The 64,715-nt window shown below is 38.7% G+C and overlaps 1 protein-coding gene across 2 annotated transcripts; it reads left to right on the top strand.

Annotated features, from left to right (window-relative positions):
• The first annotated feature begins 42,844 nt into the window (after nucleotides 1–42,844).
• On the top strand, nucleotides 42,845–60,146 carry LOC105471475 (potassium voltage-gated channel subfamily A member 4). 2 transcript variants are annotated; one of them, XM_011723951.2, is made up of 2 exons: nucleotides 42,845–43,295; nucleotides 46,413–60,146. In XM_011723951.2, exon 2 carries the CDS (start codon nucleotides 47,195–47,197, stop codon nucleotides 49,151–49,153), a length of 1,959 nt encoding a protein of 652 aa, XP_011722253.2. In that variant the 5' UTR covers nucleotides 42,845–43,295; nucleotides 46,413–47,194; the 3' UTR covers nucleotides 49,154–60,146. The 2 variants fall into 2 exon arrangements, with proteins under 2 accessions (XP_011722253.2, XP_011722254.2); XM_011723952.3 differs by lacking the exon at nucleotides 42,845–43,295 and adding an exon at nucleotides 43,352–43,790.
• Nucleotides 60,147–64,715: the final 4,569 nt, after the last annotated feature.

Genomic DNA, 64,715 nt, shown 5'->3' on the forward strand with positions numbered 1-64,715 from the left:
AGAGAGTAGAATGGGAGCTGAGGACAGGTCTCTTTTATGTTCATTAATTAGGTAAACGTAGGTTGAACATACACCATGTTCCAGACACTGTTCTAGACACTGGGAGATAAAATGTCACTACCCTGATGGCAAGAGAAACAGACACATAAACAAAGAGGAAAATACACATAAACAATGAGGATAATATGATCACAACTGGTGGTGTTTTGGTGAGATGTCTCTTCAACAGGGAGAAAAGGGAGGGTGGGATGCAATTTGCAGGCAGAGAGGATAGCTCATTTGTAAGATCTGAGGGAAAAAATGAATCTGTAGTTAACAATGCAGTATTGTATGCTTTACAATTTAAGAGCATAGGTCTCATGCTAAGTGTTAATGCCAAAAAGGAAAAAACTCTAAATGACAAAAACAAACAAACAAATAAACAAAAACAAAAAAACAAAAAACAAAAAACCCTTACACACAAAAGAACACAGGCAAATTTTGGAAGTAATGGATATATTTAGTACCTGGGTTACAGTGATGGCATCATTGGTGTGTGCATATGTCCCATATGTCCAAACTCATCAAGATGTGAACATTAAATATGTGCAGTTTTGGGGGTATGAATTATACCTCTAAAAATGTTTAAGAAGGAAGGAAGAACAAAGATCTGAGCAAGAAAGGAATAAAGTAGAACTGTTTTTGTTGTTATTGTTGTTGTTGTTCTTTGAGACAGTGTCTCACCCTGTTGCCAGACTGGAGTGCAGTGGCACAATCTCAGCTCACTGCAATCTCCACCTCCCAGATTCAAGCAATTCCCCTGCCTCAGCCTCCCAGGTAGCTGGGACTACAGGCACGCACCACCATGCCCAGCTGATTTTTTATATTTTAGTAGAGACAAGGTTTCATCATGTTGGCCAGGATGGTCTTGATCTCCTGACCTCGTGATCTACCTATTGTGGCCTCCCTCAGTGCTGGGATTACAGACATCAGCCACCATACCTGGCCCCAAGTAGAGCTTTTGAAGGAACAAGAGGAAGTCAATAAAGCCAGGGTGTACAATGAGAAAGGAAAGATGGATCAGACAAATCTGGAAGCATAAGCAGGGACTCGAGTATGCAGGATTTTGAAATTTGCTTAAGAACATTAGGAATCCATTGAATAATTTTAAAGCAAGTAAATGGTAGAAGGGATGATGCTTATAACTTTTATGAATTGTATATATTAAGATATATTTACATGTGTTGAAGTATAATTTATATACCGAAAAAATCACAAATTTTAAGTATCTTATTCAATCATTTTTTAGTAAATTTATAGTGTTGTGCAACTATTCTCTCAATCCAATTGAGAAGATTTAATCATGAAAATTTCCCTTTAGCATATTTACAATTAATCTCTGTTCCTTTTCCAGCCCCAGTCAACCACTAATTTGATTTCTTATAGATTTGACATTTCTGCAGATTTCATATAAATGGAATTGTATAATATGTAGTCCTTTGCTTCTGGCTGATTTCACTTCACGTAATGTTTTTGCAGTTCAGCCATGTTATAAAATGTATCAATATTTCATTCTCTTTTATAACTGAACAGTACAGTATATGGATATATCATATTTTGTTTATCCATTCACCAAGTGATTGGTGTCAAAAGACAAAATTACAACAAATTTAGTTAAAATCTCAATTGGCTTTATTGTGATTTCAGAATTGGGCAACACTTCATTCCATAAAATAGAATAAGTGTTCTGACGACCTGAGCAAAAGGGGTTGTGTTAAGGCTTCATGCAGAAGCTTTGTGCAAAACAACGCCTTAACTTAATCTATTATGGATTCAAACTTACAACTTAATTTTGATAGTATACAACAACTTTGCTCTCTTGTAGCTCCATTGCCTCCCTACTCATGTGCTATTATTGTACATATTACATGTTAGTACATTTCAAGAACATCAACACAGTTTTATGTCTTTTAACTATATGCAAGAAGAAAAGTGTTACAAACTAAAATATATTTATACTGTCTCTCACATTTGCCTATGTAATTACCCTTATTAATCTTTCTATTTCTTTGTATTAGAGTTACTCTCTAGTTTGTTTTCATTTCACCTGAAGGGCTCCCTTTAGTTTTTCTTATAGGGCAGGTTTGGTAGAGATGAATTCTCTCAGTTTTGTTTACCTAGCAATGTCTTAATTTCTCTTTAATTTTTGTGAGATAGGTTTGCCAGATATAAAATTCTTCATTAGGAGGGTGTTCCAAGATGGCCAAAAAGGAATAGTTTTGGTCTGTAGCTCCCAGCAGGATTGACGCAGAAGATGGGTGATTTCTGCATTTCCAGCTGAAATCCTTGGTTCATCTCATTAAGACTTGTTGAACAGTATGTGGAGCCCATAGAGGGCAAACCAAAGCTGGGTGGGGTGTCACCTCACCCAGGAAGCACAAGGATTTCCCTTTCCTAGCCAAGGGAAGCCGTGACAGACTACCTGGAAAAATAGGACACTCCCACCTAAATACTGCACTGTTCCCAAGGTCTTAGCAACCAGCAGACAAGGAGATTCTCTCCCCTGCCTGGCTTGGTGGCTCCCACGTCCACAGAGCCTTGCTCACTGCTACTGCAGCAGTCTGAGATCGATCTGCAGGATGGCAGCCTGGCTGGGTGAGGGGTGTCCACCATTGCTGAGGCTTCAGTAGGTAAACAACGTGGCCGGGAAGCTTGAACTGGGTGGAGTCCACCACAGCTCAACGAGGCCTACTGCCTCTAGACTCCACCTCTGGGGGCAGGGCATAGCTGAACAAAAGGCAGCAGACAACTTCTGCAGATTTAAACATCCCTGTCTGACAGCTCTGAAGAGAGCAATGGTTCTCCCAGGATGGCATTTGAGCTCTGAGAACAGACAGACTGTCTCCTCAGGTGGGTCCCTGACCCCTGTGTAGCCTAACTGGGAGACACTTCCCAGTAGGGGCCGACAGACACTTCACATAGGCGGCTGCCTCTCTGGGACAAAGCTTCCAGAGGAAGGATCAGGCAATAATATTTGCTATTCTGCAGTATTTGCTGATCTGCAGCCTCCACTGGTGATACCCAGGCAAACAGGGTCTGGAGTGGACCTCCAGCAAACTCCAACAGACTTGCAGCTGAGGGACCTGACTGTTAGAAGGAAAACTAACAAACAAAAAGGAATAGCATCAACATCAACAAACGGTCATCTACACCAAAACCCATCTGTAGGTCACCAACATCAAAGACCAAAGGTACATAAAACCACAAAGATGGGGAGAAACCAAAGCAGAAAAGCTGAAAATTCTAAAAATTAGAGTGGCTCTTCTCCTCCAAAGGATCGCAGCTCCTTGCCAGCAATGGAACAAAGCTGGATGGAGAATGACTTTGATGACTTGACAGAAGTAGTCTTCAGAATGTCGGTAATAACAAATATCTCTGAGCTAAAGGAGAATGTTCAAACCCATTGCAAGGAAGCTAAAAACCTTGAAAAAAGATTAGACGAATGGCTAACTAGAATAAACAATGTAGAGAAGACCTTAAATGACTGGATGGAGTTGAAAACCATGGCACGAGAACTTCATGATGCATGCACAAGCTTCAATAGCTGATTTGATCAAGTGGAAGAAAGTGTTTCAGTGATTGAAGATCGAATTAATGAAATAAAGTGAGAATACAAGGTTAGAGAAAAAAGAGTAAAAAGAAACGAACAAAGTCTCTAAGAAATATGGGCTATATGAAAAGACCAAATCTATGTTTGATTGGTGTTCCTGAAAGTGATGGGGAGAATGAAACCAAGTTGGAAAATACTCTTCGGGATATTATCCAGGAGAACTTCCTCAACATAGCAAGGCAGGCCAACATTCAAATTCAGGAAATACAGAGAACACCACAGAGATAATCCTCCATAAGAGCAACCCCAAGACACATAATCATCAGATTCACCAAGGTTGAAATGAGGGAAAAACTGTTAAGGGCAGCCAGAGTGAAAGGTCGAGTTACCCACAAAGGGAAGCACATCATACTAACAGTGGATCTTTCAGCAGAACCCCTACAAGCCAGAGGAAAGCAGGGGCCAATATTCAACATTCTTAAAGAAAAGAATTTTCAAACCAGAATTTCACATCCAGCTAAACTAAGCTTCATAAGTGAAGTAGAAACAAAATATTTTACAGATAAGCAAATGCTGAGAGATTTTGCCACCACCAGGCCTGCCTTACAAGAGCTCCTGAAGGAAGCACTAAACATGGAAAGAAACAACCAGTACCAGCCACTGCAAAAACAGGCCAAATTGTAAAGACCATCGATGCTATGAAGAAATTGCATCAATTAACAGGCAAAATAAACAGCAAAAATCATAATGATAGGATCAAATTCACACATAAAAATATTAACCTTAATGTAAATGGGCTAAATGCCCCAATTAAAAGACACAGCCTGGCAAATTGGATAGAGTCGAGACCCATCAGTTTGCTGTATTCAGGATACTCATCTCATGTGCAAAGACACACAAAGACTCAAAAGAAAGGGATGCAGGAAGATCTACCAAGCAAATGGAAAGTAAAAAAAAAAAATCAGGGGTTGCAATCCTAGTCTCTGATAAAACAGACTTTAAACAAACAAACATGAAAAGAGATGAAGGCCATTACATATGGTAAAGGGATCAATTCAACAAGAAGAACTAACTATCCTAAATATATGTGCACCCAATACAGGAGCACCCAGATTCATAAAGCAAGTCCTTGGAGACCAACAAAGAGACTTAGATTCCCACACAATAGTAATAGGAGACTTTAACACCCCACTGTCAAAATTAGACAGATCAATGAGACAGAAGGTTAATAAGCATATCCATGACCTGAACTCAGCTCTGCAACAAACAGACCTAATAGACATCTACAGAACTCTCCACCCCAAATCAACAGAATATACATTCTTCTCAGCACCACATCACACTTATTCTAAAATTGACCACATAATCAGAAGTAAAGCACTCCTCAGCAAATGTAAAAGAACAGAAATCACAACAAACTGTCTCTCAGACCCCACAGTGCAATCAAATTAGAACTCAGGATTAAGAAACTCACTCAAAACTGCACAACTACATGGAAACTAAACAACTTGCTCCTGAATGACTACTGGGTAAATAATGGAATGAAGGCAAAAATAAAGATGTTCTTTGAAACAAATGAGAAAAAAGACACAACGTACCAGAATCTCTGGGACACATTTAAAGCAGTGTGTAGAGGGAAATTTATAGCACTAAATGTCCACAAGAGAAAGCAGGAAAGATCTAAAATGGACACCCTAACATTACAATTAAAAGAATTAGAGAAGCAAGAGCAAACACATTCAAAATCTAGCAGAAGGCAAGAAATAACTAAGACCAGAGCAGAACTGAAGGAGATAGAGACATAAAAAACCCTTCAAAAAATCAATGAACCTAGGGGCTGGTTTTTTGAAAAGATCAACAAAGTTGATAGACTGCTAGTAAGACTAATATGGAAGAAAAGAGAGAAGAATCAAATAGATGCAATTAAAAAATGACAAAGGGAACATCACCACCAATCCCACAGAAATACGAACTACCATCAGAGAATACTATAAACACCTCTATGCAAATAAACTAGAAAATCTAGAAGAAATGGATAAATTCCTGGAAACATACGCCCTTCCAAGACTAAACCAGGAAGAAGTTGAATCTCTGAATAGAACAATAACAGGCTCTGAAATTGAGGCAATAATTAATAGCCTATCAACCAAAAAAGTCTAAGACCAGATGGATTCACAGCTGAATTCTACCAGAGGTACAAAGAGGAGCTGGTACCATTCCTTCTGTAACTATTCCAATCAATAGAAAAAGAAGGAATCCTCCTTAATTCATTTTATGAAGCCAGCATCATCTTGATACCAAAGCCTGGCAGAGACACAACAAAAAAAAGAGAATTTTAGACCAATAATCCTGATGAACATCGATGCAAAAATCCTCAGTAAAATACTGGTAAACCAAATCCAGCAGCACATCACAAAGCTTATCCACCATGATCAAGTGGGCTTCATCCCTGGGATGAAAGGCTGGTTCAACATACACAAGTCAATAATCATAATTCATCACATAAACAGAACCAAAGACAAAAACCACATGATTATCTCAGCAGATGCAGAAAAGGCCAAAATTCAACATCACTTCATGCTAAAAACTCTCAATAAATTAGGTATTGATGGAATGTATCTCAAAATAATAAAAGCTATTTATGACAAACCCACAGTCAATATCATACCGAATGGGCAAAAACTGGAAGTATTCCCTTTGAAAACTGGCACAAGACAGTGATGCCCTCTCTCACCACTCCTATTCAACATAGTGTTGGAAGTTCTGGACAGGGCAATCAGGCAAGAGAAAGAAATAAAGGGTATTCAATTAGGAAAAGAGGAAGTCAAATTGTCCCTGTTTGCAGATGACATGATTGTATATTTAGAAAACACCATTGTCTCAGCCCAAAATCTCCTTAAGCTGATAAGCAACTTCAGCAAAGTCTCAGGATACAAAATCAATGTGCAAAAATCACAGGTATTCCTATACGCCAATAATAGACAAATGGAGTCAAATCATGAGTGAACTCCCATTCACAATTGCTACAAAGAGGACAAAATACCTAGGAATCCAACTTACAAGGGATGTGAAAGATCTCTTCACGGAGAACTACAAACCACTGCTCAAGGAAATAAAAGATGACACAAACAAATGGAAGAATATTCCATGCTCATGGATAGGAAGAATCAATATTGTGAAAATGGCCATACTACCCAAAGTAATTTATAGATTCAGTACCATCCCCATCAAGTTACCAATGACTATCTTCACAGAGTTGGAAAAAACTACTTTAAAGTTCAAATGGAACCAAAAAAGACCCTGCATTGCCAAGACAATCATAAGCAAAAAGAACAAAGCTGGAGGCATCATGCTAACTGACTTCAAACTACACTACAAGCCTACAGTAACCAAAACAGCATGGTACTGGTACCAAAACAGAGATATAGACCAATGGAACAGAACAGAGGCCTCAGAAATAACACCACACATCTACAACCACCTGATCTTTGACAAACCTGACAAAAACAAGAAATGGGGAAAGGATTCCCTATTTAATAAATGGTGCTGGGAAAACTGGCTAGCCATATGCAGAAAGCTGAAACTGGATCCCTTCCTTACAGCTTATACAAAAATTAATTCAAGATAGACTAAAAACTTAAATATTAAACCTAAAACCATAAAAACCCTAGAAGAAAATCTAGGCAATACCATTCAGGTCATAGGCATGGGCAAGATTTTATGACTAAAACACCAAAGCAATGGCAACAAAAGCCAAAATAGACAAACGGAATCTAATTAAACTAAAGAGCTTCTGCACAGCAAAAGAAACTACCATCAGAATGAACAGGCAACCTATAGAATGGGAGAAAAGTTTTGCAATCTACCCATCTGACAAAGGGCTAATATCCAGAATCTACAAAGAACTCAAACAAATTTACAAGAAAAAACAACCCCATCAAAAAGTGGGCAAAGGTTATAAACAGACACTTCTCAAGAGAAGACATCTATGCAGCCAACAGACACATGAAAAAAAAAACTCATCATAACTGGTCATTAGAGAAATGCAAATCAAAACCACAATGAGATACCATCTCACATCAGTTAGAATTACAATCATTAAAAAGTCAGGAAACAACAGATGCTGGAGAGGATATGGAGAAATAGGAATGCTTTTACACTGTTGGTGGGAGTGTAAATTAGTTCAACCATTGTGGAAGACAGTGTGGTAATTCCTCAAGAATCTAGAACTAGAATTACCTTTGACCCAGCAATCCCATTACTGGGTATATACCCAAAGGATTATAAATCATGCTACTGTAAAGACACATGCACATGTATGTTTATTGTGGCACTATTCACAGTAGCAGAGACTTGGAACCAGCCCAAATGTCCATCCATGATAGACTGGATTAAGAAAATGTGGCACATATACACCATGGAATACTATGCAGCCGTAAAAAAGGATGAGTCCATGTCCTTTGGAGGGACATGGATGAAGCTGGAAACCATCATTCTAAGCAAACTATCACAAGGACAGAAAATCAAATACCACATGTTCTCATTCATAGGTGGGAATTGAACAATGAGATCACTTGGACACAGGGAGGGGAACATCATACACCAGTGCCTGTTGGGGTGTGGGGGACTGGGGGAGGGATAGCATTAGGAGAAATACCTAATGTAAATGATGAGTTGATGGGTACAGCTAACCAACATGGCACATGTTTACCCATATATCAAACCTGCATGTTGTGCATATGTACCCTAGAACTTAAAGTATAATTAAAATAAAAATAATAAAATTCTTCATTAACAGTCTTTGTCTTTCAGCCCTTTGAACATACTATCCCACTTCCTTCTGGCCTCCATGGTTTCTGATGAGAAGTCATCTGTTAATCTTAGCGAGTATTCCCTGTATATAAGCCTCTTCTATCTTGATGCTTTTAAGAATCTGTCTTTCAATAGGCATTTTATGATGTGTGTATGTGTGGACTTGCTTGAGTTGATCCTACTTAGAGATTTTAGAGTTTCTTACGTTTATAAATTAATGTTTTTCATCAAAATTGGGAAGTTTTGAGAATTATTTCTTCAAATATTTTTCTTGCTTCTTTGTTTTTTCTTCTCCTTTTCTGAGATTTCCATTATGCACATGCTGCCATACTCAGTGATGTCCCACAGTTTCTGAGGCTCTGTTAATTTTTCTCCAATCTTTTTACTATTTGTCCCTCACACTGCATAATCTCAATCGATCTGACTTCAAGTTTACTGATTCTTTCTTTTGTCAGTTCAAATCTGCCATTGAGTCCCATAACCACTTCAGATTTTGTACTTTTCAGCTATGGAATATTTATGTATGTTGATTCTCATCATTCTTATGTTTTTCTTTAGTTCTTTAGATGTAGTTTTCTTTCCTTCTTTAAATATATTTATAATAGATGATTTAAAATCTTTGTCTATTAAGTCCAACATTTATCTGGGAAAATTTCTATTGACTGATTTTTTTTTCCTGTATATGCACCATACTTTTTCTGTTTCTTTGTCTCATCATTTTACTTCTTTTTTTTAATTAGACATTTTAAATAACATAAGTAGCAACTTTGGAAATCCAATTTTTCCTTCACCAGGATTTGTTGTTTTTGCTTTTGTTGATGGCTAGTTTAGTGACTTTCCTGGACTAATTTTGTAAGGTCTGTATTATTTGTTGTATGTAGTTTTGCCACTGTGTGAGTAGTCTGGCACTGTAGTATAGTCTTTGCTCAGTTATCTTAGTGGCCAGATCATTATTGGACTGGGATTTTCTTAAATTCTTTGAACAAATTATCCTCCTAATCTCTGTAGGGTTTCTGTGTGTTTTTTGAGGCATACCTTCAATGCTGAGTTAGGCAGTTTACAACTCGGCCTTAGCTTATACTCCCTGTTTGAACAGAGCCTGGAGGTTAACCAGAGGGAAAAGATTAGAGACTTCTTCGTCTGCTTTTCCTGGGCATAAGCACAATCTGCACATGTATGTGGCCTTACAGATTCTCACAAGCTTATAAACCTCCTATGGCCATCTCATTCCTCAGTTTTTCCCCTTAAGTCTTCGTGGAGCCTCTTGTAAGTCTAAACAGATATTAATACTTGAAGCTGCTGTGATATTAAATAATTGCCCCAATTGCTTTTGACAAATGCCCTAGGAATAGGACTGTTTGCACAGAGTGAGCTTTAAATTAGGTCAAATAAACATAAACTCTAAGAATGGAGCTATTCAGAACATTTTCAGACAGGTCAACTAGTATTAGTTCTCAGGGTATGGGGCTTTTTAGAAATGCCAAATATCAATTTTTTCCTGTCTGTTGGCTGCTAGTCTGCTGTCTTTTGCAGCTCTCATGGTTGTGAGACTATTGATTTTCAAGGTTGTTGCAGAGTTGGAGATGGGGTAACGGAAATAGGGTAAGCTAAAATATCACAGAACTCATTGTTCTTAGTGAGATTCACTTTAAAAAAAAATTAGCAAACACTCCTTGGATTTTTGTAAGACTTTGCCTAATATCCTGAATTCTGAGAAAGTTGATTTATTCAAATTTTGCCAACGTTTTTATTGCCTTTATGAAGGAATCGAATTTTCAGGTTCTTACTCAAATATGCCAAGAACATGCCTCCTTAATTAAGCCTTTTGCAGTACAATGGTTTTTTCATTTTAATGACATTCAATTTATCGACTTTATTCTTTTTTGGATCATGCTTCTGATGTTGTTTTGGAAATATTGTTTTTAATTTCTAATAAATATCTATGTGAAAATATTAGATAGTTGGATATTTTAGTGTGGAGTTCTGATTAAATATCCAGGATGGGGATATCAATTTTGAAGTCATAGGTAAATAGATGTGATTGAATGAGGCCATAAAAACAATAGGTAGACAGAGAAGAGAACAGAGTTAAAAGATCATGCCCAGTGGCATTCCAACATGAAAAGGAAAAGGATATGAGGAAGAGCCAGCAAAGAATCCCAAGAAGAGTTCAGAGAATGGAAATCCAAACTGTGGTGTCTTGGCAACCAAAGGAAGAAAGTATGTGAAGGAAGAAAGAGTGATGAGGCCTATCAACTTATTTTCCTGGGGCTAATAAGACAAGATTGGCCATGTCTTTGGCAATGTGGCACTTATTAGTTTTGGTGGGATGTTGGAGGATAACACCTACAGGAAGTTCAAAAAAGAATGTAAGGAGACAATTTGAATGTATTGACTATAAGCAGCTATTGTAAAGAATGAGGCTTCTCTGGGACTGAACACTGGGTGAAGAAATTAGAATGCCAGTAAGTGTTGCTTTACCTACCTGGCTACTTGTAGTGCTTCTCTCTCGGCTATCTGTATCCTCTTTATTCAGGTAAAATTTTGGAATTTTACCAAATACTATCATATGTATTATGTGAGTTGACTATTACAAAAGCCCTACTGTGATGGAAGGGAAGTGATAATTATTATCTCAACTTTGCGGATGAGGAAATGAGAGTCACTTCACTGGAGGTGAAGTGCCTTACATAGAGTCAGCTGAAAGAATGGTCTTGGCTGCAGGTCTTTTAACATCATCCCACTAAAAAGCTGGCCATGATTTTCAGGTTGACAACACTGCAGTAGCATTCTATTATGTGAGGATTATATTCAAAATTTAGTACTTACGACTAAATTTGAATAAGGCCAAATTACTTTAAAAAATCCCCTATAATCACCAGCAGGATATGGCTTATTTGAAGTCAAAAACCAACAGCTGAGATTTTTTTCTTAAAGTTGTTTTTGCATATATCTAATTCAAGTGAGTTAAATGCATCTATGATGAGACCCCACTGAATTTCAGTAACAATGTTTGAAACCTGCAGAAACTATATTATCTAATCATCTGTAAACTCCCTGAATTTCCCTTCTAGAATCATAATTCTCTACCTAAATGAACCTCCATTGTTCTAAATTTTGGAGAAGTCTTAAGGGCTCTAGGATTCAGTGCTTGGGGGCATCAAGAAGGTCCATTATCATAAAGAGCTAAGAAATGACCCTACTGTGTTAGCTTTGTTGCTAAACAACTCTTCACAGTGCATTTTTTTTTTTTCTGTCATAGTATTTGGACTTCAGCTAACCCATGTAGTTTCTGGGAACTTTCACAGGTCTTTGAACATACCGAGTAAAAGCAAAGGATTCACATATTGATTCCTTGCTGGTACAAATTCAATGGTTGGAAATCTACCATCTGCCTTAGTTTCAGGTATCTGACATCTTAGGGATGAGTAAAACAGGTTGGAAAAATCACAAATGAAAATAAGACCCCCAATTCCACTTTGCTATCAAGGAGCTGTAAGAAATGGGAGTTTAGGGACTTTACCTTCAATGTTTCTACTTTTTTTTATAACATTCTAGTGTCTGTGCCATTTTGAATCTTAAGTTATACTATGGGAATTTATGAAAACTTTTAGTCTAAAACACATTGCTAACATAATCAAGGGCTTAAAACCAAGCGTATTTCCAAGAAATCCAAGCTATTTCTAAAGGAATAGTAAACTAAATTGATGAAATGAAACAACTAGAAAAGTTATTAAATTAACAGAGGATTTTAACTTTGGAATTTAATATTTTTTTTAAAGTTTAAAATTGAATGATGTATTGGGTTAAGATAAGTTTGCAAAGAGCACTGATTGAAAAATACCCAGGTTTTACCACTTACTGGTAATTTACTTAAACTTTCAGAACTTAGCCTCTTGTTCTCTTTTCCATCTTCTCTTTCTTCCAATGATATGGGGCTAGAAATCTAGTAGGAAATATTAAATTGTGATTTTTTTCTCCACATTTGCCTTCCCCTTCATTTTAAAGTCATATCTATGCTTTGTAATTTCTTGCCTCTGGAATGTTTATGATGTATTCCATAGAAAGCAGAGCTTTGATAATTCTCTTTCTGTTCTGTTGAGCTTTATTTTTTTCAGGATTTTAAAGCCATGAAAGATTATGCTAGCATTCTGAAACAGAGATAGTTGGGAGCAGATGCATGAATCAGAAATAAGCTGAGCAGGGAGGGAAGCTTCTAAGAAATTGGAAAAACAAGACAGAAGAGAAGAGAGGATACCTGTGCTCAGGGATTATGTTGCAATGATGTCAAGACTTAAGACAGAAATGGCTGCCATCTCCTAGGCCTCCCCACCCTGCCTAAAGGTCACATGCCTCCAGCCTCACAGGAAAGCAGCAGAGCAACTTCTCCTGAAGTGACCATGTGAACTGAGATGATTATGGGTGTCTGAGTGGGCATCAGTATGGATGAGTGATCACCAGATGGGCCTCCCCAAAGTCTTAGTGCTATTTTGATCCTGGTGTTTTACACAACTCTGGGGTAAAGGGTGGGGAATGCTACAACAATGACAGGTTAGATCACCTTTTAACCCAGGAAGCTGGGGGCCACAGTCAGTACTAGGTTGTCTGAAAATAAATTTTAATGAGAAATTTCTTGCATGCCTGATGTTGTGGGCTGAGAATCTGACAAGTAATATATGCTGATTTCCTCCGTCCCTCCATTTTTTCCTTCCTTTCTCCTTTCCTCAGTCCCTCCCTCTCTTTCTCTTTCTACCCCTCTCCCATTTTCTTCCTTCTTGGTATCTTTCTGTAGTTGATCTGAATCATAATTATTGCTGACTTTCTGAACTGATTAGGGTTGGGGCGTGATGTCAGTGGAGCAGTGATCCCACTTCTGTTTAGTCATTGTTCAGAAAGCTTTGAACAGAAATAAGAACTACTCAATGACTAAAGCTGACTCTTCTTTTCTTCATCAGCCAAGAAAAAAAAAAAAAAGAAGAAAAAAAAATCCCACCAACAGGAATCGATTGCTCAAAGAGAATTTTACAATATGCATTACTAAGACTTAAAGAGATATGTCTCACAGGGCCTGACCAATCAGAGCACTGTATCTGCTCAAGACAGTCACTGGTTCAAAGATGACAAGACATAGGGCACTGATTCGAAAGTTCAGGAAAGAACTTTTCAGTAGGATCTCTGGGTCTAAGTATGATGTAAGCCTAGAATTGACAGTTGTCATTTTTGCCACCACATGAGAACTTATCTAAAAGTGAAGACATTGAGTCCCTGAATCCAGCCTATTTTAAGCTTTATAATCTCCTGAATTTCTTAAGTACATTAGCCAATATAAATTACTTTCTCCACTTTTTTCCTTAAACTGTTTTGAGTTGGGCTTCTGTCACTTGCTTTCAAAAGTACCTGATTAATACAGAAATTATGTCAAGTCAGGGAATAACTGAAATCTATAAGGGAAAAGCCAGGATCCCAGAAGCAACTCAAAGCTTTTTTAGCAAAAAGAATGGTCATAGTAATCATATATTTTAAATAATATTAACTCTATTTCCCAGTAGCATGTCTACCCTTGTTTACTTGTAAAGGCTTCCAACAGGAATCACTCTATAAGAACAGAATGGTGTTTCCTCTGCTCTTCTGCAAGTTTTGTAATTTCTGAAACAGGAATTATTTCCAAGTAGAAGGCTGCTGTGAACCCACAATGGCTTTCATGAAAGATAATAAGTTTGTATCAATTTACAGTTGTAAGCAGAAGAAGCTTTTGTCTGTTAAGTCTTGTTCATTAAAAGTTACAGAACATTATATAACACTACACAAAGCCTAGATAAAGAAGGGCTACAGTATCTACCAAAGATGTTGCCAGTGCTGTGGATTCTTTTACCTGAGAGAAATGACATTTTGTTCATTTACTGATCTTGTTGGATGACTGATTGCATTAAACGATCATATGTCAATTCATCACCAAAGCCAATTTCTTGCTACTGGGTCATAGAATAGGTGATATTATTTTGTAATATGAGGCAGAACCTTGATAGGCCCTTTTTCTTGTAGTGCTAGCAAAATAATAAATTTACCCTGTACCGTTTTGGGATTAAAGAAGGAAGGTATTCTGCTTACTTAGAAGAAAATCAAAATTATTCTTGCTCTTGATGACTATGCTTTTTTTCTCATAAAGAAAAAAAGTAGAAGAAAAATATTAATCTTTAAAACCAACTGCATTTTGGGTTTTTGTGGGGTTTTTCTTTTTCTTGTTTTTTTTTTTTTTTTTTGCTTGTTTTAGTTGGATCATTGTATCATGTGACAGCAGGTAGGTCAGGTCAGTTTAAGCAAAAAAGGGAAACTCATTAACAGGTTTAGAAATGGAGAATGGACAGCCAACTGCAAGAAAGTCAGCAATGCTGTCGGATCTCAAAACTAATTGACACCAGAGATGAGAATTTGAATTTTATCAAATGCTTTCATAAAATGTGTTAATAATAATTGTGTCTTTTTTCTTGTCATCTAGATGATTTATATTAATAGACACGTATTAGTTAGGGTAGGCTAACTTCTACAACAAACAGAATCAAAGAGCAATAGTTCAAAAGTTTATTGTTGAGACAGAATTAGAGATGAGTAGGTTAATAAGGCAGTCTTCCTCCACATAATCATTTGAGACCCAGACTGACAGTCTCTGCCATCTTCAAAATATAGCTGCTGTCATCTTCAGCAAACTAACACAGGAACAGAAAACGAAACACCGCATGTTCTCACTTACAAGTGGGAGCTGAATGACGAGAATACATGGACACCTGGGGGCAAAAACACACACACACTGGGGCCTGTTGTGGGGGTGGTTGGAGGGAAGAAGAGCATCGGGAAAAATAGGTAATGGTTGCTGGGCTTAATACCTAGGTGATGTAATGATTTGTGCAGCAAACCACCATGGTACACATTTACCTATGTAACAAACCTGCACATTCTGCACATGTACCCCTGAAGTTAAAATAAAAGTTGAAGATAAAAAAAAATAGCTCCAAGATCTTGGTATCATTTCCATTCCAACCACTTAAAAGGGAATAAGGGAATGCAGCAGTTCTTTGCAAGATGTACGTTGAAGTGGCACATGCTACTTTTGCCTACATTCTACTGGCTAACATGTAATCATATAGCCACATCCAGTTGCAAGAATAGCTGGGAAATGTAGTTTCAGTTTGGCAGTTAATTTCCAGCAGTAAATAATATACCACAGATAATGGGACAAGAATTTTTAGTGGACAGCTGGTTATCTCTGCCATAACATCCTAATATAGACACATCTTTGACTTTCAGGGATGAAACACACTTGGTTATAATGTATTATTCTTTTAAGGTCTTATATATATATATATATATATATATATAAACTGGCGTTACTATTCATAAGTGAGTAAACTTGTGGTTTTATTTTTCCATGCTAAATATTTTATATTTAGTTATTTGTATGCTTTTGGCTTTACATTTAAAAATTGGGGGAAATTCTGGAAAAGTATAAAAATCATTTCTTTAAGCTTTACAAAAAATTTACTCATGAAATATCTTGCTTAAGTTCCTTTATTAAGTAATTTTTTTAAACGAAGTTCGTCATTGTCAGGTTCATGACTACGCCAAACGTCATGCTAAGGGTCAGGTTCCAGCCCCAGCTAAGGGCCAAGGGGAGTGGGTGGATGTGTTGCAGGGAGCTGTAAGAACACGCAAGAGACAGTAGGTAAACGAGACATGGTTTGATTCAGCATCCCCTTCACAGGGTCAGTGTTACATTTATACACCACACAAACAATAATGGCTGAGAGCCAGGTGGTGAGCTTCTCTATGTTATGTCTACATGGCTATGATTATATAAGACATGGGACTGGTAATGGGTCTGTCTATGCAGTACTGGCTTTACTACCCAAACCCAGAATCTGAATTCTCCGGCCCTGGTGTGTAAGTCCAGACCATGCAAAATGTCCACCCCCAGAATATGTTCAGGTAAAGGAGAAACCTACACAGTATACAGGTGGGGAGCCAAGTGGCCATTGCTAAGATGCAGAGACACAGGTTTCACTTTCACCAACTGGCCCTCATAACCATCAATGAATGCAGCTTTGCCCGGAAACTTACCCAGGTTTCCATAAACAAAGCTGCAGTCTGCAGCAGTGTCTACCAGTTCTAGGACCCACTGTACATTGATGGGAGGCCAGTGGATTGCCAGTTCCACATGTGGCCTCTGATCATCGAGTCCCCCTGCTCAAGCCAGTCACCGTGGCAAGTTCCCTGTCAAAGGAAGGGTCCAATCTCTTTGGCTGTCAGCAAATAGTCCTTGAGTACAGCATCTGGGTGGGGCTGGGTTGAGCAAAAGTATTTTGTCCCCTTTTGGACATTTTCTGGAATTGCTGCTCTGGGGACAATTGCCTCCACAGAGCCGGCAGCATCCCATTGGGTTGCCTGTCAATTTTCTCCCAAGCAACCCCAGCTGCAATTAAATCAATCCACATCTGCATGTGGGTCACCCCCTGGAGCCCCTTTTGATCTCTTGGGGTGGTTACCTGCAGAGGGGACACCTTCTCCTTCTTTATGGCCTGGGTTCCCCAGTCCTGCCAATGGCCTTCTGCCTCCCTGAGGGCTGCCATAGCAGTCGTCATTTCATGTATGTGGCACCCCACATATGGAGTGAACTGCAGCTAGAGAGCCAAAAGCACTCAGGGGTACTGAGCCCAGCATAAGATCCCTCATGTGGGAGGTAAAATGTTCATCATCTGGCCCCTGGGTATTCAGATCAAACATAGCCTGCTGCATACCCATCTCCTGGAGTACCTGCACCAAATCAGTGTACGATTGCCATTTACTCACAATTTCTGTTGTCTCTCCAGCATCATTCCAAACAGTCCATATGGCTGCCATCAGCCACTCAATTAACATGTGGTCACCTTGCCCTTGTGCCAACTGTCAGCACATCTGCAGCTGCTGACGAAGGGAGGGATGAGTTGTGATAGAAGCCAGCTTCTCCATCTCAAAAGTGGAGCAAGAAATGCTGTCAGCCCTCTCATCCCAAAGGCAAAGTAACCAGGCTGGGAGGTGCTCCCCTGGGTGCTGCCTGCATTGCTTACCTAACTCCTGCAACTCAGTGGGGGTATAAGCACTATAAGAGGTGTGTTTCACCACTGGGCAGGGGAAGGGGGGGCTGGGCTCTCCCCTGGGGTCCCATCGGCTGCTCATCTTCTACCTTCTGGCGTAGGGATCACAGGATGAGCCTATAGCAGAGGAGTGTCCTCCTCCTCCTCTGCAATAGCATCAGACTGAGTGGGAGTGTCCCGCCTGGAGATCCGGCTCAAAGTCTCTGCTGACAACTGTTTGCGACTCCAGGCTGTTTATCTGAGCCTCTAAGCACCCTGCTTGCACCTGGAGGTCCTTCACCCCAAGGTTTTGCTCCAAGCTGTGTATTTGGCCCCCAGGTGCTCAACTTGTGCCTGGAGGTCCCTTACCTGTGCTATGTCCCACAGGGACCGAGGATGCACTTCACATAGTACTGTCAGAAATGCCCACCTGACTCTGCCAGTGAAGGTGTGTTCCTTCTTGGTGCTGTGAGCTTCCAGTTGCTTCAGTGCCTTCTCCACACTTGCTGGAGACCCGTTCACTGCCTCTCACGTTTCCACTGGGTGAGCTCCAAGCAGCACTGCCACCACCAGGTACCACAGCCCATACTGCGGTCACATAACCCACCAGGGGCCCTCAGGGGCTGAAGACCCACTCACCTCAGCCTGCTGACATCACCAATTGTCAGGTTCACGACCGCAACAATGTCATGTTGAGGTCCGAAAGGAGTGGGTGGATGAGAAGAAAGCTGAAAGAACACTCGTGGTGGCGGGGGGGGGGGGGGCACAGTTGGGTGAAATATGGCTTTATTCAGTAGCAGGTCTCATCGACAGCTTCTGTCTGTCCTGTCTTGGCTGCTTAATCTGGCGGCTCCCACACACAGCTATGAGGCTGGCTCTCACTTGCCTTCAGGGTAAGCAGCTTAACTCTTTCTCTCTCTGGGCATGAGTGAGCTGAGCTGTGTCCTGGCTGCCCTCTGTCTGTCTGTAAAGATGGACGTATCTGACTCTCTTTCTCTTTCTCTTTCTCTGGGCACCAGCAAGCTGAGCTGTGTTCTGGCTCTCTCCTTTCTGTCTGCAAAGATGAACAGCTCTTGCTCTCTCTCTCTTTCTCTGGGCACATGCCTGTACAGTGTCAGCAGGGCAATTATACCTTTTATAGACAATAGTGGCATAGAGCCAAGGGATAGCCTTCCCATGTTGTGGCTACACAGCTGTGTTTACATTATACATGGAATTGTGCACGTGCACTGCAAACTCTGGCTGGGATGCCCACTTCAGCCTATTCTTTGACCAAAGCACAGCCCTGTTCCTTACGGTAACGTATTGCCTGTTGTCCCATTTTGGATGTGTATATCTATGTGTCATTTTTTTCCTGTTTCCTATATGGGCTCCACTTATAGAACTGGTTGTAAATTCCCTGGTGCCCAACAGTCTCCCTGCAGCCACCTCTCTCCTACTGCATCTTTGGGCGGTCAGGCATCTAACTTCAGCCCTGACTCCTTGAACCTTTATGTGCCCTTGAACAAGTGATTTGACCTTGCTGTGAATTGATCTTCTTGTCTTTCAGATGGTCTGAGAGTACCTGTGCTGGCTTCCCTAATGCTGAAATGGAATTGTCTTTGAGTGGACACTTCTTAGATAATACCTATTGTGGCCAATACCTATTGTGACTTGACCTTCTTGTCTTTCAGATGGTCTGAGAGTACCTGTGCTGGTTTCCCTAATGCTGAAATGAAATTGTCTTTGAGTGGACACTTCTTAGATGATACATATTGTGGTCAATAGCTCAGGAGTAATTGAAGCCTTCAGTTCAAAACTTGTGTGAGAAAAATGAATCTTGCCAACTACTGGAGTGAGCATAGAAATGAATCCATCCCCAGTTGACCCTCGAATGTAGCCTTGTCACAGACCCAGAGACAAAGTATCCTGCTAATCTGCACTGGGTTCTAGGCCCACAGAAACCATGGGATAATAAATTTGTGTTGCTATAAGCCACTAAAAACAAATTAATAAAATACTTAAGATGTTCCCCCGTGGAAGGGTTCCATTGCCAGGGATCTGCACTTCACAACTAAAGGAATTAAAGAGAATTACCTTCTTCATATTTCAGACTGTGGCCTGCTTCTGGTTTTTCTTTCTATATTCATATAAATGTTTGTTTAAATCATCCTGCTTTTGGAGCAGCAAGAATTACTATTACAGTTTATAGAAAGAAAAGAAATCTGGTACATGCTAAATTCATTTATATGAATATTCATCTGTAACTACCTGACAAGCCCAATTAGTTGCTTTCTCCTATGGATTCTGAGCCTAAAATCCCTTTAACAAATCTTTGACCTTTTCTCAGGTAAGTTTTTGGAAGTATCCTATTTGTTCACTTACTGATTGTATATTGCATGTAAGACCTTGGGCCAGAGACTATAAAGATTAAGAGAAAGTTTAATATTTGACCCTAATTTTAGGCTAAAACAATTTAGGTGGAAAGAACAGATACGATTCATTTAACCATATTCAACCACTGTGCTTTAGAAAGCTGGGAGTGTGGAGAATGGAGTAGGTGTACAGAAAATAAGAACAGTTTTGTTCTTGAGGTCTTGATAAAGGCTGTTGTGAGTTGGATGGACAATAATTATTACTGACTAGGTCTAGCTGGGATAGTTAGGGGAGACTTTCTGAAAGAGGCAACACATGAGCTGGGTTCTAAATCTCAAATAGGATTTGATGACTGAGGATAAGGGTAATAAAACAAGAGAAATAAGTACATTCCAGATAGAAAGAACAGTATAAGCCAAAAAAAAAAAAACAAAAAAACAAAAAAACAAACAAAACAAAACACCTATTCTAGGGCAGCAGGGAAAAGTCTGAGGTGGCAAAACAAAGTAGGAGGCAAAGTTCTCAATATAAGTAACTTGGTAGAGAAACATTAGCAGTTTGGATTTTATCCCATTGACTAGGAGGATTTAAAAACAGAAATGCCCACAGGGGCCAGGCAAGTTATGAGTAAGTAAAACGGCCAGGTGTAAGTGCAACAGGCCCCATGGACATAGGAATGGGGGATGTGAAAAACCAAATCTTTGCTAATAGTGAGTTCTACTATGCAGTTCTAGCTGATTATAGCCAGACTCGAAAGCAACCTCTGTAGGGTTGACAGTTCTTGTGATTGTTCAAGAAAAAACTTATGTAAAATCTACTGACTTGAAAATACTAGATTAATTATTTAATGTTATAGAGCTCAAATAAAACACATTTGTCTTATTTGTAGCCCAAGAGCTTTTGGTGGTGATGGTGGGTAACAATTTTGGTAGGAGAGAAGGCTATGAATTGAATGGTGTCTTAGGAAGATTTGGTGTTTGTGATAGACTGGATGAGGTAGAGATATAAAAGAAAAAATGCCTCAGGCCAGGTATGCTGGCTCACACCTGCAATCTGAGTACTTTTTGTGACTGAGGTGGGATTGCTTGAACCCAGGAGTTCAAGGCTAGCCTGGGCAATATGGTGAGACCTCGTCTCTACAAAAATTTATTAAAAAATTAGCCAAGCATGATGGTGTGCATCTATAGTCCCAGCTACTTGGGATGCTGAGGTGGGAGCATTGTTTTATCGGGGAGGTGGGGGCTGAGGTTAGCTGAAATACCACCACTGCATTCCAACGTGGGTGACAGAGTAAGACCCTGTCTCAAAATAATAATAATAATGATGATGATAATAATAATAAAATTGCATCAGACCAGTTAAACAGGAAGACCTTATTCAAGATTACCACAATAAGGAGAGAAATTGAATTCAATTTTGCGGAATGAAAAGTGGGAGAGTTTTTAAGTACTGAGATACACTAGTGGAAAAATACTGAAGGAAGTTAGTGGAGAGGTTGATCAATGTGATGAGAATGTCTGTAATTGCTAACTGCCTGTTTTAAAACTTAGGCTCCTATGTCTCCACAGAGACTGGACGATAAGAGTGCTATCTTTCTTGATGAGTATATTTCAAAAGGATGGTTCCCAGGTCCTTCAGACAGTCCTGGGTTATAGAAGATTTATATCTGTTAAAGCAAACTAAACATGGCCTGAGAAGGACTCCCTATTTCTGTATTTGAGTCCACACACGCACACACAACTTGTCTAAAGTTTAGTCAAGCTGAGTGTTAAGGCCAACTCATTCAGAGGATAAATGCAGGGAGAGGAGTCAGAAACTATGGCAATAATCCACATGTGACGTTCTGAAGTCCAAAATGAAGGACTAACACCTGAACCAAGAAAATATGTGAAAGGCCTTGAAATAAATGAAAAAGATTACTAGGTGCTTTCAGCTGATAAAGTAGGTGTTTTCTAGTGAGCACTCTGCCAGTTTATTTGAATCTATGGGGTTTCTGTCTTTCATTGCCTGTGAGCTGTTTTCCAAGGATTTACAATGTGAGTTGTGGTTAACTGATTGTCATACAAATTAATCTTCTTTATAGACATGCAAATGAGCTTTGTCTGCTGTAGGAACAATTCATTTTCCTTCCCCCTCTACTTATGTAGTAAACCCGTTTTATATCTACTTAGGAATTATTTACCTCTATTTATAAATTCATGTTAGTATTTCTTATTGCTTATATATGGGTGATTCTTTGATTGGAATAGCTCACTGGTTACTTGTTAATTAAAAGAGTTACCATATTTAACATGTGTTTAATTACATAAGAGTCTTGATTATATAGTTTTAAAAAACATTATTCTTTAATATCTATATAGATATAATATCTATATGTCTATATAGATATAATATATATATCTATATAGATATAAGAGAATAAAGGTATAAATGTAAGAGATTTAAAAGATAGAATCAACACAAACCAGTGAAAAATGTGAAGGTTAAGAAAAAGGAAAAAAAAATGATGCTGTTGAATTTTGTGTCGAGGAGCTTGGATGGATGATTTATTGTAGATAGAAATAGGGGTAGCAGGAGGAAGCGAAGTTTGAGTGCCAAAGTGGGAGGAGAGGCATTCCTTCTTTTACAAGTATTGAGTTTGAGAGGAGGTTATAATATGCTGGTGAAAATGTCCAGCATTTGGACATGATGTGATTGGAGGTTCCATGGGAGGTAAAGGCTAGAGGTATCATCTGGGAGTTGTCTTTATATAGGTGACCTACAGAGAGGATTATATTCCTGAGGAAGAAGGTAACAAAAGGAGATGAGGGCAGAGCCTTGGGGATTACCCATATTTAGGGTCAGGGTGATAAGCTGAGGCAGCAGAGCAAGATAGATTATAAATGGTGTTTACAGTTTTTCTCAGGAGTAGGAAACCCTTTAATCCTTTCCCTATTTCTCTGAGAATTTTGTCTTAAACCTCATAGCCTTTCTTCTTCTTCTTTTTCTTTTGAGATGGAGCACCACTCTGTTAGCCAGGCTGGAGTGCAGCGGTGTGATCTCAGCTCACTGCAACCTCTGCCTCCCGGGCTCAAGCGATCTCAGCTCACTGCAACCTCTGCCTCCTGGGCTCAAGCGATTCTGGTGCCTCAGCTTCCCGAGTAGCTGAGACTACAGGCATGCACCAGCATGCCTGGGTAATTTTTGTATTTTTAGTAGAGACAAGGTTTCGCCCTGTTGGCCAAGCTGGTCTCGAACTCCTGAACTTAAGTGATCCTCCTGCCTCAGGTTCCCAAAGTACTGGGATTCCAGGTGACCTACCCTTCCTTCTATCTGTAAACTTTTTCTTCATTCATACGTCCTGACCTCCCACTTTCCAGGATTCATTTCTCTCTTCTGACAATTCTGAGCCTGTCCGTCAAATAACTTGGAATCTAATAAACATAGGTGTGACTTCCAGAGCTGCCATTTTAAGCTGTGCAACTAAGCACAAGTGAATTTAGTTCACTGAGCATCTGTTTTCTCATATGACAAAAGCTGACCATGATGCTTTCTCTATGTGGTAATTGTGAGAAATAAGGTAACATAAGGCACTGCCAGGCATAGCACTTGGCAGATAGTAAATGCTCTTTGAATCTAAGTATGAATTGCCAGATAGGCTCCCCTATAATGACATGATTCATTTGTAACTTTTGCCCACAACTGAAAGATTTAGAATTACACCCCATTTATTGGGGAAAGAGCTATTTATCACAATGAAATATTGTGCTCTTTGAATTCCAAGAGAATTAACCTTCCCCTAAATTCCACTTCCTTATTTCATCGCCTTTTCTTTTTTTGGCTTTAGTGTATCACGGAAAGTTTTTTATCTTGCTTATGCCTCATTTCATGATAGGCTGTCATAAGCATATAAGCACAGACCACAGAAATATCAGGAAAATATGAAACTGTAAAACTAAGGTTCAATCAGATTCAGAACTTTGGTTTAATGTGCATCTTTGTATCTTTTCTCCATGGAAATTTCGTATTGCAAGGAGTAGATAAGTGCCTTGCTCTAAGAGTTTAGGAGTGATTGGTTTATTTATTTTCTGCATCTGTGGGTGCCTGCTTTTTTGTTACATTTTATTCTAAACTTTTGTTAAATACATGTTTATAATTGAAAGGTTTTATAGTCCATTATGTGCCTTTTATTAGCTATTGAGTTCACATGAAGTTTTCTCTAGGAATCAGCCTGAAAATAATGCTGCTTTATTTTTTATCTTCAAGGTACCCAACCCAATTGAAGGTGAAAAAGAATGTAAGATTCTGATAACTTTCTAACCCCACTCCTATAGTTTCGTCAAGATCAAACAGATTCCACACATTGGCAGCCACACAGAGCAGAGACCAAATCAGATGCATATGTGAAGCTGCAATAAAAGAGAGCTTTATAGAAAGGAAATAAAGGCCTAGCAGGCATGGCTGGCTGACAGCTGAAGAAAGTGCTACTATCATTATTAAGGGGAAGCAAATATACTGCCAAGGTTCAGAGAACATAGTATCAAACATTGCATATGGACCCAATGCTGGGTGACTCATTCTTTTGCTCTTATTGTAAATGAGAGAGCCAAGTGCTTATTCAGAAAATCTGTTGACAACAAGATATAATCTAAAACACTTTAATAGTTGTTGAGATTTGTCAGATTCTTTGTGCAAGAACTGTGCTGAGTAACCCAGCATCTATTGTCTAATCCTACCTTTTAACCATCCAGTTACTTTACTCATGAACAATTTTATCAAACTAGGGTACAACATTGAAGGAAAGCAGTGAAATCATTAGAAATAGGTTATGTCATCACTGAATTTAAAATTATGTGCTTTTAAAATTTTATTTCAGGTGTCTCATTATACTTTTAAGATACTAATGTAGTTTCATATTCCTCAGCTAGTTGGCTTGCTAAATCTTATAATGTATATTGATTACTTATAAATGGAGAGCAACTGAAGTTCCTAACTAAACCCCTCCTTTCTTCCTTCCCTCCTTCCTTCTCTTCTCTCTTTCCTTCTCTCCTCCTTTACCTCCTTTTATCTAGCAAATATTTACTGAACACTTACTAAGCTCTGGAAGGAGAGTAGTGAAAGCCCTTCTGCACTTAAAAAGCTTCTAGTCTAGGAAAATTACACAAATAATAAATACGAGTATTCCAGATAATGATCAATGGCATGAACCTCGTGAAACAGGATGCTGCAATGGTGACTGGGCAGTGGGGGTCCTTTACTAGGTGGGCAGGAAAGGCCTGTGATATATGCCTGTGACTTGAATGATAAGGAGGAGCCAGCCATGGAAAGAACTTAGGTCAGGCCTACCAGGCAGAAAGAACAGCAAGGACAGGGGTTCTGAGGGTGGATAGAGCTTGGTGTATTTAAGGAGCCAAAAGGCCATTGTGATTGGTCTCTGGTAAGAGTGAAGATTGCTGAAGTCAGAGACTGAGGCATTGACTCACTTAGAACCTTGTGAGTCTCTGTCAGAAGGTTGGGTGTTGATCTCAATACCAGGGAAATTCATCTAAATGTGGAATTGATATGATTAAAGTTTACAAAGGTAACTCTGATGTGAGGTGAGGAGAAAGAACTTAAGGAATTAGAGTAGAAGCAGAAAGGTGTTTTAAGGAGGCATTTAGCGTAGTGTCAATAGAGATGATGGCCATTCAATTTGGGATGTTGCTTCTAAGGGAGAAGGGAATAAAGGATGGTAGGTAAGAAACTAGCAATGCTCATTTCAGATAAGATAGTAGAAGATAAGTAAACTGGGAGGATCTGATTTAAGAAGTGAGAAACTTGGTTAATCTATATAATTTATGGAGATTGTGGAGTGTTATGGCAAGAATGAGATTTCCTTGTAAATATGAAAATCTACCTAGATGTCAATTTCATTTTTCTTCAAATCTCTCACAGATGTCACAGCTGAGGCCAATGATATTACCTTCATCCTCCTGCCCTGTCCTCTACAACTCTTGCAGGTTCATCACTACTCCAGAGTCTAGGGAAACTCACAAGTTAGGAGAATTTAGGAAGATCCAGATCTGAGACTCAATGCTAAAGCACCCTTCTAATATATGAGGATCACATTGCCTTTAGAGACTTAGACTGGTATTTAAAAGTGAACTGTCACAAATTTATGTTTTTTAATGATTAAAGTTCTAAACACTTAGTATTTTGAGTTTGATACTGTTGTTCATTTTACTAATGAATGGGTCTTAGAAAGAATTTTATTGTGCCTGTAGTAGGGAGTCATGTATACATACTCCCTCTGACAGATAATTTCAAGAACATTTTAATGGAGGGCCTAAAACATGTATGGCATGACATTTAAGATAGAGGAAGGCAGAAATCAAAAGCGTTTTTTTTTTTCCTTTTAATTAGTGTTGGTAACCTCACTATCACAGCTCCCTAAAGTTAAGTTTGACTATATTTGTTATTCTTGAAGATAGCTTCAACTTGACCAGTCAGCCAAGTATTTTCCAACAACCTTCCACATATTCCATTTACACTGAAGCTAATATTGTCCCCACATTTCAATATTATTGTGCTTACAGGAGCATGACTGAGCTTATTTGATAACACCTCTTTAAATTCAGTTAATTAAATGGAAAAAATGTTAGTAAAAAACATTTGTTACTACAGTAAAAAAGTTTATTTGACTGGAATTTTTTCTGCTTTTTGGACTGATTGTTTTGGCATTGTAAATCTGCCTTCCAAATTCACCCACCAACATGTTTCTGTGGAAACAGAGCCACAGATAGAAGCAGTGGTTATTGATTTTCCTTTGGGGCTACCACCTGGTTTATGCAAAACCCTAGAGAGCATGTGCCAATTTCCATGTGTATTTTATCTCCTCTTTTCTCTCCCTATTGCTCCCATACCCATATGGGTTTTAAAATAATCAGTTATCTGTTATTTATCAAAAAGCCAGTAAACTGGCGGTGTCTTAGTCATCTCAGACTGCTATAACAATATATTATAAACTGAATAACTTATAAATAACAGACCTTTATTTCTCACAGTTCTGAAGGCTGGAAGTTTGAAATCAGGGTGCCAGCAGGATCAGGTTTTGATGAGAGTCCATTTCTTCGTTCATAGCCACTATATTTGTGCTGCATCCTCATATGGCAGTAGGAGGAAGGGATGTCTTTAGGTTTTTTTAATAAGGATATTAATCCTATTTATGGGGCCTCTGCCCTTATAATCTAATTACCTTTTAAAAGCCCCATCTCCAAATGCCTTCACATTGGGGGTTAGGTTTCACTAAAATAATTTTAGGGAGACAAAAACATCAAGTCTATAGCAAGCTGATACAACAAGGGCAGAGAATCTGGACTTTTCCTGTTATTTGAGTCTTTTTGATTTGGTCTGCCTATAGCCAATTTCTTCTGACTCTGGTTTTTAGGAAGCCCACTCAGCCTCAGGCTAACCCATCGTCCTAGTCAGCCCCCAATGCCACATTGAAGTTGTTCTTCCTCATGTTCCCCAGTGTTCTCTAGCCTCTCCACAATACTAAGTTCCTTGTCCTTTCATGTGGGCCTTCCACTCTGATATGGTTTGGCTGTGCTGCCACCCAAACCTCATCTTGAATTTTCATGTTTTGTGGGAGGGACCCAGTGGGAGGTAATTGAATCATGGGGACAGGTTTTCCCATGCTGTTCTCGTGATAGTGAATAAGTCTTATGAGATCTGATGGTTTTTAAAAAGGGGAGTTTCTCTGCACAAGCCCTCTTCTCTTGTCTGCTGCCACATGAGATGTGCCTTTCACCTTCCACCATGATTGTTAGGCCTCTCCAGTCACATGGAACTGTGAGTTCTCTATTAAGCCTCTTTCCTTTGTAAATTTCCCAGTCTCTGATATGTCTTTATCAGCAGTGTGAAAATGGACTAAAACAGTAAACTAGTACCAGGAGTGGGGTACTACTGAAAGGATACCTGAAAATGTGGAAGTGACTTTGGAAGTAGGTAACAGGCAGAGGTTGGAACAGTTTGGAGGGCTCAGAAGAAGACAGAAAAATGTGGGAAAGTTTGGAACTCCCTAAAAACTTGTTGAATGGCTTTGACAAAAATGCTGATAATGATATGGACATCTCCTAGGAATTAAGCCCAGTACCCAATATTTATATTTTCTGCCCTTCTTCCTCCTTCTACCCTCCATACTCAGGTAGGCCCCAGTGTCTGTTGTTTCCTTCTTTGTGTTCATAAGTTCTCATCATTTAGCTCCCACTTATAAGTGAGAACATGTGGTGTTTGGTTTTCTGTTCCTGCATTAGTTTGCTGAAGATAATGCCCACCTCCCATCTTTTGTAAACTTTTCTTCATCACAGGTAGAAAGTCAAGAAATTCAGCATAAATTATTTTCCTCCTTGATATTGTAAAGGTCATTAATTAGATCGCATTACTACCATCAGTGGGAGACTGAGAACTGAAAAAGGTGTAGACTTAACCTGTGACAAAGCACTCTAAAGTCCAAGTAGAGGAAGATAATTAACATGATTGTTAAGGAATTTATAGGCCTGCTTTATTTGCTGTTCTTCAATAGCAAAACCTTTGCTCTCACAGAACCATGTCCACATAAACTCTGATCTGGTTAGATTTCCTTTCCATTTATTTCACTCATCCAAAGAAAAAGAAGATGGTAAGATTTAAAATACATATTTTTTTTCAAACCATCCTCAGACAGTTGTCTTGGTAGTTTACATCAGCTAGGGTAGAAAAAAGCAGAATTATGGATGTTAGCACAATACAGAGAAATACCAACTTTAGTTTTCTTTGAATTTTATGTTGGTTTAATTTGTTAATATTCAATTAATTGTTTTATCTTCCATTTACTCTGCAATAAAAATATTTCTTTTGAAGAAACAAATTAAAAATTCCCCCCATCTTAATGAAGTGATGAAAATGTTTAGTTAAGAGTTATCAAAAATTTCTATTAAAATTACCAAACTAACCTGGCAAATAAAAAAAAATGAGTCATTGTGTTATAAAAATGTTTACTTTGTCAAATAGATTTTAGGAATAGAACAATTATCTCCTTTCTTTTGGCATTCATTTAGTTCTAACTGGTGATGATAATAGTATTGTTTATCACAGCTCACCAGCTTATGGTCTCAGAATTTTTCATCTTTACTGCATTTGATCTTCGCAACAGCTTTATGGTGAAGCTACTGTTGTAATGCCCAATGAACTGATAAGAAAAATAAGAATCAGAAATTGTATATTTTCCCAAAGTCATATAGCTAGTGAAGAATAGTCAGGATTTGCTCCTAGGCAGTTAGAATATAGGAAGTGCACTCTGAAGTGTGCTGCCCTCTCTAACAACTGCTAATACTTTGTTCTTTATGAACATATATTTTATATAGTTGACAATGTGACAGTGTTGAATTTTGAGTCATTTGCTCCTGGAACGAAGCAATGGTGAAGAAATCCTCCTACATAAGGATCACCCTGAGCTGGTGTATTTCAAGCTAAGATCCACCTCTATCCTTTCTTATTACTCCCACAAACTCCTGGATGGCTCCCTTGCTTACCTGTCTCTAAAAAACCCCAGACCCCCTTCATTTTCTTTGAGATGTTCCTCATTAATGAATATTCTCTCTACTGCAGTAGTCTAAATAAAATCACCTCTTTGGTACACTTGTCTTTCGCAGTTTAGTGCCATAACCAGGATATGATCAGCTCTTGTCTTGGGAATACCTGCTTACTCTACTTAGGTAAGACCTCTTAGAGCCCTTTGTGATCCATTCCTGACTGATGATCTGGGACTCAGGACCCAGTGGTGACTCTGACTTCTGGTCCTGTGATGTGGGCTCTTGTCTACCAGTAGCATGGTAATGATTTGATTTTGTTTCTTTTTTGAATATTCACTTGATTTCTCGTGCCCACTTATTTTGATTTTGTGGTCTGAGCATTTGCTGATCTCTTAAAGAAATGAATGATTTATAGAGATCTTGTCTTTGTTGGGTGAAAGATGTTAGAAACTCTAGTGTGTTAGTATTTTGTGTTTGTCTACATGTCTATTTTGAGGACAAATCAATCAAGAGCTTGTACCCACTGAGATGAGAATAGCTCTTTGACATGGACTAGTGAGTTTTGTATTTCTGTGTTTATGCTTAATCCATGACTGAATTTTAGAGTTGAGGCTATAAACTTTTTCTCTTTCTTTATACGTTTATGTCTGTATTTCAGAAAGGCTTTTACCTCTCATTGTATGAGAGTATAATATTTTCCTCCTTCTAGATAGTTTTACCAAATTTGATCATAAAATCTCTTCAAGTTCTATTCTAATTGGCTTAGAGGTAAATTATTGCCTAGAAATTGAATATTCCTAAAATTACCAGAAATTCTAAGACTTTCAGTGTGCTAAATTTTAAAAATGTCCTTCTAAAAACTAACTCAGAAAAGTTTTAAGGTTTCAAGCTTACATAATGTAGGCAAATCTTTACCAATGAGACATTAATATTTTTAGTTTAATAAAGCAGCCATGTTTTATTTAATTTATCAATGTTAACTATAATACTCATGTAGATTTTTATTTTACTTGGTTATGTTTTCCCTAAAATTTACAGGTTTACTGGTAACTATGCTAACATTTCTTCTACTTAGTGTTTAAGTCATAAAAAATATAAATTTGTATTTACCAAATTGAATAATTATTTGTATTTACCAATTGAATAAAACTTTATTATTTCATTAGCAGTTATACTTTTTAGTATGCTAGCTTGAAGATAACTTCCAAAACCTTTAGGTAGCTTGAAACCTTGAATTGATAATAAATTGAGTTACTTATGGGCTATTTGTTAGATTCCTAGATTATTTCTAAGTAACAAAATATCAAAACAATTACTTATCATAGTTTTAAGTTTGTTTACTTTTTATTTTTACTTTTATATGCTATAAAGAAGCTATATATTTTTGGGTTTGTTAATGATCATGTTCATTTTCACCACTTTGAAGAGTTGTACTGTAAGGATATATATGGCTGTAAAAAGATATAAAAGACTTTTGGAAAAGGAATTTTATTTGTCATAGCCAAAGCTGGCTAAAGTTTGATTTATTTATAACATTTTTAAAAAGAATATTCTATCAAATATTACACTGTTGCAAAACTAGCATTTAGTTTTCTCTATGAAAGTAGTATTTTAAAAATTACTGGTCTGCTCTTCATAAGAGTAAATAAATGGTTATTTCTTGGCTTCTGTGTAATCTACCTCAATAGCAAAGATTCTGTTTAGGTCTTAACAGACTAACCTATGGTTTATACTGACTTTATTATATCCTTGATTATTTAAGAAAACCATGGATTTTCACATAGACTATGAAAAGTAAGGAAGGCTGTGGACAATATCACCAAGAACATGCACATTCTAGCTGGCGAGCTTCAAGACACTTAACCAATGTTATTGCATAACTGTAAGCTTTCCTCCAGCAACCTCTTAGAATCTGCTGCACTGATTACTCTTAGGTTCAATAACTGACTCTTTAGTGACACCTATTATACTAATATTTTCTCTTTTCCAGTTTAGGCATCATCACTCTTTTAAGATGCCTCACCTCAGACCTCTAAAACAACTGACCGACTCAACTAGTTTTATAGTAAAAATGCCAATAAGAACCATTGAGATTATTTCTTTAACCCTGCCTCACCCCACCTGGGATGCTTGTTATTGCTTCTGAGTTGTTGAATGTTGAGTGAAGAATGACTTTCGTTTGTCTTGAACAAAAGGAAAAGACTGACAATGTTGGATTTTATCTGAGCTCTGTGTTCCCAGAAAAGAGCCATAAGAAGAAAAGCCACAAAGGACCACCCTGTTCAGCCATATTTCAAGTTAATGCTCACCTCCATATTTCCTCCTATCATCTGTCCTATAACACCCATAGGATTCCAGGGTGAGCACCTTATGTGTCTGCCTCCATAAAACACCAGGCTCCTTCCTTTTCTTTGAGACTGTCCTCATTAATGGATGCTCTTCATGTTGTAGTAGACTAAATAAAATAATTTCCTCAATTCTCCATTGCATTTTGTCTTTCATATAACTTATTTCATCCAGTTCTCACAACAACCTTAGAAAGCAGGCATCATCATTATCATCTTGCAGATCGAGAACATTACAGTTAGAAAACTTAATCAAGGTCATATAGCTAGTAATTGATGGATTTTTTTCTGATTTTAAAGTCTGTGCTCTTAAACTGTAATTTATATATCAACATAAATGAGTCACATCATTATTTTTTCATACATCACATTCACCTTAGGAATGAAATATGCGGTAACTTCCTTAGAGTTGGAGAGAAGAGTATATTACACTGTTCTTTTAGCTTAAAACCAGAGCCAAAGTTCGCCATTTGATGAGCACTATCTTGAGCAGAAAATTAATATGTTATTAAATATATTATTAGTACTGGGACTGTGTTGAGCTAAATTTGAAGCACATGGCTGGGCCACTAAGTACATATACATTAGTGGTGGCAGAAGACCATATAAACTGGAGCTCCCTTGAAAGATTGCACCAAATACTTTGCATGACTCCTGGATAGAAAAACCCTCCCAGATGATCACATATCAAGCTAATTTTGTGCATATTGATCTTAAATCTTATTTAATATTATTTTAATTGTCTTGTAAAGGTTAGTAAGTCACTCTGCTAAGAATCATTACATTTTTCAGTAAGTATCTCACTGCAAATTCTGAAACTTCCTCACATACCAATTTCTGCAATAAAGAAGGCCATAGAGAACTTTTTAGCTCTAGTTTGTTCCTTTTGAAAAATTTTTTTCTCTCTGAATGAACCTGAACAAATAGAACAAGTAATCAAGATATTACTTTGAAGAGTGGCCCTTAACATTTGTGTCAATGCAAGATTCTAAAATAATTGCTGGAATGCTCTGCCTCTCAGAAATGACTCTCTTGGTACTTTTAACTAACACAGAAGAATATGCATACAAGAAATTATTCTAAGATAAAAGCAATGGTTTGATATTGTCTTAAAAATAACTTTAATTAGGATCCAGTCAATTTTATCACGCATTATTCAAATTATCTGCCTTTTAAGTGGAGCAAGATTTAGTACAGCTAATAAAATATCAGGAAATATCATAATGTCTTAAAGAAACCTGCTGTTGTTTAGAAAACTGCAGGAACAATTCCCATCTGCAAATGTTTATTTATTGCTTAGTTATTTTTAGATTTTATTTTTGGGTGCATCGTTCACAGTAGCCTCTCAGTGTATTTGCAGAGTTTAATAATTAGCTTTCCTAGTATAGCTTACACACAACATAGAAGACAACATAAACACAGGCTGCATTCACATACGTCAGCATATAAGTCACACACAAACAAACAGGTGAGTGAGGATACTTTTCATAGGGAGTTTATCACCCCATGGATGATCTAACAATTCTTTAAAAGCCAATACATTTAAGTATTTTACAGTAATCAACGAGCTACTTCTTTGTGCAGGGATTATGGTTGGTTTCTGGGCCATGCCTTGTGCCTATAAGCTTTTAATATGGTTATAAAATGTTTGTGTTCTGAATTACAGGGGAAAAAAAAACCCACATAATTTCATTGTAACATTGTATACTAGTTTGCTGCAACTCAATTGTAAAATAGTTTACATAAACTCTTATATGGAATGTGTAAATTTTAAGCACACTAGATATGGCCCTGGGAGGGTCTGTTATAAGTACAAGTACCAAGGGTTTCCCAAGCGTTTGAACCAACTGGGCTTGTTGCTGTCAGAATTAATGCACTGGACTTGTGTTGGCTTCTGTTCAGAAAATTTCATCCCACCAACAGACTCAGATGAGTGACTTTGATTTGGGACACAGGTGACTTGACCACTTAAGCTGGTAAACTGTGATTTGAGTGGCCTTGTTCAAACAGCTAAATCAATTAGATTCCTCCTTTTGGAAAGTTGAAAGTATGTGAAGGACTGTTGACCTGAAAGATCAAGTAACAATGACAAACTCATCCCCACATACCTGGGGATATGGGAAAAGCAGAGACTCAGAGTTGAGAGAGAGGGAGAGACGGGGATGTGGGGTGGGGGATGGGGAAAGGGAGTGAGAGAAGACTAATCATCTGTTTCTGTCTTTGAATCTTGGTTCCTCAGCTCTTTTCTGGACTCCTGTAAAATCTGACTCTTCACCTCCGTTGTATATAAACTAGCTTGAATTGCTTTCCATTCCTTGCTACCAAAAGAACCTTTAATAGAACAGAAGCTATAACAGAATGCAGCCCATCTTGCCTTTCAGAGAACAGGCAGCACCAGACCAGTGAAAGGAATACTTAACTACATTTACAAATCAGGACACCTGGGGCTAGTAATCATCACTGCCTCTTAAGTAAATGTGAGTGGTATTCAGATGCAGAACTGTGAACACTCCCCTCTAACCCTAGGACTGTCTCTCTAACCTCCTAGGGGTGCCCTCCTATCCTTCCCCCCGCACCCCCCCCCACACACTGAGAAGAGTGACTGAGCCTAGAATTAGGTGCTAAGTGAAGGAAGGAGAGATGTGTTTCTGAGATCCCAACTTGGGGTGTATTAGGTAGTGGTGTGGTAGAATTAAATTGTTCATTAGATGCTTTGTATTCAAATGTATGGGGTCCTTTTGGGAAAGCCTTTACTCTTTACTAACTTTTGAATCACTCTGCCTAATGGTTTTTCTTTTTTCTTTTTTTTTTTCTGCCCCAGATCTTCACAGAGCAAGCTTTCTTGTCATATAGTCCTCAGCTCAACTGTTACCTCAGTGAGGCTTTCCTTAGCTACCCAAATAGAATTGAAACTCCCTTCCCTGACACTCCATTATTCTGTATTATTTTCTGGGTAACATTTATTGTTGTCTGCAATTTCTTGTCTTCGAGAGTAAGGACCTTGTCTTCACTTATCACTACTTAGTGCTTAGACTAATGCCTGAGACAATGTAGATGCTCAGTAAAATTTTGTTGACTGAATGAAAAATGAATACTGTTAACATTCTGAATGTTCAAGCTAATGTAATCTACAGCCATTTTACAAGAAAACCTGCCAAAAATTCCAAGTTGGTTGAGGAGTAAGTTTTAGATTATGAAGGCCTAATAAAATTTTAGTATCATGTTATCACACTGGTGGGTTGATTGCAAACCTTTCTATCAATTCCTTTAAAGATAACCTGTAAGAACAATTTATAGCCAACACATTCTTGAGTTTCAGATACCATTGTGAAGTTTGCTAGTAAAAAGTCTATATATCTATTACGCAGTTCTGATGGGGTCTTAGCTCAGGCTGCAAAGACAAAATAGAGTGATTAACCTTTATCTGAAATGCTTGAGACCAGAGGTGTTTCTAACTTTGGAATTTTTTGTTTTTTGGAATATTTGCATTACATTTACTGATCTGAAAATCCAAAATCTGAAATGTTCCAATAAGTACATCCTTTTAGTGCCATGTCAGTGTTCAAAAAGTTTTGAATTGTGAAGCATTTTGGGTTTTGGATTTTTGGATTTGTTCTATTCAACCAGTGCCATAGTCCGAGTGGCTTAAACAACAGAAATCTATATTCTTATAGTTCTGGGGGCTGAGGAGTACAAGATCAAGGTGCTGATATAGTAGGTTTCATTTCAAGGCCTCTTCTCTATGTTTTGAGGTGGCTGCTCTCTTGCTGCGTACTCATGTGAGATTTCTGTGTGCTTCCTGAAATAGTATCTCTTCTTATAAGGATACTAGTCCCATCATGAGGGCTTCACCCTCAGGACCTCATCCAATCCCGATTACCTCCCAAAGGCCCCATCTCCAAATACCATAACAATTGGGAATTAGGGCTTCAACACATGGATTTTGGTGGGATCACGAGCATTCAGTACATGACAGATGGTTATTGATTTAAAATGATGATGTCCTATATTTATGTATATTTTTATGGTTGTAGAATTCTTTCCCATACACTTTTTCATATGATCCATATTCATGATTTTGTGAAATAGGACTGATGCTATAGTACTCATTTTTACACATAAGAAAATTGAGGCCTACAAAGGTGAGTTGTCTTAGCCAGAGGCTCTGCAGCCAAGAGGCTGGAGAGAAAAACCTACAGCCCCAGGATCTGGTCTTTGGTCCAGACCCTCAAGCAATTCAAGAGCAATTGCTTTGGTCAAATGTGTACATAGCTCTTTTCAAGGGTTGCTCTGAATAGTTAAAATTTCACTGTAAATTTACAAATTTAAAGTTATAAATTTACTTTCAAGTTTAAACCTATATATGAAGAAAAGGTCTCTTTGCTAAAAACCACCCAAAGGAAATGGGTAGGTTTGTACCCCCATATAGCCTTTGGAGATGACAGCCTAAGATCTCTTGTTTACTCAGAACAAGAGCTGATATGTGAGACTAACTGAGAAATAAATTGGAGGAGCTTCAAGTGTACATAAAATCTGATGTGTGACATGCTGTTCTCCAGAGTCAATGATGAGAAGCCGAAAGTTAGCATCCTTATGACACCCATACTCTCAGCTTTGTTTGTTTTAAATTTTTGTTTTAAAATATATCAGTCGGCTAATCGCTAAAATTGTGTTTCTATCTTTCGCCAGGAATGAAAAAAAAGTGAGCAAGTTACAGAACTAATTTTGGGTAGATTTCCCAACTGATCTGTACCCTGTGGGAATTTCTTCCACATGAGAGTATCCTTCCTACAAGTATGGTCCTTGTTTTGAAAAGCATGTGCTGGACAAGCTTTTTCTAACACTTAACCAAATCAAAAGGAATGCTGGTCTGATGAAGTAGTCAGGATGCTGGCAGCCTGTAGAAATGCATGTAAACATTCTTATGCTGGAGAACAGAGGCTCTCTGTGAGCTTTGGTGATGGCTGTCCTTGGGCAGTAGGTGAAAAGTGTTGATCAAAATCAAAATGAGAGTGGAAGGGGAGGAGTCAGCTCTCAAGAGAAAACACCAGCAAGTCTTAATGTCATTGACTATATTTAAAGGGGCTGCCAAGGATTTTGAAATACTTCTTCTTCTTCTTCTTTTTTTTTTTTTTGCAGGGGATATACCATGATCTCTAGTTTTTATAAAAAGGATCACGTTTAGACATCTGGGGAAAACTCTTTGACATGAACTATTATTCGTTACTGCAAAAGACATGGTGGTGGTAGTATCTGTAGAACTGAAACACCATACCATGCCCAAACCTTGTCTTGATTCACCTCTGCCCCAAGTTTGCTCCTAATTGGTGCCAGTGGATGAGACTGTGGATGCTTTCTGTCTGCACCAGGATTGGTACTTCACTTTCACTGAATCTCCACAGCCACCCTATTTCCTAAGCACATATAAGGAAAACAAAGAGCTAAAAGGAGATTCTCTCTGACAGAGTGGATCTCAACACCAGTGATGAACCACAGTATCAGTGTTAATAATGGGTTGTGTTGCAAAAACCAAGTTACTTCAATTAAAGAGGGGCATTTTTAAATAGACTTGCATTTAGAAAGCAAAATCTGAGATTATTTAAGGTTATGCCAATTCAATTTCACCCACTTGGCCTCTGAGATGCATTCATAAATGAAGGAGAAAGTGATATCATTGCAGCTAGGAGGCCCGGAAATGTCTGCAACTCAGTCTATTTAGTGAATGCTGCAGTTGCTAATCTGGGTTTGCTCAAGGGTGTGTGTGGTGCATATGAACTTTATCTGTCCTGTGTGTAAAGGTGGAAAGGGTTGAGAATCCTATCATGCAGTGTTTTTTCATGGATCCTACTTTGAGCATGGCATATCAGAGTCCTCCCTCACTGCTTCCCTTTCCCATTTCATAGTGGATCCTCAGTTATCTTTCTTTGTTTTCACACATGCTATTGTTGTTCCATGAGCTTTTGCCATGGGACTCCTTCTGCCCTGAGAACCTTTCTCTATAACTTCAATTAAGTGCCACTTCTTTCTGCCCCTTGTGTGACTTCTATCATTGTCTTACCACCCAAGTGTGTTGACTTGTCTGTCTCTTACCATCTAGACCACAAGTGTCCACACAGGACAGGCAGCAGCTGTCTTAATCACCATCGTGCCTGGCACCATGCTGCAATCAGAGAGTCAGTGAATGAGTAGTCAGTCTTTCTCTCCAGAGTTGATGTTTTGTCACTGCTCTAGTCTGAATGTGTTCTCTCTAAATTCTTCTGTTGAAATCCTAACCCCCAAAGTGATGGTATTAGGATATAGGATTTACGGTGAGGTGATTAAACCATGAGGGCTGAGCCGTTATGAATGGGATTAGTGCCCTTATAAAAGAGGCCTCAGAGAGCTGCCTTGCCTTTTCTACTTTGTAAGGACCCAGGAAGAAGGCGCCATCTATGAATCAGGAAATGAACTCTCACCAGACGTTGAATCTGCTCATACCTTAATTTTGTACTTCCCAGCCTCCAGCTCTGTAAGAAATCAATTTCTATTGTATATAAGCTAATCCATTTATGCTATTTTGTTATAGCAGCTGAAATGGAATAAAACACTCATTGTAGTAAGAAACAAATATGCTTTTCTGGTATCTTAAGTTTTGACCAGTGCCGATATGCATAAGATAGATTAGGAAGTGGTGGTAAACATTCCCTGAAAACCCCAAGAATAAACCAGCTGAGTGACTCACATTTTACAGAGAAGGACGAGCTGCTCAAAATATCCCCATCCATAAATTTGGGAATGGGAGCATGGAACCAAATCTCCAGGGCCTTCTCATCACCCCCACCCCCATCACTTCAGAACTTTAAAAGTGAGATAGATAGTTGAGAGGCTGGGGTGAGCAGGTGCAAAAGCGATCTAGTTTTCTCACAACATATTCACTGAACTTTCTTGGCAAAGGGAAGCCTCTTCCATTATTCATTCACATTCTACTCTGGGTCAAGTACAATGCTCATTGCTCAGGATATAATGCCTGTTCTCAGTGAAGTATCACAGGCATGTTTGGGGAGATAGAAGAGTAAACAGAACATTGCAATTCACTGTGGACCACAGTCCTCAAAGAGAACAAAAACATTTATAATGGGCCTAGCTTGTATCCCACAGGGCTTCCTATCGTGCTTTGTACGGAGATGATCTGTTGGCCTCTGCTGCTTTCTATATAAGCAAAGACTTCACAGTGTGATCTGGAACATTTGTACCACCACTGAGAGAATTCAAAGCCAGTGATACATTCTTTGTGGTAATAGGTGTCTTTGGTGGTGGTGAGCTTAAAGAATTTTGACTAGTTGGTGACTAAGAAAGGCAAGAAAATAATTTTTTCCTCTTTATAGAAAAGAGGGGCTGGGCACAGTGGCTCATACCTGTAATCATGATGGGCACTTTGGGAGACTGAGGTGGGAGCAGAACTTGAGGCCAGTTTGAGACCAGCCTGGTCAGCATAGTGAGACCCTGTCTCTACAAAAACTAAAAATAAATAAATAAATAAAAATAACAGGGCATGGTGCCACATACCTGTAGTCCCAGCTACTCTGGAGACTGAAGTAGGAGGATCACTTGAGCCCAGGAGTTAGTTCGAGGTTGCTGTGAACTGTGATCATCCCACTGCACTCCAACTTGGGTGACAGAGTGAGACCCCATTTCAAAAGAAAATAAAAAGTAAACGAGGTTTGGAGACTAAGACAAGGTAGATTTTTACAGGTCTCAAGCAAAGAATCTTTTTCTACTGTTTATGAGTTCCCAGGAATTCCTAGGATGATGTCAAGGAGAGAAACATAATGTTTCTTGCTTGCTTTATGAATTAATTATTTAAATGGGCAAAGAGGTAGGGGTGTGTGTGCATGTGGTGGGAGAAGGCTGGGAGGGGGCATGTTCTTCCCAGTTGGTCCTAACCTATCTCTAGCTCCAGTTAGTTGCTTCTGTTCCATCCCATCACCAGGTGCCTGTGCATTCTCCATGGTGGCCACTCCAACTCTATTTTTCAGACATTGCTCCCCTTTCATTGAGAATTCTTACTTACTTCCTCCACACTAGATGCTTGCTTACTTCCTCCACACTAGATGCTACTCTACTCTTTGCACCAAGGAGCAACATTCTTAAACCTCCATCATAACACATATCCCCTTGCTTCATAATCTGTGTATGCATCTGTGACAACCACTAGCTTGTATGAACAAATGGGCAAAGACCACATCACTAGCACGGGGTCAGTCTACACTGCAGAGTCAGATATGTAAGGCCTTGTTCTGCTACATAATTAGCTATATAACCTTTGGGCAAGTTAGGTAATCATCGTACGCCTTCATTTCCTTTTTTATAAAATAGTGGTAATAATAGTACTTACCATATAAAAAAGCATTTAGTTATGCAAATAAAATTACATAATATACATTCAAAGAACTTAACAGAGAGCCAGGTACGAGGCAGACACTCAGTTAATCTCACCTGCCTTGACCAAGTCCTCCTGAGAGCAGAATTGTCCCTCAGCAGCATTCCTGTTGTATTTTAGTAATTCGGATTACTGACACCTAAAACATGCAAATATTTATAAAGTCCTCAGGCATTGAAAACATTAAAATTATCTGGGGTACGAACAAACAGCAAAAGGGAAGCATAATTCATAAAGTTTTAACATGATTCAATTAAAATATCCAAGCTTCAATACAACTATCATCTTTAGTACGTCATTCCATCTCATTTTTCATCTCCCTGAAAGCATTCCATAGCTGTACTGGATTGATCTCATAAACTGCTTTTGGGAAACAGGTCCCAGTCCTGCTTTTTACTATCCCAAGAAATATCCTTCTAATGAGCCAACAATAAATATTACCAGTTATTTGCTTCTGGTATGCATGAAACCGCACAGTGATATCACATTGTGGAGGTACAGAAAGAGGGTTTGGGGCGAGTGAACATGATCATTCTCACTTCTGGAGAAACCCGCTCTTCCTGCTCTTCGGATGAACTGCAGTAGGGAATGAATTGAGGCAAAGAATGTCTCTAGAGCCAGCGTGAAGATACCTTTCTCTCAGCTGCTCCACCAGGGTTGAGGCCAGGGGGTTGCAGTTAAACTTATTCATGCCACAATTTCAAGCTGCACTAGCTGAAAGAAGTTAGAAAAACCAGGGTCCACTCCGGGTTCCATTTCCTCTTTTTCTTTCACACTGATTACAAATCGATTTTGTGTGTGTGTCTAGTTATTTAAAAAGATAAAAGAAAAATCAAACAGCAACAAAAAGCAGCCCTCCAGGTGTCCTTTTCCGAGCCCGCAGCGGTTAGGTGAGTGAGTGGAGGGCATATCTATAATTCAGCTCGGGAGTGTTTCTCTTAATAATTAATTGAGCATCACAAAAGGAGGAGGCCCAATAGGGCCCTAGAACAAAGCTGCCGCCCCGAGGACGACAGTGACAGTCCCGGCGCCAACGAACCAGCCCAAGGTCGGATTTGCTCCAGCAGTCTGGGCATCGCGCTGCCACTGCCTGCTTGGTCCATCAGGCGAGCTGGGAGAGATGTCTAAGGAGGCCCTGTCGCCACGTGGGCTTCTGGTTATTTGTGTGTGCGTGCGCGCGCGTGTGTGTGTGTGTGTGTGTGTGTGTGCGCGCGCGTGCGTGGTGGGGATGGACAGCAAAATCTTTTTTTTTTTTTCTAAATGGAGGTGGGCAATGGGAGAGATCACTAAGGATGGAGACCCCCCAGGAGCCAAACCTCTCGCCCGGTTGATTCTGGCAAGCCTGAGACAGGCAAGCTGTCTACTTTCCTGTTTTGATGTGGCCCAAAGAAATAAACAAGAAACAAGGAAAGACTCTTCCTCAAACTGTAACTCCAGTCAATTAGCATGAAAAGCCCAAGAAGCTATTAACCAGAAGTTTCCGCTTTAGGGGACGAGGGACTTGTCCCAGGCCCTGGCATGCACAGCTAGGTTTAACTTTCAATTCACAGTGACCTTTTCCTTAATTTAATGCAAACAATCACGCCCAGACGTGGAGATTTAAGATGCTAATGATACATACGTCCTATGAAGAAGCATGTTAAACCACTATGCATGCACCAGAAAAACTCCACCTCTACATGCCCTGCCTATAGTTCCCCTTATTTCCCCTTACGGCAGAGGCCCGTAAAGGAAACCCACACCCTGACTTCGAGGAACAGCCCACTTTTTTTTTTTTTTTCTTGGTGTTAGCTCCCTTGTGCGCACAAGCTTTAATTAAAAGAAAGAAAGAAAAATCAAAAAACTTGTATTTTGCTGCGATCTCCCTTGATTTCTATCCCGAAGGATCCAAAGAGCCCTCAGGGAGTCGGTACCAGAGGCGTATTTCTTTTTGCAGCAACAGGTTGGCTGCGTGCTCTTCCCCCGCCTTCCAAAGCCCCCAGCCCCTGGCCCACCCCGCGACTTACTCATCTCTCCAACCCTCCTCCCCTAGGACTGCTGCCTCCCGTGCGCAGCCCCTAGCTTGGGCCTGATTCCAATTTCTGTAACATTCCCCTGCCCGGGGTTGAACACAGGTTGAAAGTCGGTCTCCTCCGCGCCCCGGAGGCCCAACCCCGGCGCTGAAGCCGCTCAACTACTGTGTACAAGGGAGGAGGAGACTGAGGGATCTGCACGCGCTGGCAGGCACAGGAGGGCTCCCCGCCAGCGGCCTCGCCGGAGATGCACCCACCTCCCAACCCAACAAACCCGCTTTGGGAGGGGGTGGGGTGGGGAAAAGAAGACGGGGCTAGAGGGGAGATATAGAGAAAGCAAGTTAGGGAGAGGAGATGTCCCAAAGGACCCCATTTTCGGAACTGCACCTCGCATTGGAGCTCCCCACTCCCAAGCCCTCTGGGGACTCCCGCGCTGCCGTCGAAACCCCTATTCCGGCCCCAACGGGGACACTTCTCCAGGATTTGCTCCTCGCCTCTGGGGACCAGAGCCAAAGACTCCTGGAATTGATCCCAGATCCTGGGAGTCGGGGGGCCCAGCCGGGGTGCGGGGAGTCGCGGCGTCGTGACTGCGCCCGCCCCGCCGCGCCAGGAGGCGCCCCTGGCGACCGTCGCGAACGCCACACCCTCGGCTCGGCCCTGGCCCCGCCCCCGCCCGGCGCGCGTTCGCGGCCAGGGGAGGCGTGTGCTGCTCCCGCAGCCAGCGAGAGCCAGAGAGGGATGGATGTTGGAGGAGGAATTCGGGCTTAACAAGTGATCGCTGCTGTCTAGGATTTTGTTTCTTTTCGGAGGAACCTTGACTTCCTTTCCCAGGCAATCCCTCCTGTGCTGAACTCCAGAGGAACCAGGAGCCTTGGGGTCTTCTCTGGGGCAGCCCCGACCCCCACCCCCAGACTCCAGCCGCGAGAACCCTGTGCACCCCCCGGGCCAGGCAACAGAACTTGTTCCGTGGATATTTGGACCCTCCACCTGCCAAACCCGAGTGATTCCTTTTACCACCCCCCTCACCCAAGATCATTCTTCCCCTCCTCCAGCTGTTGCAGCTTGAGGGGGAAAAACAAGCCAGCCGGTGGATTTTCTTTATTTTTATTTTTCGCCCCGCCGGGGAACGGTAAGTATGATACCTTTTTTTTTTTTTTTTTTTTTAAATATTTCCTCCACCTTCTTCTTTTGGCTGTTAAGAAACAGTGGACATTTGAGGGATAAATAATATCGGGAATGTGACAGAAGGGCATGAATGGAAGGCGGTTAAAAATAAACCAGGAGGTGGGAGAAGGGAGGTGCGGATGCTGCGCGGCGCTCCAGGGGGCCAACAGTTGTTATTTTCCCAACCCCGGGGATGCGGTGAGTGCGCCCTGCTTAACGTGCTGGAGCGGGAACCGAGGTCTGGAGGCGACGGCGCGATTAAAGATGTCGTTTCCCAACGAGAGGGGGGTTAAGATTTAGCATCGTTTCACCTCCTTCCAGCCGCACCGGTTAACAGCCGGTGAACGAGTCTGAATTGCTGCCTCTCCCAACGTTTGGATTTGCGTGCATTTTCCGAGCATTTGAGCAACATACATAGGGGCTGCATAAATGGCGTGCGTTGAAGTGTATATTTCTCACGGTATTGGCTTCTCTGATTCCCTCTCTCAATTTTTCTTCTCTCTCTCTCTCTCTCTCTATCTCTCTCTCTCTAAGGTTCGGGTACCACCCTGACACTGACACAGTTGCAGGAATTAGCACTGAGAGACGAACAGCCTTGTTGTTGGAGGGGTGAGAGGAGGAGGGGTGGGATGCTTGGCTGTTGTTTGGGGGCGCCGGGATTGGGGAATAGGTAGTCTGCAAAATCCTATTAGTTTAATGGTGTTAAAGAAGAAGACAAATTCCTCTGCAAAGATCTATATCATAAAGGCTCCTGGAAATTGGCTTGAATAGATTCTACTAACAAGAGTACCCTGAGAAAGAAGAGAGATTTTAAACCAGTCTGATTTGCTGGGAGGAATGATTTTTCTTTTCTCTTCTTTTTCTTTCTCTCTCCTTTTCTAGATCAGGGATAGTGAAATAACTAGTAGATGATTAAAAGGAAGGCAATTTGCTACTTGTAGGGTGGAGGAGGGAGTTAGATAAACAAAGACAAATAATCCCAAATAAATAAATAAATGTGAAATTATTTGGTGTAGAGCAGAAAGAGGGCAGTTCTAGAACTCCCGAAGAGCTGATGGTGAATTAGAAGACTCTCTAATTTATGACCTTCTGGGAGTCAGTTGGGTGGGAGGGCAGGTGTGTGTAGTACTCAACTATACAGGAACTTGGGTTACACTGGGGCTTCATTGAAATTATAATTGTTTTGGGGGAGTTGGGGAAGAAACTGAGCAAACTCTCAGGCTATTTGGTCTGTACCAGTCTTGAAAGGATGTTGGCCTGACACTCCACGGTGAATGTCACCCCAGGATGGTTTTGTAAGTAGGGATTTAGTAACTCCTTGGGGGTAAACATTTCAGAGTATGAGATGATGTTAGGAGTAAGGCAAAGAAGGGAGATGGCATGTGAGAGGCCCTCAGTGGTGTATTCTCTGGAGTTTGTGTTGCAATCAAATGCCCTCCTTGCCCTAGGAAAATGTGTATGATTGGGAAGGGGTGTATGATTGGGAAGACCTCTGTTTGCCACTTCCATGCTTGTCACTTCATAAAATTCAGTGTGTTTAGGCTGCTAGGCTGACAGGATCAGCAAGGAGCAGCAGGTGGTCAAGAGCTGAATCCTGTTAATGGCTTCAGAAAGCCATTTCTCTTATGCTTTCCAAGTGCTTCCAGTAATAGAAGCTGGTAGATGCCCTGAATTCTGACTATCATCATTCTCTCCAGTTCTCTGGGTTACTCCCTGCATTCTTGGAAGTCCTGTTGAACAGAGTACATGGAAAAATCAAGAGGAGACGGGAGATTTGGATGGGGGCTTTTATAGGACCTGGCTGAGGAGATGAATTACCTGGATCTTGGGAGAGCAAACTAAGGAAGAAGAAGGGCCAGGAATAACAGGTGACAGAGGGAGCAGATTGGAACTGCAAGGGACATGCAATTCGGAAGTGGGAGATTGTAAATAAAAGTGGGCAGAGAGAGAGAGAGAGAGAGGACGAGGGATGTTAGGGATGTGGATTTTATTGAAGTGGGGGTAAGTATGATAGGCTAAGAATGAAGTCCACACAAACTGACATTTTAAAAAATAAGAGATAGCACCTTGAGCAGAGTGGAGGAGGAACCATTGAGGTGAACATGGAGCGACCGCCAAGGAGAGAAGATGGTTATTAGAGATGTGGAAACTGGCATTAGTTCCTAGCCTGTGGGTGGTAGAGAGTGTTCAGGATTCAGGGGAACAGAAAAACAATGGGGACATGCGGTAGGGAGCCAGGCAGTGCCAACTTAACGACGGCCACTGGTGAGTCTCAGGATGTACTGTATGTCCTCATGTCCCATCTTCCCCTACTTTAGTTAGTGGCCTAAGGACACAAACACTTGGAGCTGTGTAGACAGACAATAAAAACGTAGGTTGCTGTCACGTTATTCATAACTGCTAGTGTTTATTGTCATTCATTAGGTAAAAGGCACTGTGATATTCTATCAACATCCATTATCTCATTTAGTCCTTACAAACATGAGATGGGGGAGGTTGTGTTATTATTTGTACTTTATAGATGAGGTGACTGAAGTGCATTCAAGTGGTGCTGCCTGCATAAAGAATAAGAATACTGTTGTTGTTGTTTTTTTCTTTTTTCCGACTTCCCCAATCCTGAGTCAAGATAGAGAGGAGTGGAAGGGCACTTAATTCAGAAACACTTTATGAGTGGAAATTTTAAAAATTGCCTTGAAATAGATGAATGATGGAAGCAGCTGTAAAATCACAGCATTATTTTTGTGGGATGAAGAGAGTGACAGTGAGAATTAAGACCTGGCATTGGTGAAGGGGAAGATAGAAGCAAGAGCCATGTGAGCCATGAGTGGAGAGAGGAAAAATAATTGAGTTACCATAAAAATAAACTGAGCTGAAATAATATCTGAAGAAGAAGGAAAGAATGATGTTTAGTGAGTGAGAATAGTGTGCCCCATACTCTTGAAAATGTATGGGTGTTTGGTGTGTTATGTGACTTTCTTGAAGAAAGAGAAGGATGTGTATATGAAGAGAAATACTCACTTTGCTCTTTATGATTTGTTTCCTTTTTACTTTTCTCCTATGCTTGTTTCCAATCCTTTTTCAGGTGAAGTGCTTCTTCTGCATGATTTTGGCTGAAGAATGCTCTGCATTTCCTTGATTTCTATGGAGACCTCAGAGCTGGTTTTGCTTCTGCTGACACCTCATCTAGCACCTTCTCTACCTCCCAGGGTCTTTGCCTCTATCTATGGTTTGGCATCGTACCTGGGTCCAGGAAGCCTTTGATGAACTTAAAAGGAGAGCCTGCAGAATCGTCCTGATAGACTTTGAGTAGAAATGGCTGGACATACTTCAAACCACATCTTATTATGGTTCGAGCCATCACTAGAAGGCAAGTGCTAACAGTAAAGGCTTATTTGCATTTTTTTTAAATTTAATGGACTGAGCATTGGCCAATTTCCATGGCAGAAAAATGTATTTCATTTTCTAGGCACAACTTCTGGCTGTCAGACACTTGCTGCCTTTGAATCTTGCAGCATCATCACTAACCACATCCCAGACATATTTCCAAATCTCAACATCTACCCCCAAAACATAGGTGTCTGAGACACTCCAGCATTTTCGGACTTCTTAGTCTTGAGAGTGCTAGGCTATTTATCTCGACCAGCCAAGCTCTGGAGAGCAATGTTGAATCCCTGAGAAGAGGGAGCATGGGGCGTGCTGATTTAAAAACAGAAAATGCAAAGTTGGACTGAAAATATCCTTAGTCTTCCAAGCAATCTGCTTAAGGGTTCCAAACTTACCTTAATTTGGTGAGAAAAGAAGCTGCCCTATTTTTCTTTCTTCTTCTTCTACAACTGGAACCAGCCATTTCCGAAAACCACCACCATGGAGGTTGCAATGGTGAGTGCGGAGAGCTCAGGGTGCAACAGTCACATGCCTTATGGTTATGCTGCCCAGGCCAGGGCCCGGGAGCGGGAGAGGCTTGCTCACTCCAGGGCAGCTGCAGCAGCTGCTGTTGCAGCGGCCACAGCTGCTGTTGAAGGTAGCGGGGGTTCTGGTGGCTCCCACCACCACCACCAGTCATGTGGGGCCTGCACCTCCCATGACCCTCAGAGCAGCCGGGGTAGCCGGAGGAGGAGGCGACAGCGGCTTGAGAAGAAGAAAGCCCACCAACGGCAGAGCAGCTTCTCTCATTGCTCTGACCTGATGCCCAGTGGTTCTGAGGAGAAGATCCTGAGGGAGCTGAGTGAGGAGGAGGAAGACGAGGAGGAGGAGGAGGAGGAAGAAGAGGAGGGAAGGTTTTACTATAGTGAAGATGACTATGGGGATGAGTGTTCCTACACGGACCTGCTGCCTCAGGATGAGGGCGGTGGTGGCTACAGTTCAGTCCGCTACAGTGACTGTTGTGAACGGGTGGTGATAAATGTGTCAGGCTTACGCTTTGAGACCCAGATGAAAACTCTGGCCCAGTTTCCAGAGACTTTGTTGGGAGACCCTGAAAAGAGGACTCAGTACTTTGACCCTTTGCGCAATGAGTATTTTTTTGATAGGAACCGCCCCAGCTTTGATGCCATCTTATATTATTACCAATCAGGAGGCCGCCTGAAGAGGCCAGTCAATGTCCCCTTTGATATCTTCACTGAGGAGGTGAAGTTCTATCAATTGGGGGAGGAGGCCCTGTTGAAGTTTCGGGAGGACGAGGGCTTTGTGAGAGAGGAGGAGGACAGGGCCCTCCCTGAGAATGAATTTAAAAAGCAGATTTGGCTCCTCTTTGAATATCCAGAGAGCTCCAGTCCTGCAAGGGGCATAGCCATTGTGTCTGTCCTGGTCATCTTAATCTCCATTGTCATCTTTTGCCTGGAAACCTTGCCTGAGTTTAGGGACGACCGGGATCTCGTCATGGCACTGAGTGCTGGTGGGCACGGTGGGTTGTTGAATGACACTTCAGCACCCCACCCAGAGAACTCAGGGCACACAATATTCAATGACCCCTTCTTCATCGTGGAAACAGTCTGTATTGTATGGTTTTCCTTTGAGTTTGTGGTTCGCTGCTTTGCTTGTCCCAGCCAAGCACTCTTCTTCAAAAACATCATGAACATCATTGACATTGTCTCCATTTTGCCTTACTTCATCACACTGGGCACTGACCTGGCCCAGCAACAGGGGGGTGGCAATGGTCAGCAGCAGCAGGCCATGTCCTTTGCCATCCTCAGAATCATTCGTCTGGTCCGAGTATTCCGGATCTTCAAACTCTCCAGGCACTCCAAAGGCCTGCAGATCCTGGGCCACACCCTCAGAGCCAGCATGCGGGAACTGGGCCTTCTGATCTTCTTCCTCTTCATTGGGGTCATCCTCTTTTCCAGCGCTGTGTATTTTGCAGAGGCGGATGAACCTACTACCCATTTCCAAAGCATCCCAGATGCATTTTGGTGGGCTGTGGTGACCATGACAACTGTGGGCTATGGGGACATGAAGCCCATCACTGTGGGGGGCAAGATTGTTGGGTCCCTGTGTGCCATTGCTGGTGTATTAACCATTGCTTTGCCAGTGCCAGTGATTGTCTCTAACTTTAACTATTTCTACCACAGAGAGACTGAAAATGAGGAACAGACACAGCTAACGCAGAATGCAGTCAGTTGCCCATACCTCCCCTCTAATTTGCTCAAGAAATTTCGGAGCTCTACTTCTTCTTCCCTGGGGGACAAGTCAGAGTATCTAGAAATGGAAGAAGGAGTTAAGGAATCTCTGTGTGCAAAGGAGGAGAAGTGTCAGGGAAAGGGGGATGACAGTGAGACAGATAAAAACAACTGTTCTAATGCAAAGGCTGTGGAGACTGATGTGTGAATCTCTTTCTCCACCTGCCACTGCCCCCCTCTCAGCATCTCCAAATATATTTATGCATAGAGAGTGCAGTTATGAAAATGAAATATGCAAATGATCCAATGCATACAGTAGTACACTATTTAATGGTTATACATGGCATAATTGTTACTAAACTTGTATTACATATCAAATAAATGATACATCTTCGAGAAGAGGGAGGCTTAAATAGGAGCAAATCTATCTTTATATTTTTATTAGAATGCAAGAATTTTGCACATTAACTGGAAAAGATGTTGACAGTAAAGATGGAGAGAGAGAGAGTGTGTGCGTGTGTGTGCGTATGTGTGTGTGTGAAGTAAATTGTCAATGTTAGTAATTGTGCAGTGATGGGAAAAGTTGGCATTTTGAAGTATTTACTATGTAAGAACTAATGAATCTGAGCAGTCATTTATCAGTGCTTTAACAGCATATAATATGTCTTTGGATTCAGTAGGTGTTTTTTTAAAAATTGTAAGAAATACTGTGTAGAGAAAAAAGAAAGTAAATTATTTAATAGAATATAGGTCACAATTTTATCTTGGATTTAATTAAAGTTTATTTTTAACTGGAAATTAACTTTTAAAAAGGCTGCAAGGGCCTTTAGAAATTGATTATATTTTGTTATTAATTTTGGGAAGATTTAACAGCAAATGTGTAACATAGAATAAGTGAAATTGGAGAATATGTAATAAGTTTTGTTTGCAGGTAACAGGACTGGATTTTTTTTTTCTTTGCACTACTTTATATGCTGGAGATTGAGAGAGACTTCATACTGTGAATGTTTACCAATGTAACAGTTCAATGACAATCATTGGAAGAATGATTTCTTTAGTCTTACTTTATTGTTTTCTTTTCATTGTGTGAGACTAATGACCATGCAGATAACATCACATGATTCTCTTCTCTTTTAAAACCTAAATAACTGATTGACAAAGGAATTATGAAGTAAAATTTAGCAACTGAATCTTTTGAAATTGGTCTGTTACAATGATGCTTCTGAAATCATACTATTTTATATATTCTTCTGCCTTTTAACTCCAGAATAATTTAACCAAAGTTAATGCATGCACTGAAAGAATTCTTGAAGAAATAAGATGCCAAGCAGCTACAGTGATTATGGCTTAAAAATTTTCTATTAAATGTGAAACATAAACGCTAGATTTATTAAGTTTATTTTTTTGTGCAGTTATATAAGAACAGAATTTGGGGATTAACCTCAGATTTTTACGTTATATTTGCTAAAACGGATATAAGGAAGAATTGTGTCAAACATTTCGTTTCAACATCACCACCATCATCTTTATTAAAGGAATTTATGACACATATAACTGCATTTAACTCATGACAAAGCATTCTAGAATGTGAGATAACAACTAGTGATCAGCCTTGCACTATTAAATCATCACTAGTTATAGGTTAGAAAACTCGGAATGCATAAGAGGCCTTTTTCCACAATGTTTATTTAACTTCTATTCTTTATAAAATGATTGTCTTGGGCTCTGGTTGGTGGGGGAGGGGGGAAAACAAAACAAGCAACACTGCATACACTATTTTGGCACATAGTGAACTCTGGTAACTGTGAGCTAAAGACAAACAAACAAACAAACAGACCTAAAATAGCCTTTCTCAAGCTTTTTAAAATCCAGGCCATCATTTCATAATTACATAAATCCTACCTCTCCTTTAATGGTATTTGAAATTCAAAGTAAATTCAACATTAGGGTTAAAAGTAAAACTGCATCCCCTCTCCACACTTTCTCCACCACTTGTAGAGAAACACTTTTCTAGAACACATTTTTGATTGTGAAGAACAAAGATCAATAGAAGACAATAGAGAATGATAAAATAAAATACCATCTTACAATAAGATTTAAAAGATAGTGTTTTAATACATTTTGGATTTGGGGCAAAAACGTAACAAGCGTCAGACTAGGAGTAAGGCTATTTGGACTGGTTATAATTCATTTGGAAAAATCACTTAACATCTCTGTACTCAAATTTCATGATTGGTAAAAAAGAGGGCAAATGAAGCATGTTACATTACAGAGTTATGCCAAACAAATGAGAACATGCAAAACATCTGAAATGTTGAGTTCCATACAAATGCCTGATGTTATTTCTAAATTGTTTAATCTTCCTCTGGGAGAAAAAGGGATTTAGAACCCAGAAGCATACATCTACTTCATTAGGATATTGTAAAAATTATGGGTAATTGCTTTAACTCTGCAGTCCTTACAAGAAGTTGATATGCAGACACAAGATAGTCTATTGCTGATAGATTCAGGCATGCTATAGCATAGAAAGTTGACTCTGTGAACAACAGACCATGTATCTTACAATATAGCCAACTAGGTCAGATTATATCTCAAAATAATTTAAGGGCTGTTCAGTATATAAGGGATGTTTATTAAACTTTCTGTAATAGCAATGACAATGATTTGGTTATGTTTGGAAGGGAAATGTACTGTATTTCATTGTTTCTATAATACCTCCTTTTAAATCTGAAAGTTATATTAAATTTGATTGACAAAAGATCTTATATTGATAATTCTGAGAATCCAGGAAATGTAGTCATTTGGGGCTTACCTTTATTGCACATGGCTTTTTTTTTGTTTTTTCCAGGATGAGAAGGTCAAGAAGTGACAGACATGAGCTTTCAAACCAAATATTATTAGGTCATCTTACTAAACCCATGGTTTCTTTCGCCCTGCAAGATGCATTTATTTTAGGGTATCTGGATCTTGATCCCACACTGAGAAGGAAGCTTTTAAGCCCTCAAGACTTGTATGGGGGTACTTCTATATGGAACACTTCTCTTATAAGATAATTTATGAAGTGAGGACATCTAGTGCAGTTGTGAATTCATAACATTTTTCATAGTTGAAACTAGTCAAAGTGCTTTAGAACCATTTGTAAAAAATGTATACTAATGAATATGCTTTCAGGACGTATTTGTAACTAATTTAGGAAACTGTATCTTAGAGGCCACTATACACATTTGGTTGTAAGATAAAAGGGAAGTGACCTTCTTTAGAGATCCTAATTCTTGGGATCTAGGATCCTTTTATTGCTTTTCAGATGATAATAGATGTTACCAAAAGCACACTCTTTGAGGGTCATCCTAATCAGAGTCTTTTCAAGGGTGGATGCATTGTTCTCTCTTGCAAATGCTTGGAAAGGAAACTGTTATGCATAACAGTTATGGGGAAGAAAGGAGGAATAAATAGTCCTTTTGAATTTCTGTGAAAGGGAGCCAGTGGGTGCTAGAGGAATGACAGCTGGTCTAGGGAGTCAAGAGAGCTGGCTTGTTAATCGTGGGCAAATCGTTTATCTCCTTGATCCTCAGGAGTGTGTGTGTGTGTGTGTGTGTGTGTGTGTAGCTAACACTGGGGTATTGGGCTACATTATTACTTGTTTCATTTTAGTACTGCAATTCTACTGTGGAGTAAAAGAAATGTCAGACTAGCTTGATATTTTCTAAGTACCATTCAAGTCATATCAGCTTGGATTTTTTTAGTAAGTAATAGGAGCAAAAATAAATAAATAAAAATAAAAATCTCACTGTTAGGTTAACCGCAGAACAGGTGTTTGAGTTTTTTCGAATGTAGACTAAGCTGAATGAATAGGATGTATTTTGAAGCTGTTATTCTAACAACTTCTAAAGGGAAGGGATTCATTTAATGAAAAATAACTCTTCAGTCCTCAGTTGAATTCATATGGTGAAAATTGGTAAGTAAACATTTTGATGTCTTGCTTTGTTATCATGCAGTCTTGTCTGTAAACAGTATTTTGACCTGTGTGAGGGAACTCATTTTATGCTTAAACACATGTAGTGTTTCACAAGTGCTACTGCATGCTTTGTCAAGTTTGTTTTAAACAGGATCACTGAAGCTTCCTGAAAATTTTTTCATTAAGCATGTGTTGAAATAGAACCCAATATATGAATAAGAAATATGTAAAGAAAATACTCTGAACTAAGATACATATTTTCCCATTTTAAAAAAGTCAATATTAACCAATGGAAAATTATTTTTAATCACATTGGAATCCCAAACAGTAGCCCCCCTACTTTCCAACAAATCAGAAATTGTGCTCTTCGTTGTTGTTAATATTCATGGTTTGGATGAGCCTTTAGTACTAACATTACAGCTATTGCTAGGGAAAGTGAGAACTACACCTAGATTCACTTCACATTTTTAAAATGAACCTGTGGTGATGTGCTCATGTGCAGGAAACAGTGTAACATCCTTCTTTATGTGTGTGTATGTGTTTTTATTGATACAGTTTAAAATGATTACGGGGTATCATTCAGTGACAAAAGGGCCTGTTCCAGGAAATCTCCTTGACCCAAAAGTCATTCTGAATTTTTCAAGGGACATTTGATGTGAATATAAGGTACCTTTTGGTTTTCCTGCCTATAAAGAAACTTGACTCTAGGCACAGGATCTTCCAGACCAATGTAGCCGTTGCAGGTTAGAAGACAGCACGCTACTTTCTAGTATGGAAATCAGTATTCCTATTTGAGAAGAAGGTTGTTGGAGTGGTTTTGTTTAATATTGAAGGAGGAAGAGTTATTTTTTGTAATAAATGGGAATATGTACTTCTGAAAAGTAAATTAAGATTAGGACTGTGATATGAGTTTTATTTCTGGCTTGGTTTTGTTTCCATAGCAGTCCCAATTTCTCACAGTGTCTTCTTCATAAAAGTATGCTAATACATATCAGACCATATGGCCCCATTTTGAGGTTTAGAAAATATGGTCACCTTATTTATGGATAAATAAATTAATCCCAGGGCATAAGTTGGTTGCTTAAAAACATGGCACATATTTAATGAGCAGTGGCTCTAAATGAGATGCAAGCATCCCCCTTTCAGGCCTGTGGGACAGGAATAAATGTATAAGGCAAATAATGTGCTGAATATGAAGTCGTGCTGTCATCTTGAAAAGCATATTCCCAGATTCACTGGAGGTAGTGTCGCTGACTTAAGGTTCAGCTTTTTGGTCCATTTGTTGTCGCTGGTGTCTTGGAAGGAGATTTTTGCATCCAGGGTGCCAGGAACTAAATGATTTTGGTAGTTGATCCACAAATAGTCCATTCTTGCTTCCTACCTGCAAGCAATCTGGTTTGTAGGTTATCCGTAGTTGGTTTCTCACCTGAGGCTGGCTTTACTCAGGTTCAGAAGCCTGTTGTCTTGTGTTAAACAATCAGTCCAGAAAAGGTAAAATTATAAAAAGATAAAACAATCCGGTACAAAGAAACAACAAAAACACTAGAACTAGAAAGCCAAGCAAAACCTAAGTGGGAAGCCAAATCTGTTGTTCAAACTGTTACATGCACTAGAACTAATTATGCAGGATTTTAGGGTAACATTGGTCCTAACTCTTCACCATTAGCAGAGATAGCCAAGAGGTGACTGTTGTGATGGAGGACATAAAACAGATATAACCTGCCCCATGAATATATAGGTTAACATTTTCAGTGAAAATGATAGAAATGCCAACCTACCTTAGCAGTGGTTTTAATAGTACCTATTAGGAATGACTAATAAATATGGAAGATATGCTGGTGTTTTTCCCAGTAATTAGTATTCATTAGTATTATGTGGAAATGTACTTGGATTGTTTCTCATGATTCTGTACATCAAGGGCTATTTCAAAGTCAAAGAGCCTGAAGGCATTTTTATTCACAGCTACTTAAGCTATTGGCTGTTGAGGGGCCAGTTACCTCTTAAATCAGTCAAAGCAGTTAAATAAATAGTCCCTGTGGATATCAACAAAAGCTGTGTCAGTGCTAAGTCTAAGAATTATATTTGTTTCAAAATAATTATATGAATGTATAATATATTCATATGTTAACATATATTATGTATTTTACATTCTGCCAACAAATATAAGCAAAATGAATGATCTGAGATATTGAAAGAGACTTCTCAAAGTGAAGTAAAAGTGTATAATTCTCATTAGTAGGAAAATGCATGTGTTTTGGAGAAATGGTGAGGCTGGAGGATTAAAAAACCTTTCTTTACACTTTAGGTTGGATTTTTGTGCCCTATAACCACAATAATACTAGTCCTAAGCTCTGAGACATTCCATAAGGGTATATAGAGTTTCATTCCCAGAAGACAGGGTTAATTTTTATGCTGTATGGAACATTGTAAAATGTTGATTTTATTTTTTTAATACACATTATTCTCATTATATAAAGGATGCATATAGCATGGAAACTAGACTATATGACCTGTAGAACTACTGTGTGCTCTTTAGAAATAGAATTACTAGAAGCCATTATCTTTCTGTATTTTTTGTGGTAGCTTTTGTTTGATGTGAATTACTTAATTCTCTCAGATTCAATTGCCCCATTAAAAGTTTCAGGTTATTTTTGCTTTTGGTGAATGTTCCAATATCTTTCTTAGGCTCTGAGGGCACACAAACAACCATTCAATAGTTGGAAAATAGCATATCTCTTGGAGATTAAGGTGATATTACCTGAACTCTCTCTATGATAGCAGCCACATTAGTTAACATGGAGGATGCATGTTTTTCTATTTATAAACTTAATGCACTTGTACCTGAATAGAATGATGATTTCCCTAAAGAATACTAATGTTGTTGATAGCATCTGAGTGAGCCTTTTTCCCTCCTGTCAATTGGTAGGGATCATGATCCAAATGAGGCTTTCATTTGCTATCAGGCAGAGAAGGAAATAATTAATGAAGCTCCCACTGGACTGAAATCTATCAAGAAGTGATGGAATCTCTAGGGAATGCATTAGAATTTTTATTTATTTACTTGCCATTCCTAGTTGGTGTCATTATGGCATGACTGTTGGGGAAAGATATTAATTTTAGGATTATTTACCTAATACTAAAATGACTTGATAAAAAGCAATTCAAAATTATAAGTATTGCACTATCTTATTAGCTTTAGGAATATTTCCAAAAAATTTAAGAATTTAATTTGAGATTTGGAGATTGCAATAGTTATTTGGAGAGAGATGTATCCAAAGAATAATGATTCAGTTTTTCAGATTTATTGAGAAATCTGAGTTTTATAAGCTTTGCAAGAGAGACTCAAAAAGTCTCTCAACTTTCAAAAATTTTGCTGCAACCCTGTCACATTTCAGAATTCCTCTTGAGAGGAAAATGGTACCTCCTTTACTTCTTTTGTGTGTGTATGTCTTTTTCACATTCATGATTAAATTGGTGGATTTTATATAATCATTATCTTCTAGCAAATTAAGTGAAAGACTTGGCTACAGATTGATTAGAGGATGACAAGATTGTCTGATAGTCTTTCTTTGCAACATTTGCTGTTGATCAGTTTAGAAGCTGATCTCATTATATGTGAATTACAACACAGAGAAATGGCTATGTACTATACTATATTAGAATCTAAATGACAAAGCATGAATATTAGGAATAGGATTTCCTTTTGAGTTCCTAGAAGTGTTATTAGAGCTCTTGACCCATGTCCTCCAGATCTTATCTAGCCAATGAGAATTTAGCAAATTCCTTTTTTTTTTTTTTTTTCCGTAGAGTAGTGACAAGATATAAACAGGATCAGTGCCAGTTGGGAGATAGGGACAGGAGCAGGGAGGTAAGCAAGGTACAAGGAGTTATGCCTAAATGAAGTCACTAATTTGATGGTGCAAATAGCTAGGTCAGTCTAAAAACTGCTTCATTTTGTCATACTAACTATTAATTTTTGTTAAACCAAAGAATCCAGGAAAGTGAATTAATCTCTTAGAGTAGGTATATATGTGTATATGTCCAAATGTTCCCTTTGTTCTTCGTCTTCGAGGGCACTGACATATGAAACCATAAAACTGCTGCTGGGAATTAAAACTATATGTCTCATTAAGGATAAGATTCACCTTTCCCTTTGGAGTAAGGGACTCACGTCTTTAGGAGATTACCACTTAGACATTTACGTTCCAAAGGGAGAGAATTCTCCCCCTTACTCTAATATAGAATATCAGCATGGCAGTACATTCAAGCTAAGATAGAAGTAAGCAACCAGTAGAAGCCCTGAGAATGAATGTCACTAACACAGAGCTGAATGTTGTGTTTATGTTGGTTATTGCTGGTGCGTAATTCTTAGAGGAATTGAAAAATCATAAAATTTGTGCAACCTAATTAGAACTCTGCCATCATATGCTCCTTGCTGATTTAGCTGCTGCTGCTGCTGCTGCTGCTTCTCATCCACACAGAAAAGAGGTGTCATTTCACTACTAGAATCCACATACTTCACAGGTTTCAAGGCAGTGTGAGAAACAGTGGAGAAAGAAAGGGTTAGATTCGATAGATAAGGATGAAGCAGCATACAGTATTTTAAGGTGTGAATCATCTTGTGACACGAGACCATTTTTACTCACTCAAGGGACTAAGCAGAATCTTTGGATGGGAGAAGCTCTGTTCAGGAATTACCATTTCCTTTTTGTATGTCTATAGTATCACTATTAGAGATCAGTCTAGTCTAGCAAGGGGATACATTCTTCCGTCATTGCTAAAACAAACTGAAAATTACATGTTGGAAACATTTTTTTTCCTTATTTCGGTTAAGAAAAATTGTAGTTGTTTTATAAGCTTTGCAAGAGAGATTCAAAAAGTCTCTCAATTGTCAAAATTGTGCTGCAACCCTGTCAGATTCAGAACGAAATTCAAGGTAGGAGAGTCTAATAGAACTTCAGACCAAATATAAACTTGTTCAAAATAAAGTATCCAGAGATCTCCTTCCAATCTCTTCCCCCATGTAAGTTTTTGTTTGTTTGTTTGTTTGTTTGTTTGTTTTTGTTTTTGTTGTTTTTTAACTGCAGATCTAGACATGTAAAATGTTTGGTTTTCCACTTTCCCTCCAGCTTATCTCATCCTATTCACCTTTGCATCAACAAAAGCCCAGATCAGGAAGGCTTTTGCAGTCCCTGTTTGCAGATTTCTCAGGGAGAGATTTTTATGTGTGATTCGGGTAGACATCTTCCCATTTTATAAATCAGGTCATGCCAGTGCATATCCAGAAAGCTTCTACAACCACCTGCAATGTGGGTCTGTTATGTTCTGTTGTTATGTTAGCTATTTTCTGCCTATTACTGAACAGCTGGGATTTTAGAAACAGCTGGATGATTAGTTGTGTTTTTTCCATTTTTCACCCAGATGCTTTATTACTGTGTGGAAACAACCCCAATGTGGAACAACCTGGGAGTATAATAGCAAAAATCTGCTCTGATGCAACTGTTGTTATTAGGAATTGAATCAAGAAAATTACGGGCAAACAGTTTTGACTATTGTCTGCTTTACAAACATGTTTGATACAGCATTCTCATTTCCATTTCTAGGCAAAATGGTTTGATTTAGCAACTTTAAAATGCCTCTTCCATTATTCCTTAGACTATCGAAGCTATGCTTTGGCTGTTAACGTTTATTTGCTTAAGGGGAAATGTCTATACACAATGAGGCAGCACCTGAGTTTTCCGTTCACTGCTGGCAAGAGGAGCTGACAGAGGCAGGCAAGCGACAGTCCTCTCACTCGCCACAGTCTATTTTTAGGTTGGTTCCTTTGTGGCTGACTTCAGCCCTGATGGGATGGATTGACATTCAAAGACAATAAATACTTTATTATGACGATTTGCAGATTTATAAAACTGGATGGTATTGTGAAAGCGACAAATTTAATTCAGGTGCTGTTAGTTGGTTCCTTACCCAGGGCTAAAATTAGAATAAAAAAGATGCGTAGACGCCTTTTCCTTTTCTAATTATTCTTTCAACAGATGTTTGTTAAGCTTGTACTAGCTGGCTAGGCTGTGTCATGTACCCAATCTCTAGATGTACTAAAATTTCAGAGAATTACAGTTCATGTAAGGATTTTTTTGAGATATATATTCATTTTTCTAGATAGCAGGATTCTTGTTTATTATGATGATTCCTTTTTCCCCCTTTAGAATCTGTATGTGTGGCTAGGTCTGCTTTCTCCTTGGGGAGTGAATTGCCAGGCATCATGCTTTAATAATACTTCCTTTTTATAAGTTCTATCTCGTTTCTGTTATGTGCTTCATTTTCTGTAATAGCTTCTGTATAAACTGCAGAGTAAATGGGCCTGAATCCAACTTGCCAATTTTTTATGATTCTTGCATGAGCAAGAACAATACTCAGTGTTTTCAAATAGCAGAGGTGATTATATGAACCGTATTTACTCCTTTTCATTCCTGTAATGTATTTCTTCTATTCACTAACATGTGATTAAACTATAACTCAAAGAAAGAAGCAGATTTAACTGAAATATTAAACATTTGTAAAGCAATAAACAATCTTTTTTTTTTAATTTCAAAGTAATTTGCTATGACCATGGTTCTTCTTTCCACACAATTTTTTTTTTATTTTTTTTAAATAATAACCATCTGTATCTTTCTATTTGGGAAAGGTTTGAGTGCCATTGATGATTCCTTTACAAATTCTGGCTTGACTAAAAACCTGAGTTTATTTCTTGGATGCATGTGGAAAGGTTTGTTCTTTTTGTGGATATTCCTACTACCTAGGCAAACCAAATGGAATTGCGTTAATTACATGGCTAAGTTAGGACAGTTGAGGCCAACTTTAGGGATTTTTCCGAGGTGCCTTCTATCTGCACTGATCGATTTCAAAAGGTGTTTGCTCAGGTTTCCGTTTGCTTTCAAGATAATGTCTGATACATTAAGTTAAAGTTAAGGCTTTACCATTTGAAATACAGTTGTAATAACATTTTTAGCTGTCCCCAACTAGCTTTAATTTCTTAAGAACAACTTGAACTTCTATGAAATGTATTTTAAAAAACACCTTGTTTGTTTTCTGAGTATTTCAGGACTTATATTAGAGTCCCTGGCTTTTAGTCTTCATTCAAGCCAAACAACCATGATCTTTAATTGAAGCTGCTTCTATTGGAAGCCAAAACAATTGGTGGAGTCAGTGAAGAAAAGAGAAAAAAAAAAAAAAAAAAAAAAACCAAGATGATTGTCTGGCATTGTGAAACCATTGATTCAATTCTGCTTCATTAAAGCCATTAGAAGCAAACAGATCCTGGATTGTCTTTAACTTTGGGCATTTTTCAATTGCTATCTACTCTGTCAAGGAAATACCTTTAATTGTAAAACCATTATCGTATGGGATATTTAGTTTTACTTTGGCAAACTGCAACTATTTCTTGTGCTTTAGAACTATGACATTCTGTATATTAAAAATGCAAATGAAACCATGGTTTTTCTATCTTAAAATGAAGGCATTTTTTTCTTCACAATTTTTCATGAAGTCTATTTGCAAACTTGAAAATGTATGTTAACCAAAATTAGCTGACACACAGTTAATACTTGAAGATTTTTAGACAAATAACTGCGTTGCTCATTATTACTATATGAAGAAGGAAATGACTTACAATTTTTTTACACACTGGAAAGTGAAAATGGAAGGCCATATATTTATTTACATTTTCTGAAAAAGACCAAAGGCCATATATTTATTTAGATTTTCTAATGGATATTAAAATGTTCTGTGTGATTCATTCAGAAGTTCTTCAATGGATGTCAAATACATTTGAAATATGTCAGTCAAAGGGTACAAAGGCTCAGATAGGAGGAATGAGTTTGACTTTTTTTTGAGATTAATTCCACAACATGGTGAATATAGCTAATATTGAGTACTGTACATTTCAGTAATGTTAAGAGAATAAATTTCAAATGCTCTTATCACAAAAATGTTAAACATTTTAGGTAATGGACAGGTTAATTAGCTTGATTTAATCATTGCACATTGTATTCAAAAATCTTAACACTACTTTATATTCCATAAATATATACAACTATAATTTGTCAATATATAACAAACATTATAATTTTTTACACCTAACTAGAAATGTAATTTTGAAATGTGGTATTTCATTGTATAGATTACATTTCTGATATTTAAAATATATTCATATTATGTAATATTACCCTATTAAAGGCCTGTTTTTTGTTTTTTTTAGCATACTAAATAGCCTAACAGGCTATGTGTGAATGTTGTGAAAATAATTTGACAGTTTTAAAGTCTATATCCCTAGAATATCAGTTATGTTTTCAGAAGAAAATACTTTTTTATGTTCCTATTTGAATAATAAAAGTTAAATATCTTTAACCTTGATTTTAGATTAGGTAAGTATTAAAATTTACATTAAAAATAGGAGGAACTAATAATTTGTACAGATTGACCCCTGAGATATTAACACATAAGACAAAATTCCTCTTTTCACTGGCTATTTAGAGCAATTTCTCAGTAATCTTTTTTTTTTTTGTCTTTTAAAAATTTCAAGCACATTATTTCACTATTTATTACAACCTGGTCATACTATTTATCAAAACCTGACTACTGTGAAGAAGTAAACCTGTTGCTCTCCATAGAATAGTATTAAAAGCATTTTATGTAAAACTTTTACCAGAAAGATGGTTCCATGGCAAGTATTCAAGGACAGTATTAGAGACAACCCCAGGGTATATAATGGAAAGTACAGACATCTTAAATGATTCAATTTCATAAAAAAGTCTAGGTTCTTAGCAAGTTGAATGATGCCATAGCTCTGTCTTTTAAACCATGCTAGTTGCCAGCTGTTAATTAGTAGTGTACGGTCAAATAAAAAATTGGGGATGAAGTACATCAGTATAGAGGTTTTGCTGTTAAATAAAATAATATTTTTATTTTAATTTTTGCTATTCATGCAAGCAAGTCCTAATTATAGGTAATTCTTGGTATTCTAACTAACAGATAACAAGTGCAAGAAGTTCAAAACTGGATTAATCATGAATAAAGCAAATTTGCCTTTTATGTATTTATGCCAGAAGCTGTACCACAAACCTATTATCTTATGATTTTTATCATTAGCCTGCTAATATCAGCACATTTTAATAATTTGTTAATTTTCAGGGATGCCTAGGAGGTAAATGCAACTAGCTAAGAGTTAGCTGATGGGCAGACATGGTCATAGAAGTTTACCATCATCCATGGCTACTAGTTTTATGAACATAATTGTGCTTAAAGCATTTGTCATATTTCTGTCATTTGTCAGATTCTCAGAGAAGAAAGGTGTAGACAGTTGTAATTTTTTTTTCCTATTCTGTTTTTGGAATGGAGATCAGGTAGCAATGGAGTGTTTGGAAGAAGCAGTTGTCTGTTTTTGTAGTCTTGGCCACATATGTTGTTTGTACAATTCAAGACATTCATTCTTTGGTGGATAAAGTGCTTAATGATTGCTTGTTATCTCCGTGAAGTATTTTAAAAGAGACTCATATACAGCCAAAAAAACAGAGTCTTCAATTGTATTCATGCTAGTGGAAGATAAGCTTCATCCTTAGCCAGGCTTAGGCTACTTAAGGACATTGGAGACTCAAGGGGATGGGATGTGCTCTATGCATTCCAGCAATTTGTAAGATGCTCTTGGAGTATTTCAATCGTGCCTTTATATTGATGAAGCTGACCAAATTATTTACTCATGGCTTTTGTGGATGCTGTGCAATTGTTTTTATATTTTTTAAAAAGTGCTAATTGAAAATGTTTATCTCATGATATAAAGTAATATAATATGTAGTAATAGAGTGATCACATGTAGCCATGATAGCATGGGATTATAATGAAAAAGAGTAACAACTCTTGTAATTAAGGCTTAAGAAGTTATATTAAATATTTTTTACTATAACATTCCTATATTATGTTTTTAGTATGTAAAATAGGGACAAGAGGAAAAAAAACGTGTTTTGTTATCTGAATTCTCTCCAACTCCTTTTTCGCTATTCATCTTTATCCTACCTCCTTATAATTGTAACATACAGCGTTCAGATACAACGTTCCCTTGTATCTGAGGATGATACATTCCAGGACCCCCAGTGGATGCCTGACACTGCAGATAGTAGTGAACTTCTATATAGTATGTTTTTGTCCTATACATACAACCTATGATAAATTAGACACAGTAAGAGATTAACAATGATAGCTAATAATAAAATAGAACAATTAGTATAGTGTAATAAAAGTTATGTGAATACGGTCTCTGTCTCTCACAATATCTTATTGAATGGTACTCACCTATTTTTGGACCAGAGTTGACCACAGTAACTGAAAGAAGCCACCAAAAGTGAAACTGAGGTTAAGGGGGAGATTACTGTATTAATAATCTAGGTTTGAATTGTGTTTTTCTCCAAGCATAGTATCACTGCCTTTCTCTGGTAGGTACATCGTTTGCTACATTGCTTTTGTGGATACTGTGTGATTGCTTTCAGATTTTTAGAAAAGCACTATTGAAGTATGTTTACCTCATGATAGGAATAAAATATAATATATAGTAATATAATGATCACATGTAGCCATGATGGCATGGGATCATAATTAAAAAGAGTTTCAACTCTTGCAATTAAGGCCCAAGAAGTTAATTTTTTTACTATAATATTACTATATTATGTTTTCAATATATAAAATAGAGAAAAGAGGAAAAGGAGATGTTTTGTTATCCTAATTATCTCTAACTCCTTTTCCCCTGTGCATCTTTATTCTACCTCTTTATAATTGCTATGTAGTTAGCAAAACTATTCCTCTTAATTGCTATGTGGTTAACAAAACTGTTGTTACGTAGCTTTTTAATTTTTATTTCATCTTTTTGCTGTGATTTTGTGTCTGCATCATATTTTATTCAATTGATGTACATACTTTCTTGGTCATTTCAGTATATTTTCTAGATTGCTTTACTTTTAAAAATTATACTGTTATATTATTTAAATCAAACTATGATGAATGTTTTCATAAAAATAATATTTTTTTTTACTATTCTCTAGGCTATCTTCCCAGAGAAAGTTGTTTTAAATAAAGAGATTTTAAGTTTAAATGATATTGCATTCTTTTACAATATAATATATTAATAATAAATCTAGTGGGGCGTGAAGTAACTTTTGAAAATTATTCATTTGCTGTTCTCAGTAGTTGAACAAGCATTAATTATGTAAGTATTATCAATAATGTAATACCTATATGTTGACCTCAGCTTTGCCTGTTCATATAGCAAATTGTTTTCGATGATAAGTGTTGCTTGAGCAGCTGATGACAACGTGTTCCTATTTGTTTTCTGCTCTTCTACTGCAAGCAGACTCGTGCACCTTTTTCTTTTTTTTTTTTTTTTGAGACGGAGTCTCGCTTTGTCGCCCAGGCTGGAGTGCAGTGGCCGGATCTCAGCTCACTGCAAGCTCTGCCTCCCGGGTTTACGCCATTCTCCTGCCTCAGCCTCCCGAGTAGCTGGGACTACAGGCGCCCACCACCTCGCCCGGCTAGTTTTTTGTATTTTTAGTAGAGACGGGGTTTCACCATATTAGCCAGGATGGTCTCGATCTCCTGACCTCGTGATCCGCCCGTCTCGGCCTCGTGCACCTTTTTCATTTGGCTCATGGTGATCAGGTTAATTATGTGTCTCTATCTCTCCCTGTCTTAGCTAAAGGTCTTGCCTTCAGCTCTCTAATCTCTTTTAATTCTACCATCACTCAGTGGCTTGATTTGTCCTTGAGACAACATA

The sequence above is a fragment of the Macaca nemestrina genome, chromosome 12 (assembly GCF_043159975.1).
Source record: "Macaca nemestrina isolate mMacNem1 chromosome 12, mMacNem.hap1, whole genome shotgun sequence".
Classification (NCBI taxonomy): domain Eukaryota; kingdom Metazoa; phylum Chordata; class Mammalia; order Primates; family Cercopithecidae; genus Macaca; species Macaca nemestrina.

Bases quoted from the DNA above. Each gene is read 5' to 3' on its own strand.
- LOC105471475 (XM_011723951.2), top strand. From the start codon at position 47,195: ATGGAGGTTGCAATGGTGAGTGCGGAGAGCTCAGGGTGCAACAGTCAC.